The sequence below is a fragment of the Ranitomeya variabilis genome, chromosome 6 (genome assembly GCF_051348905.1).
Source record: "Ranitomeya variabilis isolate aRanVar5 chromosome 6, aRanVar5.hap1, whole genome shotgun sequence".
Classification (NCBI taxonomy): Eukaryota; Metazoa; Chordata; class Amphibia; order Anura; family Dendrobatidae; genus Ranitomeya; species Ranitomeya variabilis.
Genome location: NC_135237.1, coordinates 577322034 through 577391988, shown reverse-complemented (window position 1 = coordinate 577391988; position 69955 = coordinate 577322034). Strand labels below are relative to the sequence as shown.

The 69955-nt window shown below is 51.2% G+C and overlaps 1 protein-coding gene across 1 annotated transcript; it reads left to right on the top strand.

Moving 5' to 3' along the window:
- The first annotated feature begins 10425 nt into the window (after nucleotides 1-10425).
- Nucleotides 10426-51211, top strand: C6H8orf82 (chromosome 6 C8orf82 homolog). The gene is made up of 3 exons (XM_077271482.1): nucleotides 10426-10653; nucleotides 10743-10791; nucleotides 50336-51211. The coding sequence occupies exons 1-3, from the start codon at nucleotides 10507-10509 to the stop codon at nucleotides 50767-50769; spliced, it is 630 nt and encodes a 209-aa protein (XP_077127597.1). The 5' UTR covers nucleotides 10426-10506; the 3' UTR covers nucleotides 50770-51211.
- The last annotated feature ends 18744 nt before the right edge of the window (nucleotides 51212-69955 follow it).

The following is a 69955-nucleotide window of genomic DNA, read 5'->3' as shown; positions in this document are numbered from 1 at the left end:
GGTAGAGATCCACATAGCGATCACAGGTAGAGATCTACATAGCGATCACAGGTAGAGATCCGCATAGCGATCACAGGTAGAGATCCGCATAGCGATCACCGGTAGAGATCCACATAGCGATCACCGGTAGAGATCCACATAGCGATCACAGGTAGAGATCCACATAGCGATCACAGGTAGAGATCCACATAGCGATCACAGGTAGAGATCCACATAGCGATCACAGGTAGAGATCCACATAGCGATCACAGGTAGAGATCCACATAGCGATCACAGGTAGAGATCCACATAGCGATCACAGGTAGAGATCCACATAGCGATCACAGGTAGAGATCTACATAGTGATCACAGGTAGAGATCCACACAGCGATCATTGGTATAGATCCACAGTGATCACAGGTAGAGATCTACATAGCGATCACAGGTAGAGATCCACATAGCGATCACAGGTAGAGATCCACATAGCGATCACAGGTAGAGATCCACACAGCGATCACTGGTATAGATCCACAGTGATCACAGGTATGGACTCTCAGCCCCTGGTTCTTCTATCGCTGGATGAACTTTGGTTTTCACCTCCTTTGTAAAAGTCCCATTTACTAAAATATGGAATCAATAACTCCATCAATAAATACCGTAAAAGAAAAACAAATCAGGAGGTCAGAACTGGGCCTTATAGTCACATCTTCCTCCTAAGAAACTGTAATATGTGAATAAGGCGTCGTATGTGCATGAGATCGGCAGCGAGAAGAGATCGGCTGATCGTGCAGAGAGCCTCGCTCTGCCCCATCCGCAGAGGCTTCAGCATAATGCAGGGATGGGAAATGGCCACCGGTCACTGTTACTGCAGGATGAAGCTCCGGTGCAGGGAGAGACCTCAGAAGAAGCTGCTGATCCCCTCCTGGCCTGGAATCTTCCAGATCCGCTGATCACTGCTCCTGGTGATGAGGGATCCACTGCAGGAAGGGGTGAGAGGCTGCTGTGATATCGCCCCCCTGTGGTCACTGCAGAGAACGGCTCCTTACAGGAATCTAACAGGACTGGAATCCCGCACTGTCTGCCGGATAGGAGTTGTAGTCACATCCGCCCTCTCGTCTCCACATCCAGATATCACACACAAGGCCCGGACGTGTCATTATCACTACACAGCTCATCACACATCACTGAGGCGGGAGAAAGAAAGGGAAATACAGACATGAGATCAGCCAATCAGTGAGAGGTGAGGGAGGAGCCTGTAATGTGACACGCCCCCAAGAAGCGTCATCTCCGCGGTTCTCACTCCGGTCCGCTCACCCTCCATAAATGGACCTGAAATTACTTGTGTTAAAAGGTAACTTCAAATCTCAGAGAGACAGAAGAGTCTGCGAATATAAACTGATGACGACCTGTGACAGTCTCAGTGCAGGAATGAATGTGTCGCATGGATTTTACATCAACTAAGGAACTTGCCCCTCAGACCGTGTGGGGTCATCACAACAGAACCAGACCCCAATCAGAGGACAATAAAACATTCCTTATCTAAGGACTGGCCCAATATTTATGGACATAACTGTTTATCACTCATGGTAATTCTGCTTCATGTCACCTGGCTTATCCATGGGTTTTTTTTTTTTTTCCCCTATACTATGTTGTGCATAAATATGTGATTCTTCAGAATTTGTATTAGTCTTTGCCTGATGAAGAGACCGGAGAAGCCTCGAAAGCTGCAATTTGTTACCATCTTTTCAGTTAGCCATTAAAAGGTATTGTAATGTATAAGAATTAGAGCTGTCTCTTTTAGAAAGTGAGGGCGGGAGTTGAGTTTAGTTTCAGTTTCTGATATACCCTGAGGAGGAAATCTTATGCTGCTGTTATGTTGTGTGCTGGGGGAAAAGAGGAGAGGAATAAACTACAGTTAAAGCTTACTCTCTTAAATTCCTTACACCATGTGGACGCTACAACTGGCGACGAGGATGGGATGCAATCACCTGCTGCTGTGAGTACTGACCCCTGCTTTACTGCTTCACACGCCAGCGCCACTGAGAGACTCCATCATGGCTGAATACTCGCACACGTTCCCACAGTTTGATATGACTGATGTCACTAATCTCATAACTGGAGAAAATGGCTAAATCAGTTTGAGAAGGAAGCAATGGACATAAAAGAGGAGAAAAGAAAGCGAGCCGTGTTCCTGCATTGTGCGGGCACAGGAGTCTATGACATATACAGCACAGACACGTACAGCAACTGCTCCAAAGCTCTCACTGACTACTTCAACCCTAAACATCAGATATGAAAGATACAAGTTCAGGATTGCTGAGCAGCTTCCAGAAGAATCCATAGACACCTATGTCACACGGGTGTGCATTTACTGACGGAGATGATGAAATCCTAACTCAAGTGATGGTCACCTGCTCGTCTAATAACATAAGGCGTAAAGCTGTGCAGCAGGATCTCTCTCTCTGCGGCAGGATCTCTCTCCGCGGCAGGATCTCTCTCCGCGGCAGGATCTCTCTCCGCGGCAGGATCTCTCTCTGCGGCAGGATCTCTCTCCGCGGCAGGATCTCTCTCCGCGGCAGGATCTCTCTCCGCGGCAGGATCTCTCTCCGCGGCAGGATCTCTCTCCGCGGCAGGATCTCTCTCCGCGGCAGGATCTCTCTCCGCGGCAGGATCTCTCTCTGCGGCAGGATCTCTCTCTGCAGCAGGATCTCTCTCCGCATGATTTACTCAAGATGGCCCGTGCTATAGAGATAGCAGATCATCAGGCAACTGCAATGGGGAGTGGGGATAATTTACATGTGCATAATCTCAAACATAACAGTGCACAAGGCAAGCAAGCCCTGCAACAGAAGAAATGTTATAGATGTGGACAAGATTTCCCTCACCACATGAACAAATGTCCCGCTATAGGACAAACCTGCACTAAATGTGGAAAAGGGAACCATTGTGCAGTTGTCTGCAAATCAGCGCCCAACAAGTCTCCTCTGCCAATGACAAAGCCTGCAAATATACAAAAGGTAAATCAGGATGTGGAAGAAATGTCTGTGGCTGAGAACTATGTGTTCACGACTTCTGTCCCTGGCTCAGTGCAGTCTCCATGTATTACACATGGATATCACCTTTACCATAGATACAGATACATATATATATATACATATAGATACAATAGATACAGGAGCTTCGGTGGATGTCATAGACAGCAATACTTATGAACAGCTGAAAACAAAGCCAGTCTTACAGCAAGTGCAGACTAAAATCTTTCCATATGGATCTAAAACACCTCTAGTTACAATGGGACAATTTGATGCTGAACTTAGCTATAAAGAAAATAGGCAGAAAACCACTTTTCACACATTACAAGGATCAGGAGGCTGTCTTCTTCTCAGCTATCACACTGCCTTGAAGCTAGGACTCATCCAGATTGTTCATACCATAACCGACCCTGCGGACCTGGAGGTACAAGCCACGGTGAACAGTTTGCCCTCCCTATTTAGTGGACTCTCAAGTGCATCTTCATGTGGATGACAGTGTTCGTCCAGTAGCCCAGGCTCACAGGCATATTCCATTTCACCTGAGAAAGAAGCTAGAAAAGGAACTCTAATTACTCATGGATGATGATGTCATTGAAACTGTTTCTGGTCCCACTCTGTGGGTCTCTCCACCAAAACCAAAGACCCCAGAGCAGGTGAGACTGTGTGTTGACATGCGCCTGTCCAACACTGCTATTCAGAGGGAAAGACACATCTCACCCACAATTGATGACATTATTCATTTATTAAATGAAGCAACCGTTTTTTCAAAGCTCGACCTCAATAAGGGCTATCATCAACTAGAATTGAGTCCAGAATCCAGATACTTAACAACATTTTCCACCCATGTGGGTCTCAGAAGATACAAAAGATTGACTTTTGGGGTCTGCTCAGCAGCGGAAATTTTTCAAGATACGATAAGGAGCGTCATTCAACATATTCCAAATGCCTTTAATTACAGTGATGACATACTGGTTTTTGGGAAAACTCAAGCTGAGCATAATCGTGCTCTATATGCTATCTTTGAATGTCTGCTCTCTGCTGGACTCACTCTAAACAAAGAAAAATGCGAATTTGATAAAAATTCATTGGAGTTCTATGGTCACATTTTCTCGGCGGAAGGAGTACGACCTGATCCCAAGAAGGTGGAATCCATCAGAGCAGCTTCAATTCCACAGGATGCCAGTGAAGTGCGCTCTTTTCTTGGAATGGCAAGCTACTGTGCTAGATACATTCCAAATTTTTCGACAATCAGCACTTCATTAAGGGAACTTACAAAACAAAATTGCGTTTTCCAATGGTCCCAAGACTGTCAGGCCTCTTTTGAAACAATCAAAAACAAACTCTGCTCAACAACCACCATGGCCTATTTTGATCCAGCTCTTCAAACCGAACTGATTGTGGACGCCAGTCCCGTGGGACTGGGTGCAATTTTAGCACAATACAAGGATGACAATCAAAGTCCCCACATCATTTCTTATGCAAGTAAAAGCTTAACAAGCACTGAAAGAAAGTATTCGCAACCTGAAAAAGAAAGCTTGGCAGTCGTCTGGGGATGTGAACACTTTCACTTATTTCTCTATGGCGCTCCCTTCACTATTGTCACAGATCATCAAGCTCTCCTTACAATTTTTGGAAATCCCAGAGCTAAAATGCCGGCACGGATTGAACGATGGGGGTCTACGTCTACAGGACTACAATTACAAAATTGTTCACAAACCTGGAAAATACAGCAATCCGGCTGATTACCTCTCAAGACATCCTACGAATGATGATTTACCTGTGCATTCCTCCATTGAAGAATACATCCACTTTGTTGCAGCTCATGCCGTGCCAAAAGCACTTTCTGTTGATCAGTTTGTGAATACAACAAGTGACAACACACTCTGTGCCTTAATACAAATTATCCAAAATAGGAGGTGGCATGAAATTCAAAAGAAAAATATTCCCTGAAGATGGGATTGATCTGAAGGAGTTAAAACTATTTTCAAATGTACGTGAGGAATTATCAGTCACTGAAGACCAACTCATCCTTCGTGGTACCAAACTGGTTGTACCTAAGGCCTTGCGTAACCTAGTCATACAGATAGCACACGAAGGTCATATAGGAATTGTTGGCACAAAAAAGTTACTCAGAGAAAAAGTGTGGTTCCCAAATATGGATAAATTGGTGGAAGAGAAGATTAGACATTGCTCCACTTGTCAATTAATTACTCCATCATTAACTCTAGAGCCATTACAGATGTCTCCGTTACCCACTGCTGTATGGGAGGAAGTGGCAGTTGACATATATGGACCATTACCAAATGGCCAATACATTCTAGTAACAATTGATGAATATTCTAGATACCCTGTCATTTCATTCATCTCTTCAACGTCTGCTAATAGTGTCATACCAGAGCTGGACGACATATTCTCTGCATATGGCATTCCGAGAGTGGTCAAAACAGATAATGGACCTCCATTCAATGGACATGTGTTTGCACAGTTTTCTGAATACTTGGGGTTCAACCACAGAAAGATCACACCTTGCTGGCCGCAAGCTAATGGAATCGTAGAACGTTTCATGCACACCATGGGGAAACGAATCAAGGCAGCTAGCCTGGAGCACACCCCACTGAAACAGTCACTATACAAATTCCTGCGCAATTACCGCAACACGCCACATTCCACCACTAATGCTGCTCCATCTCATCTCATGTTCAGCAGAACTCTTCGTACACGGATCCCTGATGTGACCAGTCATCTCTTACCAAATGACTCTTCAGTGCGATCATCAGATTTCTTTAACAAGCAAGCCATGAAACATTATGCAGACAGAAGGCGAGGGGCACAGCCATGTGCCATCAAAAGAGGTGATAGCGTTGTTGTGCGTCAAAAATCAGCCAACAAAACCTCAGCTGTATATAGTCCTGCAAAATATAATGTTACTGAGAGAAAAGGCAATATGGTCACAGGTGAACGAGACGGACACTCCATCACTCGAAATTCCTCACATTTTAAAATCATACCGCAGCACAATGGTAATGAACTCCCACCAGTGGAAGATTTGATACCCGACGGTGGAGAGGACCAACAAGAGGTGGCTGATCCGTCAGCACTGGACACCCCCAATGAACCCAGACATTACCCTACACAGGAAAGAAGGGCTCCATCGAGACTTATTGAAGAGATATAATTTAAAAAAAGGGGGGAATTAGACAATACAGACATATGGGTTTTCTTGGACATTTTCGTGTTGTTGCATTGTCAATATTTATTTTAGGTTGTTAATATATATATTAAACAAAAAAAAAAAAAAGGGGGATGATGTAATGTATCATTACAAGAATTAGATCTGTCTCTTTAAGAAAGTGAGGGCGGGAGTTGAGTTTAGTTTCAGTTCTAGCCTGAGGAGATGTTATGCTGTGTGCTGGAGGAAAAGAGGAGAAGAATAAATTACAGTTAAAGCTTACTCTCTCTTAAATTCCTTACACCGTGTGGATCAGGTATCAACCACTGAGGACTCTCAATTCTAAATATGTTTCTATCCACTGGCGAACACAGTACCAAGATACTTATCTTTCCTCCTTATAAAGGAAGGACTCCGTGCCGATGTCACAGTCTCCTGAAGATTTCCTGTACGATGTCTGGTCACGGTAAAGGAGGGAAAGGTCTCGGGACGGGCGGCGGCGGCGCAGGAAGGTGATAACATCCAGGGCATCACCAAGCTGCCATCCTCCAAGTGCATCTCCGGCCTCATCTATGAGGAGACTCGCGGCGTCCTGAAAGTCTTCCTGGAGAACGTGACACCGTCACCTACACCGAGCACACCAAGAGGAAGACGTCACCGCCATGGACGTGGTGTCCGGGCCGCGCTCTCTACGGCTTCGGAGGTTAATGCTTCTCCGCGCCGCCCACAGTCCTGGGGAAGGGCCACAATTCCTGCCGCGGGGCCGGGTGACATCCTGACTGTAGGCGGCGTCCTGGCCTCCCGGTGACCAGTGTGGTCGGAGCCCGAGGACTCGGTCAGTTCCTGTGATCTCCGCGGTGTAGTGAGAGCGGCAGCGGAACAGACCCCAGCGTTACACTGAGGGCGGAGGACTCAGCTGGTGACTGGAGCACGAAGTCTACAGCGATCGTCCTGCCAGCCAAAGCCGCGGTCTGTCCAGGACCTCCGCTCCTCCCGCACAGTGCGGACCAGAGAGGGAACCGGCGGGCGATGACGCGTCGGGGTCGGGGATGTGACGTCACGGTCATCTCCTCCTCTCGGATTGGCCGCTCACAGAGCAGATAGTGATTTTGAAATTCCTGCTGATAAGATTTCTGTTATTTTTTGGTATGTTGGAATTCCGGCTTTTTTTAAATAGAAATATATTTTCCACAGTCGTCGCTCAGGTGTTTCCTGTACAGGGAGGGCCTGATTATACGGCCGGTTTCACACGTCAGTGGCTCCGGTACGTGTGGTGACAGTTTTCTCACATACCGGAGACACTGACTCACGTAGACACATTAAAATCAATGTGTCTCTGCACATGTCAGCATGTTTTCACGGACCATGTGTCCGTTTGAAAAACACGGAGACATGTCAGTGTTCGTGGGAGCGCATGGATCACACGGACCCATTAAAGTCAATGGGTCCGTGCAAACACGTACCGCACACGGATGCTGTCCATGTGCCGACTGAGAACCACACAGTGCAGGAGACAGCGCCAGAGTTAAGCGCTGTCCTCCCTGCGTGTGGTGCTGAAGCCGGAATTCATTCCTTCTCTCCAGCAGCGTTCGCTGGAGAGAAGGAATGAAAAATCATGTTTATTTTTTTTTGTGGTTAAAATAAAGTTCCCGGTTACCTCCCGCCTCCCACCCCCTGTGCGCCCGCCCGCTGGCATTAAAATACTCACCCAGCTCCCTCGATGCTTCCTCTCAGCGCCGCAACTTGTTCTGTATGAGCGGTCACGTGGTGCCGCTCATTACAGTGATGAATATGCGGCTCCATCTCCCATAGGGGTGGAGCCGCAGCACAGACTGTTCAGCATCGCGGTGTCCTCACATTGTTCGCTCCTGTGACCAGTGCCCCTCTGCTACTCGCTGTAGTCTTATGTGTTACTCTCTAATATGTGGCAGTTTTGTACATCGCTGCAGTTGTTCCCTCTTGGACAAAATTTATCTGCAAACGCTGGAACTGCGTCCTGATCAGGATTTGGTTGGAAATGTGAAATTCTGATTTCTGGGAAAGAGAGGAGAGAGTGAAGAGAGAGGAGAGGAGAAAGAAGAGAGGAGAGGAGAAAGAAGAGAGAGGGAAGAGAGGAGACGAGAGATGGGAGAGGAGAGAGAGGAAAGAGTGAAGAGAGAGAGGGAAGAGAGAGGAGAAAGAGGAGAGGGGAAAGAGGAGAGAGAGGAAAGAGGAGAAAGTGGAAAGAGAGAGGAGAGGGGAGAAGAGAGGGAAGAGAGAGGAGAGGAGAAAGAGGAGAGAGAGGAGAGGAGAAAGGAGAGAGAGGAGAGAGAGGGAAGAGAGAGGAGAAAGAGGAGAAGAGAGGAGAGAGAGGGAAGAGAGGAGAAAGAAGAGAGAGGAAAGAGAGGAGAAAGAGGAAAGAGAGAGGAGAGGGGAGAAGAGAGGAGAGAGAGGGAAGAGAGAGGAGAAAGAGGAGAGGGGAGAGACAGGTGACAGTGAAGGGAAGCACTGGTCCTCGGCTCCTGCGCAGTGTGACCTCCACATGCAGATCGTGCGCAGCAGCCTGATTCGGGGCGTCTACATGGACAATCACAGGTTTTTGGACGCGCTGCCACGGATCACAATTTCTGCAGATTTTTTTAACACCCAAAATTTGCAACAAGCTGCATTGTGGGAGCAGATGAGAAATGCTGATGAAAGCGCAGCTCTAGGTGCCCTATGTGAACTGTAGGGATGGGATCTGGATGCCTCAGGACTGCTGCACATCGCACCGCACCAAAGCGCTAGTGTGAACGCAGCCAGGAGCCCCATCCCCATCAGCAGCTATAAGGCTACGTTCACATTTGCGTTGTGCGCCGCAGCGCACAACGCAAACAAAAATGCGGCAAAACGCACGCTAAAACGCTGCGTTTTGCGCCGCATGCGTCCTTTTTGGCCGAAAGTTGGACGCAAAAAAAATGCAACTTGAAGCGTTTCTTGCGTCCAACGCTTGCGGCCATGCGGCGCAAAACGCAGCACAACGCATGTCCATGCGTCCCCATGTTAAATATAGGGGCGCATGACGCATGCGGCGACGCTGCGGCGCTGACCGCAAATGTGAACGTAGCCTAACACGGGGCACCGCCCCCCTCTGAGTGACCGCACCGCCCCGCTCTGTGTGACCGCCCCGCCCCGCTCTGTGTGACCGCACCGCCCCGCTCTGTGTGACCGCCCCGCCCCGCTCTGTGTGACCGCACCGCCCCGCTCTGTGTGACCGCACCGCCCCGCTCTGTGTGACCGCACCGCCCCGCTCTGTGTGACCGCCCCGCCCCGTGTGACCGCCCCGCTCTGTGTGACCGCACCGCCCCGCTCTGTGTGACCGCCCCGCTCTGTGTGACCGCACCGCCCCGCTCTGTGTGACCGCCCCGCTCTGTGACCGCCCCGCTCTGTGTGACCGCACCGCCCCGCTCTGTGTGACCGCCCCGCTCTGTGTGACCGCCCCGCTCTGTGACCGCCCCGCTCTGTGTGACCGCCCCGCTCTGTGTGACCGCACCGCCCCGCTCTGTGTGACCGCCCCGCTCTGTGTGACCGCACCGCCCCGCTCTGTGTGACCGCCCCGCTCTGTGACCGCCCCGCTCTGTGTGACCGCCCCGCTCTGTGACCGCCCCGCTCTGTGTGACCGCCCCGCTCTGTGACCGCCCCGCTCTGTGTGACCGCCCCGCTCTGTGACCGCCCCGCTCTGTGTGACCGCACCGCCCCGCCCCGCTCTGTGTGACCGCCCCGCTCTGTGACCGCCCCGCTCTGTGTGACCGCACCGCCCCGCTCTGTGTGACCGCCCCGCTCTGTGTGACCGCCCCGCTCTGTGACCGCCCCGCTCTGTGTGACCGCCCCGCTCTGTGTGACCGCACCGCCCCGCTCTGTGTGACCGCCCCGCTCTGTGTGACCGCACCGCCCCGCTCTGTGTGACCGCCCCGCTCTGTGACCGCCCCGCTCTGTGTGACCGCCCCGCTCTGTGTGACCGCCCCGCTCTGTGTGACCGCCCCGCTCTGTGACCGCCCCGCTCTGTGTGACCGCCCCGCTCTGTGACCGCCCCGCTCTGTGTGACCGCACCGCCCCGCCCCGCTCTGTGTGTGACCGCCCCGCTCTGTGACCGCCCCACTCTGTGTGACCGCACCGCCCCGCTCCTTCCATCCACAGCAGGGAGCCGCCCCCAGACACGGCCACGCCCCTGACACGCCCACTGCACACCGGTGAGGCGTCCGGCACTTCCGGCTCTCGTACGCGGCTCCTTTCTTCAGTTCCCGTGTTTCCGGCGGTGCCCGGAAGTGGCTGCACCTGTTTCCATAGTGACCCGCGGCCGTCCTAGCCATGTCCTCCTGTCATGCAGTGCGGCTCCGGCTCTGCCGCCTGTCCCCGGCCCTCAGGGGCCCCCGCAGGAGCCTTCATTATGTCCAGGGCCAGAGCCCCGACCCCCAGACCAGGGAGTACTTCTACTACATCGACCACCAGGGCCAGGTGCGGGGGCGCAGGGCGGCGGGGGCCCTGGGCTGTAGGGCCCACTGCTGTGATCGGCTGCAGCGTCATTTCTCCTCTTTATTTTCCAGCTCTTCTTGGATGACGCCAAAGTGAAGAATTTCATCACCTGTTTTAAAGGTACAAGATGTAAATGTGTCCCGGGCAGCGCCGCCTGGTGGAGGAGGCGGGAATCACCGGCCAGTAGCGGACTGAGCGCTGTACAAGGGGGCAGAGTAATAATAGTGACCGAGGGGGGAGGGAGGTCGGGGAGAGGGCGGACAGTGTGCAGGGGGAGGGGAGAGGGCGGACAGTGTGCAGGGGGAGGGGAGAGGGCGGACGGTGTGCAGGGGGAGGGGAGAGGGCGGACGGTGTGCAGGGGGAGGGGAGAGGGCGGACAGTGTGCAGGGGGGGGGAGAGGGCGTGCAGGGGGAGGGGAGAGGGCGGACAGTGTGCAGGGGGAGGGGAGAGGGCGGACAGTGTGCAGGGGGGGGGAGAGGGCGGACAGTGTGCAGGGGGAGGGGAGAGGGCGGACAGTGTGCAGGGGGAGGGGAGAGGGCGGACAGTGTGCAGGGGGAGGGGAGAGGGCGGACGGTGTGCAGGGGGAGGGGAGAGGGCGGACGGTGTGCAGGGGGGGGGAGAGGGCGGACAGTGTGCAGGGGGAGGGGAGAGGGCGGACAGTGTGCAGGGGGGGGGAGAGGGCGGACAGTGTGCAGGGGGAGGGGAGAGGGCGGACAGTGTGCAGGGGGAGGGGAGAGGGCGGACAGTGTGCAGGGGGAGGGGAGAGGGCGGACAGTGTGCAGGGGGAGGGGAGAGGGCGGACAGTGTGCAGGGGGAGGGGAGAGGGCGGACAGTGTGCAGGGGGAGGGGAGAGGGCGGACAGTGTGCAGGGGGAGGGGAGAGGGCGGACAGTGTGCAGGGGGAGGGGAGAGGGCGGACAGTGTGCAGGGGGAGGGGAGTGGGTGGACAGTGTGCAGGGGGGGGGGGGGGAATGGAATCACCGGCCAGTAGGACTACAGCGGACTGCGCTGTACAGGGGAGCACACTAAGGCCGGCCTCACACTGGCGAGTTTTATGGACGTATGAGAGGTGCAGAAAATACGGATTGTACACGGCCCAATGATTCTCTATGTCCCAGCTCCTATCAGCCGTATTTTACTGATCAGTATTATACGGCTTTCTATGGCCGTACAAAATCGCAGCATGCTGCGTTTGTCAGCGTATTGCGCAAATAATACGCCAATCAAAGTCTATGGGGGCGAGAAAAATACGGATTCCACACGGACCAGCAGTGTGACTTGCGAGAAATACACAGCGGTGTTAGTGAAAAGTCGGTAATTCAATTGCCGGCTTTTCATTTCTCCTGCACAAACCCGACAGGATATGAGACATGATTACATACAGTAAACCATCTCATATCCCTTTTTTTTTTTTGCATATTCCTCACTACTAATGTTAGTAGTGTGTATGTGCAAAATGTGGGCGCTGTAGCTGCTAAAATAAAGGGTTAAATGGCGGAAAAAATTGGCGTGGGCTCCCGTGCAATTTTCTCCGCCAGAGTGGTAAAGCCAGTGACTGAGGGCAGATATTAATAGCCAGGAGAGGGTCCATGGTTATTGGCCCCCCCGTGGCTAAAAACATCTGCCCCCAGCCACCCCAGAAAAGGCACATCTGGAAGATGCGCCTGTTCTGGCACTTGGCCACTCTCTTCCCACTCCCTGTAGCGGTGGGATATGGGGTAATGAAGGGTTAATGTCACCTTGCTATTGTAAGGTGACATTAAGCCAGATTAATAATGGAGAGGCGTCAATTATGACACCTATCCATTAATAATCCAATTGTTTGAAAGGGTTAATAAAACACACACACGTTATTAAAAAATAATCATCCAAAAAAGCAACAAAGAAGCAGTGTAGCCATAAAATAACAAGATTTTATTATAACATATATAGATACAAAAAATGCTAAAAAAGTTGTATGATAACAGTATGGGGGTAGAAACTATGCAAAAAAGTTGCTTTTTTGGATGATTATATTGTTTTGGAGCATTGCCACTAAACTAGGCAGGTACTTCTCTTCTTTTGATACATTATTAAAAAGTACTTAAATGAACTAAAGACACGGTGTTGTAATATTTTATTATACTCTCAATCCACGTGAAGACCCTCGTCCTGTAAAAAAGGTATAAAAAATCAATATCCCATACCTTCCGTCGTTCTGTCAGTCCCACGATGTAAATCCATCTGAAGGGGTTAAATCATTTTACAGCCAGGAGCTCTGCTAAAGCACTCGCTCGTGGCTGTAAAACCCCGGTGACTGAATGGAAAAATTCCCAGGCTTGAGTTCATATGAGGACATCCAGCAGGGGGCGCATCACCGCAACTCAAGGTAACTTCAGGTCACCCTGATTTCCATTCAGTACCCGGGTTTTTTACAGGCAGAAGCGGCTGCATTAACAGGATTCTGCTTGTAAAATTAGTTAACTTTCAGATGGATTTACAACATGGGACAGAACGACGGATGGTATGGGATATTGTTGATTTTTTTATTTTTCCTTTTTTACAGAACGAGGGTCTTCAGCTGGATTAAGAGTCTAATAAAATATTACATCACCCTGTGTCTTTATTTCATTAAAATACTTTGTAATAATGTGTGTGTGTTTTATTAACCCTTTCCTACAATTGGATTAATAATGGATAGGTGACATAATTGACGCCTCTCCATTATTAATCTGGCTTAATGTCACCTTACAATAGCAAGGTGGCATTAACCCTTCATTACCCCATATCCCACCGCTACAGGGAGTGGGAAGAGAGTGGCCAAGTGCCAGAATAGGCGCATCTTCCAGATGTGCCTTTTCTGGGGTGGCTGGGGGCAGATGTTTGTAGCCAGGGGGGGCCAATAACCATGGACCCTCTCCTGGCTATTAATATCTGCCCTCAGTCACTGGCTTTACCACTCTGGCGGAGAAAATTGCGCGGGAGCCCACGTCAATTTTTTCCGCCATTTAACCCTTTATTTCAGCAGTTACAGCGCCCAAATTTTGCACATACACACTACTAACATTAGTAGTGTGGAATATGCAAAAAAAATGGGGATATGAGATGGTTTACTGTATGTAATCATGTCTCATATCCTGTCGGGTTTGTGAAGGAGAAATGAAAAGCCGGCAACTGAATTACCGGCTGTTCACAGATATCGCGCTGAATGAAATATAAATACACAGGGTGGATTGATTTAAATCACGCCGATTTAAATCATGATTTAAATCACGATTTAAATCAAAAGATTTTTTTCTATTTAAATCGGATCGATTTAAATCATGATTTAAATCACTGATTTAAATCAAAAGGTTTTTTTTAATATAAATCACGATTAAAATGAGAAGTGAGAGCAGTGCGCATGTGCGCCCATAGTTACACGGACGAAACTAGGGGCAACGATCTAACGCCAGGGTGAGGGGGGGACCCCAAAGTAAGTAAAAATCTTTTTTGTTTTACTATATGGCAATAGGTAGGTGTTTAAAAGCAGCATGTCTTAATTGTATAAACTATTAATAGCCTCCACATTTTGTTCATACTGCCCCTTTAATTCCACACTTCTAGCTTGGTTTCACTTTTGGTTTAGTTTCTTTTTCCATTCAGTTGACATGCCCAAACTTGTTGGATAGTCAGCATCCTACAGAAACCTCTGGAAGAGCATGGCATTGTGAATGTTACACATATACAGCCTTTATTCTACTGAGTTAAACAACTCAGCTTTATCTCATGATGGAAGAACCTTTGGATGGTAAAATATTTTCCTCAAAAAGCAGTTTATTGAAAAAAATCCGATTTAAATCAAAAAAATCCGATTTAAATCAAAAAAATCCGATTTAAATCAAAAAAATCCGATTTAAATCAAAAAAATCCGATTTTTTTGATTTTTTAAAAAAAACATTGATTTTTATCCACCCTGTAAATACAGTGTGTGTGTGTGTGTGTGTGTGTGTGTGTGTGTGTGTATGTGTATATATATATATATATATATATACATACATACATACATACATACATACATACATACATACATACATACATACATACATACGAGCACATACATCCATTAGATGTCGGTTTTGCAAGCCTGTGAGAAAATATCACAGTATGGATGCCATACGGAGGATGACATGCGCAAAATACACTGCCACACCCTGCCTACGGATGACATACGGATCACTATTTTTGGAACATTTCTGCGTATTACGGCCGTAAAATACGGACCGTATTTTCATACGCTGAGTGTGACCGAGGGGGAGGGGGCGGACAGGGGGAGGGGGCGGACAGTGTGCAGGGGGAGGGGCAGGAGGTCGGGGGGGTGCCGTCAGGGGGGGCGGCAGGAGGTCGGGGAGGGAGAAGGAGGCGGCTCTAGTGGCGGTTATTGTGGTGAGCAGGCGGCTCTGGTGGCGGGCTGTGGATGGAGAGGACTCAGGGTCCCATTACTGAGCCTTGAGGGTCTCCACACAGAAGATGAGCAGGCAGTATGGGAGACACTGAATGTGCGGACACTGCAGTAAGATGAGATCCTGGATGTGATGTGTTACTCTGTGATGTCCTTATTCTCCACACACGTCCCCACTGTAATGTAAAGTGCTGCCGAGGATACAGAGCTGGAGAAAGAACATTATTATTATCATTATTATAGTAATCATGCAGACAAGCAGCCTGTGCAGTATCAGGCTTCAGCCACCAGGGGGCACCTGGAATAACCTATGATCAGCGCCTAGAATGAGGAAGGGGTGACATGCAGTGCAGAGGTGACAGTGGGGAAGGGATGACATGCAGTGCAGAGGTGACAGCGGGGAAGGGATGACATGCAGTGCAGAGGTGACAGCAGGGAAGGGATGACATCCAGTGCAGAGGTGACAGCGGGGAAGGGATGACATGCACTGCAGAGGTGACAGCGGGGAAGGGATGACATGCAGTGCAGAGGTGACAGCGAGGAAGGGATGACACGCAGTGCAGAGGTGACCGGGGAAGGGATGACACGCAGTGCAGAGGTGACAGCGGGGAAGGGATGACATGCAGTGCAGAGGTGACAGCGGGGAAGGGATGACACGCAGTGCAGAGGTGACAGCGGGGAAGGGATGACACGCAGTGCAGAGGTGACAGCGGGGAAGGGATGACACGCAGAGCAGAGGTGACAGCGGGGAAGGGATGACATGCAGTGCAGAGGTGACAGCGAGGAAGGGATGACACGCAGTGCAGAGGTGACCGGGGAAGGGATGACATGCAGTGCAGAGGTGACAGCGGGGAAGGGATGACATGCACTGCAGAGGTGACAGCGGGGAAGGGATGACACGCAGAGCAGAGGTGACAGCGGGGAAGGGATGACAAGCAGTGTAGAGGTGACAGTGGGGAAGGGATGACATGCAGTGCAGAGGTGACAGCGGGGAAGGGATGACACGCAGTGCAGAGGTGACAGTTTGGAAAGGATGACATGAAGTGGAGAGGTGACAGAGGAAGGGATGACATGCAGTGCAGAGGTGACAGCGAGTAAGGGATGACATGCAGTGGAGGTGATATAAGGGATGACATACAGTGCAGCGGTGACAGCGGGGAAGGGATGACATGCAGTGCAGAGGTGACAGCTGGGAAGGGATGACATGCAGGACTGTGGTTCTAGAAGGTTTAGTGTCAGGAATATGATATATTGGATCGTCTATGATCACGCACACTGAGCTCTGCTACGTCCATTAAAGCTGAGCACAGACACACGCTGCGGGCTTTCCGCCTCCCCCCCCCCCCCCCCAACTGTTGCTCCCTGCTGACAATACAGCTGTAACTTGAAACTCCAGTGTGGGACTCTGTCCCCCCTCCCTCTTCAATACAGAAGTGAGCAAAAAACCTATGTAGCTATATGACAACCTCCTGCCGGGATCTTCAAAATGCTCACATCCTCGTAGAAGACAACACTGTGATAGAGCTTCAGCTCTTCCAGCTTCCACTGAGAAATGCTGCATTCATCATGTACTGTACATTGAGAACAGGATGATAAGGTATCACAAATCCCCAAGACTGGCCACATACAAGTACACAACTCCCTGTACATACCTTACATTACTGATCCTGAGTTACATCCTGTATTATACCCCAGAGCTGCACTCACTATTCTGCTGGTGCAGTCACTGTGTACATACATTACATTACTGATCCTGAGTTACATCCTGTATTATACTCCAGAGCTGCACTCACTATTCTGCTGGTGCAGTCACTGTGTACATACATTACTGATCCTCAGTTACCTCCTGTATTATACCCCAGAGCTGCACTCACTATTCTGCTGGTGCAGTCACTGTGTACATACATTACATTACTGATCCTGAGTTACATCCTGTATTATACCCCAGAGCTGCACTTACTATTCTGCTGGTGCAGTCACTGTGTACATACATTACATTACTGATCCTGAGTTACATCCTGTATTATACTCCAGAGCTGCGCTCACTATTCTGCTGGTGCAGTCACTGTGTACATACATTACATTACTGATCCTGAGTTACATCCTGTATTATACTCCAGAGCTGCACTCACTATTCTGCTGGTGCAGTCACTGTGTACATACATTACATTACTGATCCTGAGTTACCTCCTGTATTATACCACAGAGCTGCACTCACTATTCTGCTGGTGCAGTCACTGTGTACATACATTACATTACTGATCCTGAGTTACATCCTGTATTATACTCCAGAGCTGTGCTCACTATTCTGCTGGTGCAGTCACTGTGTACATACATTACTGGTCCTGAGTTACATCCTGTATTATACCCCAGAGCTGCACTCACTATTCTGCTGGTGCAGTCACTGTGTACATACATTACATTACTGATCCTGAGTTACATCCTGTATTATACTCCAGAGCTGCACTCACTATTCTGCTGGTGCAGTCACTGTGTACATACATTACATTACTGATCCTGAGTTACATCCTGTATTATACTCCAGAGCTGCACTCACTATTCTGCTGGTGCAGTCACTGTGTACATACATTACTGGTCCTGAGTTACATTCTGTATTATACCCCAGAGCTGCACTCACTATTCTGCTGGTGCAGTCACTGTGTACATACATTACTGATCCTGAGTTACATCCTGTATTATACCCCAGAGCTGCACTCACTATTCTGCTGGTGCAGTCACTGTGTACATACATTACATTACTGATCCTGAGTTACATCCTGTATTATACCCCAGAGCTGCACTCACTATTCTGCTGGTGCAGTCACTGTGCACATACATTACATTACTGATCCTGAGTTACCTCCTGTATTATACTCCACAGCTGCACTCACTATTCTGCTGGTGCAGTCACTGTGTACATACATTACATTACTGATCCTGAGGTACATCCTGTATTATACTCCAGAGCTGCACTCACTATTCTGCTGGTGCAGTCACTGTGTACATACATTACTGGTCCTGAGTTACATTCTGTATTATAGTCCAGAGCTTCACTCACTATTCTGCTGGTGCAGTCACTGTGTACATACATTACATTACTGATCCTGAGTTACCTCCTGTATTATACCCCAGAGCTGCACTCACTATTCTGCTGGTGCAGTCACTGTGTACATACATTACTGATCCTGAGTTACATCCTGTATTATACCCCAGAGCTGCACTCACTATTCTGCTGGTGCAGTCACTGTGTACATACATTACATTACTGATCCTGAGTTACATCCTGTATTATACCCCAGAGCTGCACTCACTATTCTGCTGGCGCAGTCACTGTGTACATACATTACATTACTGATCCTGAGTTACATTCTGTATTATAGTCCAGAGCTTCACTCACTATTCTGCTGGTGCAGTCACTGTGTACATACATTACATTACTGATCCTGAGTTACCTCCTGTATTATACTCCAGAGCTGCACTCACTATTCTGCTGATGCAGTCACTGTGTACATACATTACATTACTGATCCTGAGTTACATCCTGTATTATACTCCAGAGCTGCACTCACTATTCTGCTGGTGCAGTCACTGTGTACATACATTACATTACTGATCCTGAGTTACATCCTGTATTATACCCCAGAGCTGCACTCACTATTCTGCTGGTGCAGTCACTGTGTACATACATTACATTACTGATCCTGAGTTACCTCCTGTATTATACCCCAGAGCTGCACTCACTATTCTGCTGGTGCAGTCACTGTGTACATACATTACATTACTGATCCTGAGTTACCTCCTGTATTATACTCCAGAGCTGCACTCACTATTCTGCTGGTGCAGTCACTGTGTACATACATTACATTACTGATCCTGAGTTACATCCTGTATTATACTCCAGAGCTGCCCTCACTATTCTGCTGGTGCAGTCACTGTGTACATACATTACATTACTGATCCTGAGTTACCTCCTGTATTATACCCCAGAGCTGCACTCACTATTCTGCTGGTGCAGTCACTGTGTACATACATTACATTACTGATCCTGAGTTACATCCTGTATTATACCCCAGAGCTGCCCTCACTATTCTGCTGGTGCAGTCACTGTGTACATACATTACTGATCCTGAGTTACCTCCTGTATTATACCCCAGAGCTGCACTCACTATTCTGCTGGTGCAGTCACTGTGTACATACATTACATTACTGATCCTGAGTTACATCCTGTATTATACTCCAGAGCTGCCCTCACTATGCTGCTGGTGCAGTCACTGTGTACATACATTACATTACTCATCCTGAGTTACATCCTGTATTATACCCCAGAGCTGCACTCACTATTCTGCTGGTGCAGTCACTGTGTACATACATTACTGATCCTGAGTTACATCCTGTATTATACTCCAGAGCTGCACTCACTATTCTGCTGGTGCAGTCACTGTGTACATACATTACATTACTGATCCTGAGTTACATCCTGTATTATACCCCAGAGCTGCACTCACTATTCTGCTGGTGCAGTCACTGTGTACATACATTACATTACTGATCCTGAGTTACCTCCTGTATTATACTCCACAGCTGCACTCACTATTCTGCTGGTGCAGTCACTATATACATACATTACATTACTGATCCTGAGTTACATCCTGTATTATACCCCAGAGCTGCACTCACTATTCTGCTGGTGCAGTCACTGTGTACATACATTACTGATCCTGAGTTACATCCTGTATTATACCCCAGAGCTGCACTCACTATTCTGCTGGTACAGTCACTGTGTACATACATTACATTACTGATCCTGAGTTACATCCTGTATTATACCCCAGAGCTGCACTCACTATTCTGCTGGTGCAGTCACTGTGTACATACATTACTGATCCTGAGTTACATCCTGTATTATACCCCAGAGCTGCACTCACTATTCTGCTGGTACAGTCACTGTGTACATACATTACATTACTGATCCTGAGTTACATCCTGTATTATACCCCAGAGCTGCACTCACTATTCTGCTGGTGCAGTCACTGTGTACATACATTACTGATCCTGAGTTACATCCTGTATTATACTCCACAGCTGCACTCACTATTCTGCTGGTGCAGTCACTGTGTACATACATTACATTACTGATCCTGAGTTACATCCTGTATTATACCCCAGAGCTGCACTCACTATTCTGCTGGTGCAGTCACTGTGTACATACATTACATTACTGATCCTGAGTTACCTCCTGTATTATACTCCACAGCTGCACTCACTATTCTGCTGGTGCAGTCACTGTGTACATACATTACATTACTGATCCTGAGTTACCTCCTGTATTATACTCCACAGCTGCACTCACTATTCTGCTGGTGCAGTCACTGTGTACATACATTACATTACTGATCCTGAGTTACCTCCTGTATTATACTCCACAGCTGCACTCACTATTCTGCTGGTGCAGTCACTGTGCACATACATTACATTACTGATCCTGAGTTACCTCCTGTATTATACTCCACAGCTGCACTCACTATTCTGCTGGTGCAGTCACTGTGTACATACATTACATTACTGATCCTGAGTTACATCCTGTATTATACCCCAGAGCTGCACTCACTATTCTGCTGGTGCAGTCACTGTGTACATACATTACTGATCCTGAGTTACATCCTGTATTATACCCCAGAGCTGCACTCACTATTCTGCTGGTACAGTCACTGTGTACTTACATTACATTACTGATCCTGAGTTACATCCTGTATTATACTCCAGAGCTGCACTCACTATTCTGCTGGTGCAGTCACTGTGTACATACATTACATTACTGATCCTGAGTTACATCCTGTATTATACCCCAGAGCTGCACTCACTATTCTGCTGGTGCAGTCACTGTGTACATACATTACTGATCCTGAGTTACATCCTGTATTATACCCCAGAGCTGCACTCACTATTCTGCTGGTACAGTCACTGTGTACATACATTACATTACTGATCCTGAGTTACATCCTGTATTATACCCCAGAGCTGCACTCACTATTCTGCTGGTGCAGTCACTGTGTACATACATTACATTACTGATCCTGAGTTACATCCTGTATTATACCCCAGAGCTGCACTCACTATTCTGCTGGTGCAGTCACTGTGTACATACATTACTGATCCTGAGTTACATCCTGTATTATACCCCAGAGCTGCACTCACTATTCTGCTGGTGCAGTCACTGTGTACATACATTACTGATCCTGAGTTACATCCTGTATTATACCCCAGAGCTGCACTCACTATTCTGCTGGTGCAGTCACTGTGTACATACATTACATTACTGATCCTGAGTTACCTCCTGTATTATACCCAAGAGCTGCACTCACTATTCTGCTGGTGCAGTCACTGTGTACATACATTACTGATCCTGAGTTACATCCTGTATTATACTCCAGAGCTGCCCTCACTATTCTGCTGGTGCAGTCACTGTGTACATACATTACATTACTGATCCTGAGTTACATCCTGTATTATACTCCAGAGCTGCGCTCACTATTCTGCTGGTGCAGTCACTGTGTACATACATTACATTACTGATCCTGAGTTACATCCTGTATTATACTCCAGAGCTGCACTCACTATTCTGCTGGTGCAGTCACTGTGTACATACATTACATTACTGATCCTGAGTTACATCCTGTATTATACTCCAGAGCTGCACTCACTATTCTGCTGGTGCAGTCACTGTGTACATACATTACATTACTGATCCTGAGTTACATCCTGTATTATACTCCAGAGCTGCACTCACTATTCTGCTGGTGCAGTCATTGTGTACATACATTACATTACTGATCCTGACTTACCTCCTGTATTATACTCCAGAGCTGCCCTCACTATTCTGCTGGTGCAGTCACTGTGTACATACATTACTGATCCTGAGTTACATCCTGTATTATACCCCAGAGCTGCACTCACTATTCTGCTGGTGCAGTCACTGTGTACATACATTACATTACTGATCCTGAGTTACCTCCTGTATTGTACTCCAGAGCTGCACTCACTATTCTGCTGGTGCAATCACTGTGTACATGCATTACATTACTGATCCTGAGTTACCTCCTGTATTATACTCCAGAGCTGCACTCACTATTCTGCTGGTACAGTCACTGTGTACATACATTACATTACTGATCCTGAGTTACATCCTGTATTATACTCCAGAGCTGCCCTCACTATTCTGCTGCTGCAGTCACTGTGTACATACATTACTGATCCTGAGTTACATCCTGTATTATACTCCAGAGCTGCACTCACTATTCTGCTGGTGCAGTCACTGTGTACATACATTACATTACTGATCCTGAGTTACATCCTGTATTATACTCCAGAGCTGCACTCACTATTCTGCTGGTGCAGTCATTGTGTACATACATTACATTACTGATCCTGAGTTACCTCCTGTATTATACTCCAGAGCTGCCCTCACTATTCTGCTGGTGCAGTCACTGTGTACATACATTACTGATCCTGAGTTACATCCTGTATTATACTCCAGAGCTGCACTCACTATTCTGCTGGTGCAGTCACTGTGTACATACATTACATTACTGATCCTGAGTTACATCCTGTATTATACCCCAGAGCTGCACTCACTATTCTGCTGGTGCAGTCACTGTGTACATACATTACTGATCCTGAGTTACATCCTGTATTATACCCCAGAGCTGCACTCACTATTCTGCTGGTGCAGTCACTGTGTACATACATTACATTACTGATCCTGAGTTACCTCCTGTATTGTACTCCAGAGCTGCACTCACTATTCTGCTGGTGCAATCACTGTGTACATGCATTACATTACTGATCCTGAGTTACCTCCTGTATTATACCCCAGAGCTGCACTCACTATTCTGCTGGTACAGTCACTGTGTACATACATTACATTACTGATCCTGAGTTACATCCTGTATTATACCCCAGAGCTGCACTCACTATTCTGCTGGTGCAGTCACTGTGTACATACATTACATTACTGATCCTGAGTTACCTCCTGTATTATACTCCACAGCTGCACTCACTATTCTGCTGGTGCAGTCACTGTGTACATACATTACATTACTGATCCTGAGTTACATCCTGTATTATACCCCAGAGCTGCACTCACTATTCTGCTGGTGCAGTCACTGTGTACATACATTACTGATCCTGAGTTACATCCTGTATTATACCCCAGAGCTGCACTCACTATTCTGCTGGTACAGTCACTGTGTACATACATTACATTACTGATCCTGAGTTACATCCTGTATTATACCCCAGAGCTGCACTCACTATTCTGCTGGTGCAGTCACTGTGTACATACATTACATTACTGATCCTGAGTTACATCCTGTATTATACCCCAGAGCTGCACTCACTATTCTGCTGGTGCAGTCACTGTGTACATACATTACATTACTGATCCTGAGTTACATCCTGTATTATACCCCAGAGCTGCACTCACTATTCTGCTGGTGCAGTCACTGTGTACATACATTACATTACTGATCCTGAGTTACCTCCTGTATTATCCCCCAGAGCTGCACTCACTATTCTGCTGGTGCAGTCACTGTGGACATACATTACATTACTGATCCTGAGTTACATCCTGTATTATACCCCAGAGCTGCACTCACTATTCTGCTGGTGCAGTCACTGTGTACATACATTACATTACTGATCCTGAGTTACCTCCTGTATTATACTCCACAGCTGCAGTCACTGTGTACATACATTACATTACTGATCCTGAGTTATATCCTGTATTATACCCCAGAGCTGCACTCACTATTCTGCTGGTGCAGTCACTGTGTACATACATTACATTACTGATCCTGAGTTACCTCCTGTATTATACTCCACAGCTGCACTCACTATTCTGCTGGTGCAGTCACTGTGTACATACATTACATTACTGATCCTGAGTTACCTCCTGTATTATACTCCACAGCTGCACTCACTATTCTGCTGGTGCAGTCACTGTGTACATACATTACATTACTGATCCTGAGTTACCTCCTGTATTATACTCCACAGCTGCACTCACTATTCTGCTGGTGCAGTCACTGTGTACATACATTACTGATCCTGAGTTACTTCCTGTATTATACTCCAGAGCTGCACTCTCTATTCTGCTGGTGCAGTCACTGTGTACATACATTACATTACTGATCCTGAGTTACATCCTGTATTATACCCCAGAGCTGCACTCACTATTCTGCTGGTGCAGTCACTGTGTACATACATTACTGATCCTGAGTTACATCCTGTATTATACCCCAGAGCTGCACTCACTATTCTGCTGGTACAGTCACTGTGTACATACATTACGTTACTGATCCTGAGTTACATCCTGTATTATACCCCAGAGCTGCACTCACTATTCTGCTGGTGCAGTCACTGTGTACATACATTACATTACTGATCCTGAGTTACATCCTGTATTATACCCCAGAGCTGCACTCACTATTCTGCTGGTGCAGTCACTGTGTACATACATTACTGATCCTGAGTTACATCCTGTATTATACCCCAGAGCTGCACTCACTATTCTGCTGGTGCAGTCACTGTGTACATACATTACATTACTGATCCTGAGTTACATCCTGTATTATACCCCTGAGCTGCACTCACTATTCTGCTGGTGCAGTCACTGTGTACATACATTACGTTACTGATCCTGAGTTACATCCTGTAGTATGCTCCAGAGCTGCACTCACTATTCTGCTGGTGCAGTCACTGTGTACATACATTACATTACTGATCCTGAGTTACATCCTGTATTATACCCCAGAGCTGCACTCACTATTCTGCTGGTGCAGTCACTGTGTACATACATTACTGATCCTGAGTTACATCCTGTATTATACCCCAGAGCTGCACTCACTATTCTGCTGGTGCAGTCACTGTGTACATACATTACATTACTGATCCTGAGTTACATCCTGTATTATACTCCAGAGCTGCCCTCACTATTCTGCTGGTGCAGTCACTGTGTACATACATTACTGATCCTGAGTTACATCCTGTATTATACTCCAGAGCTGCACTCACTATTCTGCTGGTACAGTCACTGTGTACATACATTACATTACTGATCCTGAGTTACATCCTGTATTATACTCCAGAGCTGCACTCACTATTCTGCTGGTACAGTCACTGTGTACATACATTACATTACTGATCCTGAGTTACATCCTGTATCTCTTTTTTATTATAAAAGTACATAACAAAGCTTACAGACAAACTCAATAACAAAACAAATTATTCACAGTCCCCAAAAGTCCAATGTCCAGCATATTTATACAAACAAAATGTTCCTCCATTTCATTAATACCCCCCAGCAAGGGAAGAGACCTCAACCTATATCCTTTTTCCTCTCCCCTTGTACCCTTTTTCCCTCATACACACATACCCATGCATTCATCCCTAGAAAAATAAACAAAAGTCGGCCAACTGCCCTAAAGAAAGCAAATAGGCCACCTGGCCAAAACTTAATCATATATTTTTTATATATATATATATATATATATATATATATATATATATATATATATATATATATATATATATATATATATATATATATATATATATATATATATATATATATATATATATACATACACATACACATACATACATACACATACATATATACACATTTTATTTTATTTTTTTATTTATTTTTTTATTTTTTATTTATTTATTTTTTTTTTTTAACCTCCTAAACTAAACCACCACCATTCCCCCAAAGGTCCCACGAAAGTCTGTGGCCTATCACACCAGGTCCCACGAGAGTTTGTGGCCTATCACACAAGGTCCCACGAGAGTTTGTGGCCTATCACACAAGGTCCCACGAAAGTTTGTGGCCTTCACTATAGAACAAGGTCCATAGAAGTTTATGGCCCTTTTTTCCTCTTCTTGGCATCCCGCCGGACGTCCATTCTCCAAAACCCATCCCCCCAAGAAACCCCCCACCCCACCTAAACTAAATCCCCCCTACACGCATCATAGTACACATGTAACATATATACAACCTTATAATAACATATAATCAATAATAACATAATAATAACCAGTACACACCTTAACCATGACCAAAGAACAGGCCCAAGTTCAATGCTTGCAAGCCCTATACCCGGGTTACCAATTACAAAACAAAAATCTATAAGTGAGGGTTACAGCCCACCACCAGGAACTGGAGACCATAGAGGCTCTCACCCTAATCTACCACACATCACCCTGACCCTCCCTAACAACACAAAAGAGAAAATCCTGTCCCTATAGCCCTACCAATCTCTCCCTACCTGCCCCTACCTGTCCCTCACTGACCCTCACTACCAACCTAATACTAACTACCTGTCCCTAAAGACTGTCCCTATCTGTCCCTCCCTGTCCCTACACATCTATCTGACCCTACAAAATAAAGATAAAAAGATAAAAAAGACTAACTCAACCCTATCACAGGCACACAGAACCTAACTCTCCCTAGGGCACATTAAAGGAGAAACCCCTCCAAAGAAGAGAGGCCCTCCCTGCACCCAGCCTCTCAAACTCCAGCAAGCGCACTTTTGCCAGGTCACCCAGGATGTTCCTAATCACCTCTTCCCTGGGGAGGACTTTCCGCTGAGTAGACACTAGACACCATGCATTCCACGTGTGGAACCTAGTTACTAAACTAACTAAGAAAACAGTGCCCCGATCTCGGCCACCAAGGGACCTGAATGCCCCATAGGCCCACTCCGCATAGGAAAGGCCTGCCAGCCTAGGCCAGCCAATGGAAGCACCCACCCTGCTGTAGACCTCTGTATTAAAGGGACACCGAAGCAGGAAATGCTCCATGCTTTCAAGCATACCGCCACACTCTTCGCGGGGACAATCCCGGTCATCAGAGCATCTGCACTTCAGGTTGTCCCTCACATACAGCTTCCCATGGAAGCAGCGCCAAGCCAAGTCCCAAAACTTCAAGGGGATCCGCTTAGAGTTCAATAACCCGAGCCCCACCTCCAGATCCCAGCTTGGGCAATCCCTGAGCGCCAGGGGCTTCTGAAAGTGGGTCAACAGGACCCTATTGTCAAGTAACCTTCTCGACATGGTCCTGATCTCCCACACTCCCAGACCCCACCGACGGATCACCTTCAGAACCGGGGTAGCATAAGCCGGAAGATGCCCATGAGGTGTTCGAAGGTCCTTTACCTGCCCTCCTGTCTCCCATTCCTGGAAGAAAGGCCGAAACCACCCCTTACAGGAGAATACCCACAGAGGAGCCCTCTCTGACCAGAGGTTGGCGATGTTTGCCTTAAGAAAGGTGTTTACTAGAAACACCACTGGGTTGACCATACCCAACCCTCCTAGTCTCCTCGTGCGGTACGTGACCTCCCTCTTGATTAGGTTCAGCCTATTTCCCCATAACAATTGGAAAAACAGGCTGTAGACCCGTGTCCAAAGAGGCTCTGGCAAGATGCAGACGCTGCCCAAATATATTAGCAAAGGAAGCAAATAGCCCTTGGCAAGACTAACCCTTTCCCTTAGGGTCAAAGACCAACCCTTCCACTGATCCACCTTCTGGGCGGCAATCTTAAGTCTGCCCTCCCAGTTTTGCTGGGGATAGTCCCCCGGGCCGAAACTGATGCCTAATATTTTTGCTGTGGCCTGAGGCCCTGGAAGGGTGTCCGGGAGATCAAAACTTGGATCTCCCCCTCCCAGCCAGAGACTCTCACACTTGTCCCGGTTGATCATGGAACCGGATGCCACCGAGTAGCGTTCAACCTCAGACATCACCCAATCTGCCTCCTCTTTCGAGGATACAAAAAGGGAAACATCATCAGCGTACGCCACTACCCTCAAGGCAGCCTCTGGCTCCGCCTGGTCCATCCTGACTCCCACCAACGGTCCACGCTCCACCCTCCTTAAAAGGGGGTCGATCGCAAACACGTATAATAGCGGGCTCAGAGGACAGCCCTGGCGGACACCAGACCTCACCTCAAAAGGGTGTCCGACCCAACTGTTCACGAGCGGAAAAGTCTCTGCCCCATTGTATAAAACTCTCAACCAATCAACAAACCTCCCAGGCAGACCATACCTCAGAAGGACGGACCAGAGGTACTCATGGTTAACCCGGTCAAAGGCCTTCGCCTGGTCTAAGGACAGCAAGTACCCCTTCCAGTGACCTGCCCTGCCCTGCTCCACTGCCTCCCGGACACCGAGCACAGCACTAAATGTACTGCGGCCTGGAACAGAGCAGTGCTGGGCCCCCGAAAGGAGCCGAGGCGCAAACTGCACCAACCGATTAAAAAGCACCTTTGCCAGAACCTTTCGGTCCGTATTGAGAAGCGCTATGGGACGCCAATTCTCAATACGGGACGAGTCTTTACCCTTTGACAGGATAATCAGGGCTGACTTCCTCATTGAACTGGGTAGAATGTCCGAGGAGAGGCACTCATTAAAAACCTCAGTCAAGAGGGGGACCAAAGAGTCCCTAAAAGTCTTGTAGAACTCGGATGTTAAGCCATCCGGACCGGGCGACTTTTTGGGCCGGAGCCCATCAATCGCCCGTCTCACTTCCTCTTCCCTGATTGCTTCTGCCAAAACATGAAGAGAGGGGTCATCCCCTGGCTCAGGGATGGTTTCAGTCAGGAAAGCCGACATCTCATCCCGATCAGGATCCCTCCTCCCCAAGAGGTGCAAGTAGAAGGATCTGACCACCTCCAGGATCCCTGATTTGGATCTGTTCAGGGACCCCGTACTGTCAATCAGTCCTCTCACCATCTTACAATTCACTGACAACCTGCAGTTTCTGTAAGGGTCGGGCGAGCGGTACCTCCCGAAATCCCTCTCAAAAACCAAGGATGTGTGCCTATCATACTGGCACCCCTTGAGCAAGGTCTTCACCCTGGAGATTTCCTCTCGGTCCCCTCCAGTCGAGACGAGCTGCTCGAGTTTCCTCCCCAGCTCCCGATACAGGCGGTACCTGTTCAGGCCTCTGAGGCTCGAGAGCTGACGGAAGAACCCTGCGACCCTTCTTTTGAAGATCTCCCACCACTCAGACTTACTGCTACAAAGACCCAAGAGAGGTACCTGGCTCTGAAGAAATTCCTCAAAGGACTGTCTTACTTCCGCCTCTTCCAGAAGGGACGAATTCAGCTTCCATAGGCCTCTCCCCATCCGGGGGGTCTCTAACATTCAAAGTAAAGAAAATGAAACAGTGATCGGAGAACTCCACCTCAACAGCGGACACTGCAGAAGAGACGGCTTCCTCCTTTAAAAAAAACCTATCTATCCTAGACCTACTGCTTCCCCTAAAAAAGGTGAAACCCTCGTGACCTGGGGTGTGCCGGATGTGGACATCCACCAGGCGAGCTTCGCTTACTATGCTATTCAAGGCTACGCTATCATAAGCCAGCCGGTCTCCGGGGCCTCCCCTATCACGGAGTCTGGTTACAGTATTAAAATCCCCACCGAAGACCACCTGCCGGCTCGTAAAAAGATAGGGCTTGATCCTCAGGAAGAGACATTTACGGTCCCACTTGGATTGTGGGCCATAGATATTGATGAGCCGAAGCTCCTGTCCCCTCATGAAGACGTCAAGGACCAAACATCTCCCCATTTCTACCTCGATCACCCGTCTGCATTCCACCTCCACGGTCTTAAAAAGGACCGCTACCCCGCTATACGGCTCGGCCGCAAGAGACCAGTATGAGGGCCCACTCCTCCATTCCCTCTTTGCTTTGTAGATGGACCCCAGGTCCGTTAGTCTGGTCTCCTGCAAAAATAAAATATCAGCCTCAACCCGGGTGAAAAAATCAAAGGCCGTAAATCTAGCCGTATCTGACTTTATGCTGGCGACATTAATCGACGCCAGAGTCAACGGGGTAGGTTCCGCCATCATGGGTGATTGAGTTAGATGGCCTGTTTTTTAACCGTACCCCCTGATTTCCTCTCCCCTTCTGAGGAGGAGCCCGACTCACCCCTCCTCTTTAAAGATACCGAGGTGTCCATATCCTCTTTTATAGCACTGGATTTCCCAGAAATAGATTCCTTGCCCCTGGACCCCGAGGTGGTCCCCCCTCCAGAGGAGTGTGAATCCCCCGGAGGACAGACCTCACCACTCCCCGAAGGCACCCCAGATGTTGCGACCGGCCCCTCACCCCCGACCTCCGACACAGCAGAGTCATCGAGGGCTTGGAACCGATTGGAGAGGGGGATCAGAGGGGAGTCAGCGAGCCCTTCCGTAGGCACCCCAGTGGCCAGGGGGGGGGGGCTTAGATTTTTTAGCCTTGTTCTTCCTCTTCTTCCGACTCTTACCGGTACGATTGTCACCCGTTTTTTTAGGCTGCTCCACCACCTCTTCATCCAGACTTTCATACTGGGAAGAGTTATCAGAAGCAGCCAACTCCTCCCTCTCCATCCTCCGGATCTCCTCGCTCACCGCCTTCTCCCCCAGGGCCTCAGAGGCTTCGGCTGCCGTCTCCAGGGTGGGGGCAGTCATCACCCCAGTTGCCTGAGGCTTATCCTGCCCCCTGCCCTTACGGCTCCTCACCTGTTGCCACTGGTGGGCAGATGTACCAGCCTCGCCTTTCCTCACCGACCCCTCAGCTCCCCTCATGCCTCCACCCTCAGCCACAGCAGAAGTTGCACCACCGGGGACCCCCCCTTGGCTCCCCCCTGCCGGGCCAGAGATGGTGCTGGAAAAGGAACGGGGGCAGCGGCTATACGGGTGACCTAGGTCACCACACAGGTGACACCTAATGTCACCACAGGCCGCGGCAAGATGGCCTACCCCGCCACACAAGGCACATTTCTGTACCTTGCAGCCTGCGCTGAAGTGGCGGGGATCACCGCACCTGTGGCAGACCTTCGGTTGCCCCTGGTAGAAGATCTGGATTCTGTCCCTCCCCAGAAATGCTGAGGAAGGGATGTGGGTGACCGTACCTCCTGAAACCTTCAACTTTACCATGAAGGTCCAGCCCCCTGACCAAATGCCAAACTCGTCCCTATTTTTTTTAGGGACCTCGGTGACTTCCCCATAACGGGAAAGCCACGTCATTATGTCGACCCCAGAGAGTGACTCGTTACTTGTCAGAACGGTCACCCTCTTTACACTATTTTGGCGAGACACCGCCTGCACGGCAAAGTCTCGCCAGCCGGGCTCCCCCTTTGCCAGTTCGAAATTCGACCAGAAAAGCTCCAAGCCCTCTGGCCGAACAAAACTGACATCGAAGAAGGAGGTGCCAAACGGATGAATCAGGGCAAAGATGTCCGTCGCCCTGAAGTCCATCTTCAGAAGGAGCTCCACAACCCTCGCCCTTGGCGGGCACGCTTCACTGCCCCTCCACCGAAGACGGACCACATTCCGCCTGGCCACCCCCTGCCCGGCTGTCGGGAGGGACCAAACCGTTTCCCCTTCCCTTTTATCTTGGAAGGCAGCCTGGCCGTGTCTATCCAGCCAAAAGGCCAAGTCCACCACTCTTCCCTCTACTTCGATCGTCCGTTCTCCCTTTTTGAGGGCCTCCAGGAAGCGGCGCCGCAAAACGCTATCCCTGAGGTCCAGAGGCGAGGAAACCCCCTGACTAGACCCCGGGGCTCCAGCCACCACCCCCGAATAACTCAGAGAACCTGTGGCTGGGGGGGCAGATGGACCGGCCCCCTCCCCCCTTCTCCCACTACCATCAGACACCGTACTCACACTTGCCACCTTAGACGCACTGCCACTCGCATCCTCAACCATAGACACTTCCATACCCGCACCCTCCTCATCCACTCCATCAGTCACCCCACTCTCACTCACATACACACTGGGGTCAGTTTTATTTTGCCTCACCTTTTGGGTATTTCCAGGTTCACGGCTACCGCCACCTACTGGTGGCATCCTCCCTGCTGGGGGGTTTGGCACACACAGCGCTGCTGTCCCTTTAAGAGTCCTGCTGCCATTGGACTTAAGCAGCACAGCCTGACTTTCCACCACAGCAGGCACAGAGTCTCCTCCCTCACTGGCAGGTAGGAAGCCAGGTGCAGACCCGCCTCCAGCTCCATCCTGCCTTGTCACCGGAGCCCCCACCGCAGGTAAGCCCCCAGACTCAGGGGACCCCACCAGGCAGGCGCCCTTGCTGCTAACTGCTGCAGTCCCTGCTCCATTGCTGGCTAAGTCCATTTTTTTTTCCTTTCTTTGGGAAGCCACGCCCCCAGCCTCCAGCCGCACAGCAGAGCTATCCAAAGCTGCACCTGCATGGGCAGCGGGTGCCGAGGAGGCCACGCCCCCTGAGACTGGCCGCAGCGGGACCCCCAGAGCCGACCCAGAGCTGGATCCACCCCCCGGAATCCCCCCAGCGGTACCAGTCCCCTGAGGCACAGCACCCCCCACCACCACACCCTGGGCCACAAACAGCCTGGCCACAGCAGCTCCAGCAGCCGGCCCCAGGCTAGGCCACTCTCCCTCAGCATCCACCAGCGGCGGTGCCCCCAATGCAGGAGGCCCCGACTTCACCGCAGACCCCGCCAGGGGAGGCCCCACCATTTTCTTTTTATGAGCCTGTAATGCCGAAGCCGCAGGCCCCTCCCCCTTTACTTTACTAGGTGCCTGGGTCCCCAGAAGCGATCCAGATTTAGCGGATCCGTAAGTGGGGGACCCGGACACCCCAGCGCTCACCGCCGGAGATGCGGTCCCGGCTGCCACTCTCTTGCCCACCGTTGGGCCACCTTCCACACCATGCTCCATATCAGACACATCACTACCCCCTCCATTACCACAAACAGAGGCAGCGCCCTGCGTGTCATGGCCTGTAATCTCCCCGCTCCCCCGCTGCGGACCCACAACAGAGCCCGAGCCGGGGTGGGTAGCGGGTGCCGCACAGCGGGATCGGGGGGCCCCAGAGAGGGGGACATACACATATTTCTCCACAGTAGATGTTTTCTTCTTCTTACTTTTTTTTGCCTTTCTCTTCATCCCCCTCCTGGTTGCCTCGTCCTCACAGATCTCATCCCCGAACCTCAGCTGGTTAAAACGGACCGGGGACTCGATCTGCCGGATCTGCTGCATGACGAGGCAGCCCCCCTCGCTGCTACTACCACCATCCTCATCCTCCCCCTCGCTCCCGCTGTCCCCTGAAGGGCCAGAATCTGACGGGAGAGCCACCTGCTCAGGGGCTATCCCACTATGCGACGCCTGGAGATCTCTTACCAGGCCACCAGGCGGTGGGTAGGGCGCGACCTCCTCCTCGCATTCCTCATCATCCTCCTCCACCACCTGGCCGGAGCTCCGTGACCCCTCCGGAGCCCCACCGGTCATGGCTCTGAACCGGTCGTCGTTCTCCAGCTTTTCACGGAAGGGCCCGCTGCCATCCAGGATCTCACACCTCCGGCTTTCCAGGTCTTGTATGGATTGTTTGATCTTCTTGACCGCGGCGGATAGCTCGGCCTTCTTATTGCCGGAGGCCCTGTCAGACCTCTCCTTAGCTACCCTCAACTCCCCCCAGAGGGATTTTAGCTTCCTTGAGGCGTCCTCATACTCGCAGAGGTGCGCATGGATGCGTGAACCATAGCCCACGGCGGATTCTCTAGCCTCCTTAGTACCCCAACCAAGGGGCACCGCTGCAGCACCCCTGCTCGTACTCGGCCTACCTCCGGGGGAAGGAGCCGCCGCGGCCTCAGGGGTCCTACGGGTCTTCATGCTGGATCCCTTGCCTGATTCTTGGCCAGATCTTGTAGCCCTAGCCGGAGTTGGAGTCCTCCCACCCCCCGCCGGCTTGGACCGGGAGGCGGGAGCCGGGGGCCCAGCCCCGGAGGCCAGTCCCAAAATGAGCCTTCTTTCCTGGGAAGGGGGCAGACAAAAAGTCCTGGATGAAAAAGTTTACCTCCCTTCCCAGGAGCTCTCTCTACGCAGCACACAGAGCACACGGCAAGCAGGCTCCACCTCTTCCTGCTGTGCAGTCACTGTGTACATACATTACATTACTGATCCTGAGTTACATCCTGTATTATACCCCAGAGCTGCACTCACTATTCTGCTGGTGCAGTCACTGTGTACATACATTACTGATCCTGAGTTACATCCTGTATTATACCCCAGAGCTGCACTCACTATTCTGCTGGTGCAGTCACTGTGTACATACATTACATTACTGATCCTGAGTTACATCCTGTATTATACCCCAGAGCTGCACTCACTATTCTGCTGGTGCAGTCACTGTGTACATACATTACATTACTGATCCTGAGTTACCTCCTGTATTGTACTCCAGAGCTGCACTCACTATTCTGCTGGTGCAATCACTGTGTACATGCATTACATTACTGATCCTGAGTTACCTCCTGTATTATACCCCAGAGCTGCTCTCACTATTCTGCTGGTACAGTCACTGTGTACATACATTACATTACAGATCCCGAGTTACATCCTGTATTATACCCCAGAGCTGCACTCACTATTCTGCTGGTGCAGTCACAGTGTACATACATTACATTACTGATCCTGAGTTACATCCTGTATTATACTCCAGAGCTGCACTCACTATTCTGCTGGTGCAGTCACTGTGTACATACATTACATTACTGATCCTGAGTTACATCCTGTATTATACTCCAGAGCTGCACTCACTATTCTGCTGGTGCAGTCACTGTGTACATACATTACATTACTGATCCTGAGTTACATCCTGTATTATACCCCAGAGCTGCACTCACTATTCTGCTGGTGCAGTCACTGTGTACATACATTACATTACTGACCCTGAGTTACATCCTGTATTATACCCCAGAGCTGCACTCACTATTCTGCTGGTGCAGTCACTGTGTACATACATTACATTACTGATCCTGAGTTACATCCTGTATTATACTCCAGAGCTGCACTCACTATTCTGCTGGTGCAGTCACTGTGTACATACATTACATTACTGATCCTGAGTTACATCCTGTATTATACTCCAGAGCTGCACTCACTATTCTGCTGGTGCAGTCACTGTGTACATACATTACATTACTGATCCTGAGTTACATCCTGTATTATACTCCAGAGCTGCACTCACTATTCTGCTGGTGCAGTCACTGTGTACATACATTACATTACTGATCCTGAGTTACATCCTGTATTATACTCCAGAGCTGCACTCACTATTCTGCTGGTGCAGTCACTGTGTACATACATTACATTACTGATCCTGAGTTACATCCTGTATTATACCCCAGAGCTGCACTCACTATTCTGCTGGTGCAGTCACTGTGTACATACATTACATTACTGATCCTGAGTTACATCCTGTATTATACTCCAGAGCTGCACTCACTATTCTGCTGGTGCAGTCACTGTGTACATACATTACATTACTGATCCTGAGTTACATCCTGTATTATACCCCAGAGCTGCACTCACTATTCTGCTGGTGCAGTCACTGTGTACATACATTACATTACTGATCCTGAGTTACATCCTGTATTATACTCCAGCGCTGCACTCACTATTCTGCTGGTGCAGTCACTGTGTACATACATTACATTACTGATCCTGAGTTACATCCTGTCTTATACCCCAGAGCTGCACTCACTATTCTGCTGGTGCAGTCACTGTGTACATACATTACATTACTGACCCTGAGTTACATCCTGTATTATACTCCAGAGCTGCACTCACTATTCTGCTGGTGCAGTCACTGTGTATATACATTACATTACTGATCCTGAGCTACATCCTGTATTATACTCCAGAGCTGCACTCACTATTCTGCTGGTGCAGTCACTGTGTACATACATTACATTACTGATCCTGAGTTACCTCCTGTATTATACCCCAGAGCTGCGCTCACTATTCTGCTGGTGCAGTCACTGTGTACATACATTACTGATCCTGAGTTACATCCTGTATTATACCCCAGAGCTGCACTCACTATTCTGCTGGTGCAGTCACTGTGTACATACATTACATTACTGATCCTGAGTTACATCCTGTATTATACTCCAGAGCTGCACTCACTATTCTGCTGGTGCAGTCACTGTGTACATACATTACATTACTGATCCTGAGTTACATCCTGTATTATACCCCAGAGCTGCACTCACTATTCTGCTGGTGCAGTCACTGTGTACATACATTACATTACTGACCCTGAGTTACATCCTGTATTATACTCCAGAGCTGCACTCACTATTCTGCTGGTGCAGTCACTGTGTATATACATTACATTACTGATCCTGAGCTACATCCTGTATTATACTCCAGAGCTGCACTCACTATTCTGCTGGTGCAGTCACTGTGTATATACATTACATTACTGACCCTGAGTTACATCCTGTATTATACTCCAGAGCTGCACTCACTATTCTGCTGGTGCAGTCACTGTGTATATACATTACATTACTGATCCTGAGCTACATCCTGTATTATACTCCAGAGCTGCACTCACTATTCTGCTGGTACAGTCACTGTGTACATACATTACATTACTGATCCTGAGTTACATCCTGTATTATACCCCAGAGCTGCACTCACTATTCTGCTGGTGCAGTCACTGTGTACATACATTACTGATCCTGAGTTACATCCTGTATTATACCCCAGAGCTGCACTCACTATTCTGCTGGTGCAGTCACTGTGTACATACATTACATTACTGATCCTGAGTTACATCCTGTATTATACTCCAGAGCTGCACTCACTATTCTGCTGGTGCAGTCACTGTGTACATACATTACATTACTGATCCTGAGTTACATCCTGTATTATACCCCAGAGCTGCACTCACTATTCTGCTGGTGCAGTCACTGTGTACATACATTACATTACTGATCTTGAGTTACATCCTGTATTATACCCCAGAGCTGCACTCACTATTCTGCTGGTGCAGTCACTGTGTGCATACATTACTGATCCTGAGTTACATCCTGTATATACTCCAGAGCTGCACTCACTATTCTGCTGGTGCAGTCACTGTGTACATACATTACATTACTGATCCTGAGTTACATCCTGTATTATACTCCAGAGCTGCACTCACTATTCTGCTGGTGCAGTCACTGTGTACATACATTACATTACTGATCCTGAGCTACATCCTGTATTATACCCCAGAGCTGCACTCACTATTCTGCTGGTGCAGTCACTGTGTACATACATTACATTACTGATCCTGAGTTACATCCTGTATTATACCCCAGAGCTGCACTCACTATTCTGCTGGTGCAGTCACTGTGTGCATACATTACTGATCCTGAGTTACCTTCTGTATTATACCCCAGAGCTGCACTCACTATTCTGCTGGTGCAGTCACTGTGTACATACATTACAATACTGATCCTGAGTTACCTCCTGTATTATACCAGAGCTGCACTCACTATTCTGCTGGTGCAGTCACTGTGTACATACATTACATTACTGATCCTGAGTTACATCCTGTATTATACCAGAGCTGCACTCACTATTCTGCTGGTGCAGTCACTGTGTACATACATTACATTACTGATCCTGAGTTACCTCCTGTATTATACTCCAGAGCTGCACTCACTATTCTGCTGGTGCAGTCACTGTGTACATACATTACAATACTGATCCTGAGTTACATCCTGTATTATACCCCAGAGCTGCACTCACTATTCTGCTGTCATTAGTGTTACAGGGGTTGATGATAATGATTAGTCTGCTCCTCTCCCGCTTTTCTTTGTGGTCGGGCTCGGTGATGGTCAGAGCTGTGACTCCGGTGCTGTATTCTCCTGTCTCCGCCATTGTTTCCATGGAGAATGTGCTTTCACCTTCCCAGAATTTCCCTTTTCTGATGCTATTGGCTGCAGGTGGTGCCCGTTAACCCTTGCTCGGCCAGGTTGTGTCTGCGGTAGGACAGATGTCAGTGAGGAGTCACATCGTTCCCACGTGTCATCCAGCAGCGCTCGTCTCCTCGTGGTTCCACACAACAGTGTAATAACCGTGCGCTGCAGCCATATGTCAGGTGTGATGGGGGAAGCCGCACCTGACCGAGATCACAGGAGCGACATTACCGGGGCCACACAGGGGAACATGGCGGCATGACTGACTCCCTCCGCATGTTAGTGATTACAGCTGTGAGCTTCCCCTTTACATGCTGCAGTATTCTGGGCCCCAGCCCTGGATCCTCTCCTCTGGGGGGCACATAAGATGAATGTCCGCCTCCTGCTTCGTGCTGCTCTTTTGCAGGGTTTTCTTTATTATTTGCTATAATTGTGCTTTCCTTGTGTCATCAGACATCTGAGTGCCTGCACCATCTGGAGCGCAAAGCGAGTAATGAGGAGAGAGCAGCTCCGGGTGCAGCAGTGAGGTACTGGGGAGAGAGCAGCTCCTGGTTCAGTGCCCGTGTGGGGCAGCAGTGAGGTACTGGGGAGAGAGCAGCTCCTGGTTCAGTGCCCGTGTGGGGCAGCAGTGAGGTACTGGGGAGAGAGCAGCTCCTGGTTCAGTGCCCGTGTGGAGCAGCAGAGAGGTACTGGGGAGAGAGCAGCTCCGGGTTCAGTGTCCGTGTGGAGCAGCAGTGAGGTACTGGGGAGAGAGCAGCTCCTGGTTCAGTGCCCGTGTGGAGCAGCAGTGAGGTACTGGGGAGAGAGCAGCTCCGGGTTCAGTGTCCGTGTGGAGCAGCAGTGAGGTACTGGGGAGAGAGCAGCTCCGGGTTCAGTGTCCGTGTGGAGCAGCAGTGAGGTACTGGGGAGAGAGCAGCTCCTGGTTCAGTGCCCGTGTGGGGCAGCAGTGAGGTACTGGGGAGAGAGCAGCTCCTGGTTCAGTGCCCGTGTGGGGCAGCAGTGAGGTACTGGGGAGAGAGCAGCTCCTGGTTCAGTGCCCGTGTGGGGCAGCAGTGAGGTACTGGGGAGAGAGCAGCTCCTGGTTCAGTGCCCGTGTGGGGCAGCAGAGAGGTACTGGGGAGAGAGCAGCTCCTGGTTCAGTGCCCGTGTGGGGCAGCAGTGAGGTACTGGGGAGAGAGCAGCTCCTGGTTCAGTGCCCGTGTGGGGCAGCAGTGAGGTACTGGGGAGAGAGCAGCTCCTGGTTCAGTGCCCGTGTGGGGCAGCAGAGAGGTACTGGGGAGAGAGCAGCTCCGGGTTCAGTGCCCGTGTGGAGCAGCAGAGAGGTACTGGGGAGAGAGCAGCTCCTGGTTCAGTGCCCGTGTGGGGCAGCAGAGAGGTACTGGGGAGAGAGCAGCTCCTGGTTCAGTGCCCGTGTGGGGCAGCAGTGAGGTACTGGGGAGAGAGCAGCTCCTGGTTCAGTGCCCGTGTGGGGCAGCAGTGAGGTACTGGGGAGAGAGCAGCTCCTGGTTCAGTGCCCGTGTGGGGCAGCAGTGAGGTACTGGGGAGAGAGCAGCTCCTGGTTCAGTGCCCGTGTGGGGCAGCAGTGAGGTACTGGGGAGAGAGCAGCTCCGGGTTCAGTGTCCGTGTGGAGCAGCAGTGAGGTACTGGGGAGAGAGCAGCTCCGGGTTCAGTGTCCGTGTGGAGCAGCAGTGAGGTACTGGGGAGAGAGCAGCTCCTGGTTCAGTGCCCGTGTGGGGCAGCAGTGAGGTACTGGGGAGAGAGCAGCTCCTGGTTCAGTGCCCGTGTGGGGCAGCAGTGAGGTACTGGGGAGAGAGCAGCTCCTGGTTCAGTGCCCGTGTGGGGCAGCAGTGAGGTACTGGGGAGAGAGCAGCTCCTGGTTCAGTGCCCATGTGGGGCAGCAGTGAGGTACTGGGGAGAGAGCAGCTCCGGGTTCAGTGTCCGTGTGGAGCAGCAGTGAGGTACTGGGGAGAGAGCAGCTCCTGGTTCAGTGCCCGTGTGGGGCAGCAGTGAGGTACTGGGGAGAGAGCAGCTCCTGGTTCAGTGCCCGTGTGGGGCAGCAGTGAGGTACTGGGGAGAGAGCAGCTCCGGGTTCAGTGTCCGTGTGGAGCAGCAGAGAGGTACTGGGGAGAGAGCAGCTCCTGGTTCAGTGCCCGTGTGGGGCAGCAGTGAGGTACTGGGGAGAGAGCAGCTCCTGGTTCAGTGCCCGTGTGGGGCAGCAGTGAGGTACTGGGGAGAGAGCAGCTCCTGGTTCAGTGCCCGTGTGGGGCAGCAGAGAGGTACTGGGGAGAGAGCAGCTCCTGGTTCAGTGCCCGTGTGGGGCAGCAGTGAGGTACTGGGGAGAGAGCAGCTCCTGGTTCAGTGCCCGTGTGGGGCAGCAGAGAGGTACTGGGGAGAGAGCAGCTCCTGGTTCAGTGCCCGTGTGGGGCAGCAGAGAGGTACTGGGGAGAGAGCAGCTCCTGGTTCAGTGCCCGTGTGGAGCAGCAGTGAGGTACTGGGGAGAGAGCAGCTCCTGGTTCAGTGCCCGTGTGGGGCAGCAGTGAGGTACTGGGGAGAGAGCAGCTCCTGGTTCAGTGCCCGTGTGGGGCAGCAGAGAGGTACTGGGGAGAGAGCAGCTCCTGGTTCAGTGCCCGTGTGGGGCAGCAGTGAGGTACTGGGGAGAGAGCAGCTCCTGGTTCAGTGCCCGTGTGGGGCAGCAGAGAGGTACTGGGGAGAGAGCAGCTCCTGGTTCAGTGCCCGTGTGGGGCAGCAGAGAGGTACTGGGGAGAGAGCAGCTCCTGGTTCAGTGCCCGTGTGGGGCAGCAGTGAGGTACTGGGGAGAGAGCAGCTCCTGGTTCAGTGCCCGTGTGGGGCAGCAGTGAGGTACTGGGGAGAGAGCAGCTCCTGGTTCAGTGCCCGTGTGGGGCAGCAGAGAGGTACTGGGGAGAGAGCAGCTCCTGGTTCAGTGTCCGTGTGGGGCAGCAGTGAGGTACTGGGGAGAGAGCAGCTCCTGGTTCAGTGTCCGTGTGGGGCAGCAGTGAGGTACTGGGGAGAGAGCAGCTCCTGGTTCAGTGCCCGTGTGGGGCAGCAGTGAGGTACTGGGGAGAGAGCAGCTCCTGGTTCAGTGCCCGTGTGGGGCAGCAGTGAGGTACTGGGGAGAGAGCAGCTCTGGGTTCAGTGTCCGTGTGGGGCAGCAGTGAGGTACTGGGGAGAGAGCAGCTCCTGGTTCAGTGCCCGTGTGGGGCAGCAGTGAGGTACTGGGGAGAGAGCAGCTCCTGGTTCAGTGCCCGTGTGGGGCAGCAGTGAGGTACTGGGGAGAGAGCAGCTCTGGGTTCAGTGTCCGTGTGGGGCAGCAGTGAGGTACTGGGGAGAGAGCAGCTCCTGGTTCAGTGCCCGTGTGGGGCAGCAGTGAGGTACTGGGGAGAGAGCAGCTCCTGGTTCAGTGCCCGTGTGGGGCAGCAGTGAGGTACTGGGGAGAGAGCAGCTCCTGGTTCAGTGCCCGTGTGGGGCAGCAGTGAGGTACTGGGGAGAGAGCAGCTCCTGGTTCAGTGCCCGTGTGGGGCAGCAGAGAGGTACTGGGGAGAGAGCAGCTCCTGGTTCAGTGTCCGTGTGGGGCAGCAGTGAGGTACTGGGGAGAGAGCAGCTCCTGGTTCAGTGTCCGTGTGGGGCAGCAGTGAGGTACTGGGGAGAGAGCAGCTCCTGGTTCAGTGCCCGTGTGGGGCAGCAGTGAGGTACTGGGGAGAGAGCAGCTCCTGGTTCAGTGCCCGTGTGGGGCAGCAGTGAGGTACTGGGGAGAGAGCAGCTCCGGGTTCAGTGTCCGTGTGGGGCAGCAGTGAGGTACTGGGGAGAGAGCAGCTCCTGGTTCAGTGCCCGTGTGGGGCAGCAGTGAGGTACTGGGGAGAGAGCAGCTCCTGGTTCAGTGCCCGTGTGGGGCAGCAGTGAGTTACTGGGGAGAGAGCAGCTCCGGGTTCAGTGTCCGTGTGGGGCAGCAGTGAGGTACTGGGGAGAGAGCAGCTCCTGGTTCAGTGCCCGTGTGGGGCAGCAGTGAGGTACTGGGGAGAGAGCAGCTCCTGGTTCAGTGCCCGTGTGGGGCAGCAGTGAGGTGCTGGGGAGAGAGCAGCTCCTGGTTCAGTGCCCGTGTGGGGCAGCAGTGAGGTACTGGGGAGAGAGCAGCTCCTGGTTCAGTGCCCGTGTGGGGCAGCAGTGAGGTACTGGGGAGAGAGCAGCTCCTGGTTCAGTGCCCGTGTGGAGCAGCAGAGAGGTACTGGGGAGAGAGCAGCTCCGGGTTCAGTGTCCGTGTGGAGCAGCAGAGAGGTACTGGGGAGAGAGCAGCTCCTGGTTCAGTGCCCGTGTGGGGCAGCAGAGAGGTACTGGGGAGAGAGCAGCTCCTGGTTCAGTGCCCGTGTGGGGCAGCAGAGAGGTACTGGGGAGAGAGCAGCTTCTGGTTCAGTGCCCGTGTGGGGCAGCAGAGAGGTACTGGGGAGAGAGCAGCTCCTGGTTCAGTGCCCGTGTGGAGCAGCAGAGAGGTACTGGGGAGAGAGCAGCTCCTGGTTCAGTGCACGTGTGGGGCAGCGACCTCAGTCTCCTCTAAGGCTGGTGCACACCAAGCTTGTCAACCAGAAACTGAGCGAAAACTCTCCTTATCCTCAAATTGCAAAACTCAAAAACTTGTCGTTCTCTGCAGTAAATGCACACCCTTTCAATGTGGTCTGCAGATAGTGGGCACCAATACTCGCCATGACTTCAGTTCTACAAATGTCCTCCTGCATTGGGTCCATCAGAACCACCATGACAGCGAGGTGAAGTTGTGGCCATCACCTGTCACGGCTCAGACCACTCATCGCCTCTTATTACTTCTGCGTCTCCATTTTTCTTGACTGGTCGATATTTACTGTAGGCACGTCACTATCGTACTGTAGAGCTGGTGTGTCCCTGGCCCTGTAGCCCATTATTATTATTTTAGCACCATTTATTCCATGGCACTTTACATGTGAGGAGGGGTATCTAATATATAATTGCCTAGAATACTACTTCCTGCAATTTGTGCCAACTTCCGTGGCTTTGTCCGGAGCTAATGTCCGGAGCTAATGTCCGGAGCTAATGTCCGGAGCTAATGTCCGGAGCTAATGTCCGGAGCTAATGTCCGGAGATAAGTGACGTCACCAGTGTCCTACACCCAGGCAGAGCACAGGGGCCCCAGGCAGCATATGGGGCCCCAGGCAGAGCACAGGGGCCCCAGGCAGAGCATAGTGGTCCCAGGCAGAGCACAGGGGCCCCAGGCAGAGCACAGTGGCCCCAGGCAGCGCACAGGGACCCCAGGCAGAGCACAGGGGCCCCAGGCAGCATATGGGGCCCCAGGCAGAGCACAGGGGCCCCAGGCAGCATATGGGGCCCCAGGCAGAGCACAGGGGCCCCAGGCAGCATATGGGGCCCCAGGCAGAGCACAGTGGCCCCAGGCAGCATATGGGGCCCCAGGCAGAGCACAGGGGCCCCAGGCAGAGCACAGGGGCCCCAGGCAGCATATGGGGCCCCAGGCAGAGCACAGGGGCCCCAGGCAGCATATGGGGCCCCAGGCAGAGCACAGTGGCCCCAGGCAGCATATGGGGCCCCAGGCAGAGCACAGGGGCCCCAGGCAGCATATGGGGCCCCAGGCAGAGCACAGGGGCCCCAGGCAGAGCACAGTGGCCCCAGGCAGCATATGGGGCCCCAGGCAGAGCACAGTGGCCCCAGGCAGCATATGGGGCCCCAGGCAGAGCACAGTGGTCCCAGGCAGAGCACAGGGGCCCCAGGCAGCTTATGGGGCCCCAGGCAGAGCACTGGGGCCCCAGGCAGAACATGGGGCCCCAGGCAGAGCACTGGGGCCCCAGGCAGAGCACAGGGGCCCCAGGCAGAGCACAGGGGCCCCAGGCAGAGCACAGGGGCCCCAAGCAGCATATGGGGCCCCAGGCAGAGCACAGTGGCCCCAGGCAGAGCACACACCAAATCGGAGGCCGAGGGGCCCCGCCAACCAAATCGGAGGCCGAGGGGCCCCGCCAACCAAATCGGAGGCCGAGGGGCCCCGCCAACCAAATCGGAGGCCGAGGGGCCCCGCCAACCAAATCGGAGGCCGAGGGGCCCCGCCAACCAAATCGGAGGCCGAGGGGCCCCGCCAACCAAATCGGAGGCCGAGGGGCCCCGCCAACCAAATCGGAGGCCGAGGGGCCCCGCCCACCAAATCGGAGGCCGAGGGGCCCCGCCCACCACATCGGAGGCCGAGGGGCCCCGCCCACCACATCGGAGGCCGAGGGGCCCCGCCCACCACATCGGAGGCCGAGGGGCCCCGCCCACCACATCGGAGGCCGAGGGGCCCCGCCCACCACATCGGAGGCCGAGGGGCCCCGCCCACCACATCGGAGGCCGAGGGGCCCCGCCCACCACATCGGAGGCCGAGGGGCCCCGCCCACCACATCGGAGGCCGAGGGGCCCCGCCCACCACATCGGAGGCCGAGGGGCCCCGCCCACCACATCGGAGGCCGAGGGGCCCCGCCCACCACATCGGAGGCCGAGGGGCCCCGCCCACCACATCGGAGGCCGAGGGGCCCCGCCCACCACATCGGAGGCCGAGGGGCCCCGCCCACCACATCGGAGGCCGAGGGGCCCCGCCCACCACATCGGAGGCCGAGGGGCCCCGCCCACCACATCGGAGGCCGAGGGGCCCCGCCCACCACATCGGAGGCCGAGGGGCCCCGCCCACCACATCGGAGGCCGAGGGGCCCCGCCCACCACATCGGAGGCCGAGGGGCCCCGCCCACCACATCGGAGGCCGAGGGGCCCCGCCCACCACATCGGAGGCCGAGGGGCCCCGCCCACCACATCGGAGGCCGAGGGGCCCCGCCCACCACATCGGAGGCCGAGGGGCCCCGCCCACCACATCGGAGGCCGAGGGGCCCCGCCCACCACATCGGAGGCCGAGGGGCCCCGCCCACCACATCGGAGGCCGAGGGGCCCCGCCCACCACATCGGAGGCCGAGGGGCCCCGCCCACCACATCGGAGGCCGAGGGGCCCCGCCCACCACATCGGAGGCCGAGGGGCCCCGCCCACCACATCGGAGGCCGAGGGGCCCCGCCCACCACATCGGAGGCCGAGGGGCCCCGCCCACCACATCGGAGGCCGAGGGGCCCCGCCCACCACATCGGAGGCCGAGGGGCCCCGCCCACCACATCGGAGGCCGAGGGGCCCCGCCCACCACATCGGAGGCCGAGGGGCCCCGCCCACCACATCGGAGGCCGAGGGGCCCCGCCCACCACATCGGAGGCCGAGGGGCCCCGCCCACCACATCGGAGGCCGAGGGGCCCCGCCCACCACATCGGAGGCCGAGGGGCCCCGCCCACCACATCGGAGGCCGAGGGGCCCCGCCCACCACATCGGAGGCCGAGGGGCCCCGCCCACCAAATTATTCTTACATTTGAATAAATAAAGTATATATGGATTCTAGACTCCCGATTCTTTAGAATCGGGCTGCCATCTAGTACATAATAAAAAACAAGTACAATAGTCTTAATCAATACAAGTCTTGACTGGTACAGGAGGAGAGAGGACCCTGCCCGCGAGGGCTCACAATCTACAAGGGATGGGTGAGAATACAGTAGGTTAGGACAGTGCTGGTCATGCAGCGGTTTGATGGATCGGTGATTACTGCAGGTTGTAGGCTTGTTGGAAAAGGTAGGTCTTCAGGTTCATTTTGAAGGTTTCCACGGTAGGCAAGAGTCTGGTATGTTGTGGTAGAGAGTTCCAGAGTAGGGGTGATACAAGATTTTTGCTGCGCATGTGATTGTGGGAAGAGGAGATAAGAGGGGAGTAGAGAAGGAGATCTTGTGAGTATCGGAGGTTTCGTGCAGGTAAGTACCAGGAGACGAGGTCACAGATGTGTGGAGAACACAGGTTGTGGATGGCTTTGTATGTCATGGTTAGGGTTTTGTACTGGAGTCTCTGGGTAATGGGGAGCCAGTGCAGGGATTGACAGAGGGGAGAGGCCGGGGAATAGCGGGGAGACAGGTGGATTAGTTGGGCAGCAGAGTTTAGAATAGATTGGAGGGGTGCGAGAGTGTTAGAGGGGAGGCCACAGAGCAGGAGGTTGCAGTAGTCGAGGCGGGAGATAATGAGGGCATGCACTACAGTTTTGCAGATTCTTGGTTGAGGAGGCAGGAAGTGGAAAGGGCTTTGATATGTGGTTTGAAGGAGAGATCAGTGTCAAGGATTACCCTGAGGCCGCGAGCTTGTGGGACTGGGGAGAGTGGGCAGCCATTTACTTTAATGGATTGGTCTGTTGGGGGAGTCAAGTGAGATGGGGGAAAGATGATGAATTCTGATTTGTCCATATTAAGTTTTAGAAATCTAGTGGAGAAGAAGGATGAAATGGTGGACAGACATTGAGGGATTCTGGTTAGTAGGGAGGTGATATCTGGTCCAGAGATGCAGATCTGTGTGTCATCAGCATAGAGGTGATACTGAAAACCGTGAGATTCTATGAGCTGTCTGAGGCCAAAGGTGTAAATAGAGAAGAGCAGGGGCCCTAGAACTGAACCTTGCAGGACTCCGATAGATAGGGGGCGAGGTCAGGAGGTCGTGTGTGAGTGGGAAACGCTGAATGTCCGGTCTGTTAAGGCCCCGTCACACATAGCGAGATCGCTGCTGAGTCACAAGTTTTGTGACGCAACAGCGACCTCCATAGCGATCTCGCTATGTGTGACACGTACCAGCGACCAGGCCCCTGCTGCGAGATCGCTGGTCGTGTCGGAATGGCCTGGACCTTTTTTTGGTCGTTGAGGTCCCGCTGACATCGCTGAATCGGTGTGTGTGACACCGATCCAGCGATGTCTTCACTGGTAACCAGGGTAAACATCGGGTTACTAAGCGCAGGGCCGCGCTTAGTAACCCGATGTTTACCCTGGTTACCAGCGTAAATGTAAAAAAAAACAAACAGTACATACTCACCATCTGATGTCCGTCAGGTCCCTTGCCGTCTGCTTCCTGCTCTGACTGAGTGCCGCCGTACAGTGAGAGCACAGCACAGCAGTGACGTCACCGCTCTGCTCTCACTGTACGGCGGCACTCAGTCAGAGCAGGAAGCAGACGGCAAGGGACCTGACGGACATCAGATGGTGAGTATGTACTGTTTGTTTTTTTTGGTAACCAGGGTAAACATCGGGTTACTAAGCGCGGCCGTGCGCTTAGTAACCCGATGTTTACCCTGGTTACCCGGGAGCTGCAGGGGGACTTCGGCATCGTTGAAGACAGTTTCAATGATGCCGAAGTCGTTCCCCTGATCGTTGGTCGCTGGAGAGCGGTCTGTGTGACAGCTCCCCAGCGACCACACAGCGACGCTGCAGCGATCAGCATCGTTGTCTGTATCGCTGCAGCGTCGCTGTGTGTGACGGGGCCTTTAGGTATGACAAGATCCAAGATAGGGCCAAGTCTGTGATGCCAAGAGATGAGAGGGTCTGTAGTAATAGGGAATGGTCCACTGTGTCAAAGGCAGAGGACAGGTCCTGGTGGAGGAGGGCAGAGTAGTGTTGCTTGGCCTTGGCGGTTAATAGGTCATTGGTGACCTTAGTTAGGGCAGTTTCAGTAGAATGGTGTGACCGGAAGCCAGTTTGTAATCAGTCGAAGACCGAGCAGGAAGATAGATGGGAGGACAGTTCAAGATTTCAAGATGGACCTGTTGTTCCAGTAGTTTTGAGGCATAAGGGAGAAGTGATATAGGGCGATAGCTAGATACAGAGGGTGGGTCAAGAGAGGGCTTTTTGAGGATAGGTGTGATTGAGGCATGTTTAAAGCTTGAGAGGAAGACACCAGTTGTTAGTGATAGGTTGAAAAGATGGGTTAGGGTTGGGATGAAGACTGGTGAGGTTTGGGATGAAGTGGGAAGGGATCGCGTCAAGTGCACAGGTGGTGAGATGCGATCTTGAGAGTAGAGTGGAGAGTCGATCTTCTGTAATGATGGAGAAGTTGGTTTTGGAGGTGGAGGGCTGGACAGTTAGGAGAAAGGGCTCTAGGGGTTGTTGACTAATACTGTCTCTGATGTTATCAATCTTCTGCTTGAAAAATGAGGCAAAGTTTTCAGCTGAGATAAGTGGGGAGGGAGAAGGTGCTGGGGGATGGAAGAGAGAATTGAAAGTGTTGAATAACTGTTGAGTTGTGAGACAGGGAGGATATGAGAAATGAGAAGTAGGTTTGTTTTGCTGCAGCGAGTGTGGCCTTGAAAGTAGTTAGGAACTGTTTGAATGCAATGAAGTGCTCGTTGGAGTGGGATCTTTTCCATTTCCGCTCAGCAGCCCTGGAAGCCCGCCTCAGTTCTTTGGTCAGTCTGGTGAGCCAGGGCTGTCTGTTGATTTTATGAGCTTTGGTATGTGTGAGAGGGGCAACCGATTCCAGAGCTACAGCTATTGTGGTGTTATATAGAGCAGCAGCGTCATCCGCATTGTGTAGGGCACTTATGCCTGTAAGAGGGAGAAAGGATTCAGAGAGTGAGTGTAGATCGAGGTTTTTAAGATTTCTGCGAGGGTGTGCAAGTTTGTGGGTTGGGGATTGTGGACAAGGAATGGAGAGGGAAGAGAATGTGAGTAAGTTGTGGTCCAAAAGAGGGAGAGGCGAGTTGGAGAGGTTAGATAGGGAGCAGAGGTGGGTGAAGATGAGGTCCAGTGTGTGGCCATCTTTGTGGGTGGCTGCAGAAGACCATTGAGTGAGGCCGAAGGAGGAAGTGAGATAGACGTTTAGTGGCAGCTGATAGGGAAGTGTCAATGGGGATGTTGAAGTCGCCCATGATGATAGTGGGGATGTCAGCGGAAAGGAAATTACGTAGCCAGGTGGTAAAGTAGTCAAAGAAGGTGGTGGCTGGCCCTGGGGGGGCGGTAAAAGACTGCCAGTTGGAGGGGGGAGTAGATGCGCACAGAGTGCACCTCAAAGGAAAGGAGGGTAACAGAAGGAGGCAGTGGGATTGGGGTGATGATGCAGTTATCTGACAGGAGAAAACCAACTCCTCCACCATGCTTGCTGCTAGGGTGGGGAGTGTGGGAAAGGTGGAAGCCACCATACGAAAGTGCAGCAGGAGAGGCTGTGTCAGAGGGGGTGAGCCAGGTTTCAGTGATGGCGAGGAAGAAAAGTTTGTGAGTAATGAAAAGATTGGATGTAGGAAAGTTTGTTGCAGACAGAAAGAGCGTTCCATAGAGCTCATGTTAGTGGGACTGGGGAAGTGGGGGCTGGGCAAATGGGTATAAGGTTAGAGAGGTTATGGTAAGTTTTGATAGAGTGTGGATGGTAGGTAGAAATGACTGTGGGAATGTGGTGAGGAGGACCAGGATTTGGAGAGATATCACCAGCAGTGAGAAGGAGCAGAGAAAGTGTGAGCAGGAGAGGGCATGAGGTGGCTGTCTGTGCTTGGCGTCAGAGGATTGTATGTTGAGGAACAGTTCAGAGGAGGAGGTGAGATGGATGGGGAGGATTGAAGAGGAGATGAACAGTTCCTTACTAGGTGTTGAGATTAAATGGGGTTATCAGAAAGTGAAGGATTATAGGGGTGAGAGTGAAAACAAACAGAAACATTGTTTACAGTGACTGTATCCAGTTACCTTCAGTTTTCTTCTGATTCAATTCTGGAATTAATTCTGAGCATTACACTTCTATGATACACTTATGTAATACACTGGGCAGACTGACCATGATACTTTACAAGCTCCTGACTGGCATTGAGCATCTGTGTCATGTCCAACTACTTACCCCCAGATCCATTGCCACTCGGGTTCCTTCCAGTTTTACCAGCAGATTGTCAGTGTCTGGATTCAGGGCATTACCGCTCTCTCTCCAGATGACCCCGGACTCTCGTATGTGCAGATCAGGGTGCATCTTCCAGACATTATATAAATCTGGATGTCTCTGGTGCAGATAGGAGGGCGTCCTCTATCCACACTGTGCATCATGTATAATAGCCCACCACCCAGCGAGGCCATGATGTAAGAGCGGAGACCCCCAGACTTCTGTAGGAGATGGCATTTCTCCTGGGTCCTGCTGAAGCCTGACCGAAACTTCCTGTAAAGCTGGATTCAGGTGGCTATGGAGGCTCCTTAATGGACAGTCATGGGGCAAGTCCAAGTTATAATGGAGAAAAGGGGCATCGCTACAGTGAAGAGTCTGGCAAGTACGGACCTCAGTGTGGCAGGCTCGTGCGAGGGTCTCTACATGCAGACCCCATACCTGTTCCTTTAGAGCAGCAAGACGGAGCGTCTGTCACTGGAGGAGCCGCACATCTGACATTACTCAGACATTGCTTTCGGTTGGCAGTGTGGCATGAATGCGTCCTCGTGATCCCTCAGTGCCTGCAGCCCCCCGTTTACTCTATGTAGGGAGATTATAGGGAGGTTTGGGCAGATACGAGGACTGTAGGTATTGTATGTGGAGTGTGTGGCCGGGCGCTGTGCTCCTTCCTCTCATCTCTGCCTTCTGCTGATTCCGTCTTTTATCTTTCAGATAAACAATTTCTCGTCTTCTTCTTCAAACAAGTTCGGAGGAATGAGAGCGGTCGTTATGCGGAAGATTTCCCCTACATCTCCCCCTGTGGCAGGGAGAGGAATTACATCCGCTGTGATGACCGCCCTGTGGTCTTCACCCACCTGCTAAGTGAGGAGAGCTCAGGAGCCCAGCGCCTGTCGTACTGCGGGGGAGGGGACCGGCTCACAGTCAAGTTTGAGCCCCAGAAACTCATCATGTTACCGGAGAACGGGCGAGTCTATCACCCGGCCCCGGAGAAAGCCGGAGGAGTCGGACTTGTGAAATCTTCGCTGGCCTTTGAGCTGAGTCCTTGCTTTGAGTTTGCTGCAGGATCCAATGCTGGTGCTCCCATCTGCTTTAACTGGCAGGGGAAGCGTTATGGCCTCACCAATGAGCTCCTCGCCCACATCTGAGATACAAGACGCTGGACTCTGGATGTGGAGGAAATTTTAACGAGATGGGGGTGTGGAGAGGAAAGACAGGGCCCCCGAGGCAGGGAAGCACTGCTCCCCCAATCTTGCTCCATAAGGGCCTGCGCAAGAGGCCGGGGATGTGACCACCATCTTTACGGGTTTCTTGGTTTTGCACAGTAGTTTCCGGACTCAGAATGTCACTTTTTTTCTTTGCTTTCTAGAGCAGCATTTTCCAATTTTCACTTGGAAATTGCTGAGAAAGTGGTGAGTAAAGGGTTAACATGGAGCTCAGTCCCTGACCCCAGTGATATCTGTCTGGAGGGCAGAGGTATTGGTGGGTTTAGCTTCTGGTTATTGGAGATCCAGTTCTGCAGAGATTACAGGCTGCGATTGATAACAGAGAGGTCATAGCTTTTGTAATGAATACAGGCCTCCAATCATTCACCGTGTCACAAGCCTCTATGTTGCCACATCTGTAGCAGAGCAGATGCTATTCCTGTGTATGACAGGGAGGGGGCGCTGTGAGCGCAGCAGACATGAAGCGGAGGCGTTGCCCAGCGTTCTGTAAATCACTGATGGAGATAGTGCTTCACGGCTTCTGGTCCTGCAGATCCCGGCGGTCTCCTGCATGGCGTAACTATGATCCCAGGGCAGCGTCTGCGCCTGACCCCCACTAGGTTGGCACTTGGATCCCCGGAGCCGCTGCTAAGATCCTACCTAAATAATAACATATATACATATATATGAATATTACCAGTAAGAGTAATACCCCGTGTGCCACCGTATTAACAATGCCCCATGTGCCTCCATATCGTCTGTGTCCTATTGTGGCACCGCATTAATAATGCTGCCATATATGAGTAATGCCTCTTTGCGCCTTCATGTAGTAATGGAGTCCTCTTTTTGTCCCAATAAGAACCGCAAAACTCTTTGTGCCTTACCAAAAATAAAAATGTACAATGCCTCTGCCCTCACCCGCCCCTTCGAGGACGGTGGTGCAATGATGCCTCGTGACTTTCTCCCGGGGCTTCAGACATGGCAGGCTGCAGGCCTGGAGCGGTCTGTGGCTTGCAGACTCCTCTGCTCTGACAATTTTCCCAGATAGTGTTGACGTCAGTGCCTTGGCCAGGGGGTCTGGTCGGGCTCCACTACTCTCTGGGTCTCTGCTCTGACCGTTTTCCCGGACAGTGCTGACCTTAGTGTCTGGCCTCAGGTCTGGTCGGGCTCCGCTCTTCTGGGCCTCTGCTCTGACAGTTTTCCCGGATAGTTCTGACTGTAGTGCCTGGACCGGGGTCCGGCTCGGGCTCCGCTACTCTCTGGGCCTCTGCACTGTCAGTTTTCCTGGATATTGCTGACAGCAGTGCCTGGCCCGGGGTCTGGTTGGGCTCCGCTACTCTCTGGGCTTCTGCTCTGACAGTTTTCCCAGATAGTGTTGACGTCAGTGCCTGGCCTCGGGTCTGGTCGGGCTCCATTCCTCTCTGGGCTTCTGCTCTGACAGTTTTCCCAGATAGTGTTGACGTCAGTGCCTAGCCTCGGGTCTGGTCGGGCTCCATTCCTCTGGCCTCTGCTCTGACAGTTTTCCTGGATAGTGCTGACTGCAGTGCCTGGCCTCTGTTCTGGTCGGGCTCCGCTACTCTCTGGGCCTCTGCTCTGACAGTTTTCCCGGATAGTTCTGACTGTAGTGCCTGGACCGGGGTCCGGCTCGGGCTCCGCTACTCTCTGGGCCTCTGCACTGTCAGTTTTCCTGGATATTGCTGACAGCAGTGCCTGGCCCGGGGTCTGGTTGGGCTCCGCTCCTCTCTGGGCCTCTGCTCTGACAGTTTTCCCGGATAGTTCTGACTGTAGTGCCTGGACCGGGGTCCGGCTCGGGCTCCGCTACTCTCTGGGCCTCTGCTCTGACAGTTTTCCTGGATAGTGCTGACTGCAGTGCCTGGCCTCTGTTCTGGTTGGGCTCCGCTCCTCTCTGGCCTCTGCTCTGACTGTTTTCCTGGATAGTGCTGACCTCAGTGTCTGGTCGGGGGCTCCGCTCCTCTCTGGGCCTCTGCTCTGATAGAATCTCGGGACGCTCTGCACCTGCGTCACATCCGATGACCAGGGCCAAACAATGGAGGCTCTTAGTGGCTGCTATTGGGAAATATACAGCAATTCCTCAGAAATGCCGCTGTCATGTCTCCAGGATAAGGATCCATAGAAATCAACATGTAGACATGAGAGCTTCCTCCTGCGGTGACGTGACAGCTGTGTGTAGATGAAGACCACTACATCTATAATGTGACTGAGGGGGATGTAGAAAGATGGCAGAAGTGACCTCTATACATGCTCCTGCCGCTGCTGCCATCAGCGTTTACTAATCCTGGGATTTCATGTATAATCAGATCATCTCTATCCCTGAGAGCTGAAGGTGGAGGAGCCCTGCAGGGAGTCGGCAGGATCAGACACTTGCTCTAATCACAGGCTGGGATCTGAGGTCATCTTGGTGCCTTCTACAGCTCTCACTTGTATCCTACAAAGATCTTACACAAAGCAGCCGACTGGGGGCTATTGCACATGTGCTACACATCTAAGATTACAGAATCCTCCATTCCCCAGAACTGCAGAAGGAGGACCAGTACAGGGAGCTGAGATCAGGTCGGCAACCAGAGAAGAACCAAATCATTCCTAATGATCCTCCTTGTATGGGAGACTGGTGGCCACAGCTTTAAGATGAAGAGGAGACGTCTGCACAGGTTCATGGAGACTCCATCAGAGCCGAGCCCTTTCTTCGCCTTCTGTTGTTGTTATCATTGGTCACAGTCTTAGTTCCCTATCAGTATGTCATTGAAATGTATGCAGAAGCCCATGGAAAACATACAGGGTCCTGGGAGGGCTGCACACCCAGCGCTGCAAAGCAGCAATGCTAACCACTGAGTAACCCTGCTGCCCTATATATAGTACAGTGCTAACCACTGAGCAACCGTGCTGTCCTTTATATAGTGCAATGATAACCACTGAGCCACTCTGACCTCTTTATAGTACAGTCCTAACCACTGAGCCCCCGTGCTGTCCTTTAGATAATACAATGATAACCACTGAGCCACTCTGACCTCTTTATAGTACAGTCCTAACCACTGAGCCCCCGTGCTGTCCTTTATATAATACAATAACCACTGAGCCACTCTGCCCTCTTTATAGTAGTCCTAACCACTGAGCCACTGTGCTGTCCTTTATATAATACAATGATAGCCACTGAGCCACTCTGCCCTCTTTATAGTACAGTCCTAACCACTGTGCCACCCTGCTTTCCTATGTATAGTACAGTCCTAACCACTGAAGCACCCTGATGCGCTCTCTCTCTCTCTATATAGTACTGATAACAGCCACTGTGCTGCCCTGTATATAGTACTATTCTAACCACTGAGCCACCCTTCTGCCATATAAGGGTATGTGTCCACGTTCAGGATTACATCCGGATTAGCTGCCGATTAGATGCTGCGTACAACCTGCAGTGTCCAGATGTTACCGCATAGTGGAGGGGATTTTATGAAATCCCGTCTCCACTATGCGTGCGAACACGCATCCAGCGGCCCTATGTTTACGGACATGCAGGGCGTCTTTTTAGAATGCAGCATGTCTGTTTACCTTGCGGCGATGCTCCGTCGCTGCAAGATAAATCACAGCCCTATGTATGGGGTGCGGAGATTCCGGATGTGTGCATTGAACACATCCGGAATCACCGAGCGTACAGAAGGGAGCGGCGCTTTGAACAGAGCGGGTTTTCCACTCCGTCCAAAGTGCTGGCAATCCAGCCCATGGACATGCACCCTAATAGTACAGTGCATACCACTGAGCTTCTCTGCTGCCCTACATACAGTATAGTGCCAACCACTGAGCCATCATGCTGCCCTCTATACAGTATAGTGCTAGCCACTGAGCCACCCTGATGCCCTATATATAAGTTCCAACCACTAAGTTACCCTGCTGCCCTAAACATAGTATAGTGCTCACTACTGAGCCACCCTGCTGCTCCTCGGCCCCCGATCTAGTTGCTCCTTGGCCCCCAGTTTAGTCTGCTCCCCGTTCTAATCTGTTCCTCGGTCCCTGGTCTTCCATTACAGTCTGCTCCTTGGCCCCTCGAACTTCCATTACAGTTTGCTCCTTAGTCCCCGGTCTATCATTACAGTCTGCTCCTCGGTCCCCCAGTCTTCCATTACAGTCTGCTCCTCGGTCCCCGGGCTTCCATTACAGTTTGCTCCTCTGCCCCTCGAACTTCCATTACAGTCTGCTCCTCGGTCCCCGTGCTTCCATTACAGTCTGCTCCTCGGTCCCCGGGCTTCCATTACAGTCTGCTCCTCGGTCCCCGTGCTTCCATTACAGTCTGCTCCTCTGTCTCCGGGCTTCTATTACAGTCTGCTCCTCGGTCCCCCTGCTTCCATTACAGTCTGCTCCTCGGTCCCCGGGCTTCCATTACATTCTGCTCCTCGGTCCCCCTGCTTCCATTACAGTCTGCTCCTCGGTCCCCGGGCTTCCTTTACAGTCTGCTCCTCGGTCCCCGTGCTTCCATTACACTCTGCTCCTCGGTCCCCCTGCTTCCATTACAGTTTGCCCCTCGGTTCCCGTGCTTCCTTTACAGTCTGCTCCTCGGTCCCCCTGCTTCCATTACATTCTGCTCCTCGGTCCATGTGCTTCCATTACAGTCTGCTCCTCTGTCTCCAGGCTTCCATTACAGTCTGCTCCTCGGTCCCCGGGCTTCCTTTACAGTCTGCTCCTCGGTCCCCCTGCTTCCATTACATTCTGCTCCTCGGTCCATGTGCTTCCATTACAGTCTGCTCCTCTGTCTCCAGGCTTCCATTACAGTCTGCTCCTCGGTCCCCGGGCTTCCATTACATTCTGCTCCTCGGTCCATGTGCTTCCATTACAGTCTGCTCCTCGGTCCACGTGCTTCCATTACAGTTTGCCCCTCGGTCCCCGTGCTTCCTTTACAGTCTGCTCCTCGGTCCCCCTGCTTCCATTACATTCTGCTCCTCTGTCTCCGGGCTTCCATTACAGTCTGCTCCTCGGTCCCCGGGCTTCCATTACAGTCTGCTCCTCTGTCTCCGGGCTTCTATTGCAGTCTGCTCCTCGGTCCCCGGGCTTCCATTACAGTCTGCTCCTCGGTCCCCGGGCTTCCATTACATTCTGCTCCTCGGTCCCCCTGCTTCCATTACATTCTGCTCCTCGGTCCATGTGCTTCCATTACAGTCTGCTCCTCGGTCCCCCTGCTTCCATTACAGTTTGCCCCTCGGTCCCCGTGCTTCCTTTACAGTCTGCTCCTCGGTCCCCCTGCTTCCATTACATTCTGCTCCTCTGTCTCCGGGCTTCTATTACAGTCTGCTCCTCGGTCCCCGGGCTTCCATTACAGTCTGCTCCTCGGTCCCCAGTCTTCCATTACAGTCTGCTCTTCAGTCCCCATGCTTCCATTACATTCTGCTCCTCTGTCCCCGGGCTTCCATTACAGTCTGCTCCTCGGTCCCCGGGCTTCCATTACAGTCTGCTCCTCGGTCCCCGGGCTTCCATTACAGTCTGCTCCTCGGTCCCCGGGCTTCCATTACAGTCTGCTCCTCGGTCCCCGGGCTTCCATTACAATCTGCTCCTCGGTCCCCGGGCTTCCATTACAGTCTGCTCCTCGGTCCCCGGGCTTCCATTACAGTCTGCTCCTCGGTCTCCAGGCTTCCATTACAATCTGCTCCTCGGTCCCCGGGCTTCCATTACAGTCTGCTCCTCGGTCCCCGGGCTTCCATTACAGTCTGCTCCTCGGTCCCGGGTTTCCATTACAGTCTGCTCCTCGGTCCCCGGGCTTCCATTACAGTCTGCTCCTCGGTCCCCGGGCTTCCATTACAGTCTGCTCGGTCCCCGGGCTTCCATTACATTCTGCTCCTCTGTCCCCGGGCTTCCATTACAGTCTGCTCCTCGGTCCCCGGGCTTCCATTACAGTCTGCTCCTCGGTCCCCGGGCTTCCATTACAGTCTGCTCCTCGGTCCCCGGGCTTCCATTACAATCTGCTCCTCGGTCCCCGGGCTTCCATTACAGTCTGCTCCTCGGTCCCCGGGCTTCCATTACAGTCTGCTCCTCGGTCCCCGGGCTTCCATTACAGTCTGCTCCTCGGTCCCCGGGCTTCCATTACAGTCTGCTCCTCGGTCCCCGGGCTTCCATTACAGTCTGCTCCTCGGTCCCCGGGCTTCCATTACAGTCTGCTCCTCGGTCCCCGGGCTTCCATTACAGTCTGCTCCTCGGTCCCCCTGCTTCCATTACAGTCTGCTCCTCGGTCCCCCTGCTTCCATTACAGTCTGCTCCTCGGTCCCGGGCTTCCATTACAGTCTGCTCCTCGGTCCCGGGCTTCCATTACAGTCTGCTCCTCGGTCCCCGGGCTTCCATTACAGTCTGCTCCTCGGTCCCCGGGCTTCCATTACAGTCTGCTCCTCGGTCCCCGGGCTTCCATTACAGTCTGCTCCTCGGTCCCCGGGCTTCCATTACAGTCTGCTCCTCGGTCCCCGGGCTTCCATTACAGTCTGCTCCTCGGTCCCCGGGCTTCCATTACAGTCTGCTCCTCGGTCCCCGGGCTTCCATTACAGTCTGCTCCTCGGTCCCCGGGCTTCCATTACAGTCTGCTCCTCGGTCCCCCTGCTTCCATTACAGTCTGCTCCTCGGTCCCCCTGCTTCCATTACAGTCTGCTCCTCGGTCCCGGGCTTCCATTACAGTCTGCTCCTCGGTCCCGGGCTTCCATTACAGTCTGCTCCTCGGTCCCCGGGCTTCCATTACAGTCTGCTCCTCGGTCCCCGGGCTTCCATTACAGTCTGCTCCTCGGTCCCCCTGCTTCCATTACAGTCTGCTCCTCGGTCCCGGGCTTCCATTACAGTCTGCTCCTCGGTCCGGGCTTCCATTACAGTCTGCTCCTCGGTCCCCGGGCTTCCATTACAGTCTGCTCCTCGGTCCCCGGGCTTCCATTACAGTCTGCTCCTCGGTCCCCCTGCTTCCATTACAGTCTGCTCCTCGGTCCCGGGCTTCCATTACAGTCTGCTCCTCGGTCCCGGGCTTCCATTACAGTCTGCTCCTCGGTCCCCGGGCTTCCATTACAATCTGCTCCTCGGTCCCGGGCTTCCATTACAGTCTGCTCCTCGGTCCCCCTGCTTCCATTACAGTCTGCTCCTCTGTCCCCGGGCTTCCATTACAGTCTGCTCCTCGGTCCCCGGGCTTCCATTACAGTCTGCTCCTCGGTCCCGGGCTTCCATTACAATCTGCTCCTCGGTCCCGGGCTTCCATTACAGTCTGCTCCTCGGTCCCCGGGCTTCCATTACAGTCTGCTCCTCGGTCCCCGGGCTTCCATTACAATCTGCTCCTCGGTCCCGGGCTTCCATTACAGTCTGCTCCTCGGTCTCCAGGCTTCCATTACAGTCTGCTCCTCGGTCCCCGGGCTTCCATTACAGTCTGCTCCTCGGTCCCGGGCTTCCATTACAATCTGCTCCTCGGTCCCGGGCTTCCATTACATTCTGCTCCTCGGTCCCCGGGCTTCCATTACAGTCTGCTCCTCGGTCCCCGGGCTTCCATTACAATCTGCTCCTCGGTCCCGGGCTTCCATTACAGTCTGCTCCTCGGTCCCGGGCTTCCATTACAATCTGCTCCTCGGTCCCGGGCTTCCATTACATTCTGCTCCTCGGTCCCCGGGCTTCCATTACAGTCTGCTCCTCGGTCCCCGGGCTTCCATTACAATCTGCTCCTCGGTCCCGGGCTTCCATTACAGTCTGCTCCTCGGTCTCCAGGCTTCCATTACAATCTGCTCCTCGGTCCCGGGCTTCCATTACAATCTGCTCCTCGGTCCCCGGGCTTCCATTACAATCTGCTCCTCGGTCTCCAGGCTTCCATTACAATCTGCTCCTCGGTCTCCAGGCTTCCATTACAGTCTGCTCCTGGTCTTATTTTACAGTCTGGCCTCATTCTAGTTCTGGCCTTCAGATTATGAATATTGTGATGGATGTTCCTGGAGGTCCTCCCTGCCCCCGCTCTTCCCTGAGGGATGATAAATTCCTGGTTTTAGCCCTTCTATATTCAGGACTTTGTGGCTGCATCCATCAGGTACACGACTGCTGCGCTCATAGAAAGCCGATGATAAATGTGCAGCAGATTACATTTAACAGTTGGAACAGCGCAATTCATTTTTCCGCTTTCTGCCAGATCATGAAAAATTAATACAGAATTTCTTAAAAATGAGAGAAAACCAAGAAAAATCACAAAGTGTCTGAGAATGTGCAGACAGGAGACGGGGGGCAGCTGGTAATGTGCAGAAGCCTCGCAGCCTCAGTACTGCATCACTCCATCCTCCCCGAACCCAGGAGCTCACACTCTAATCGCCCTTGTTTGCCCCAATGTGACCCCAGGAACAATCTTTGCATTCTTTCCTAACTGCTCTGCAGTGTCCATGTTACAGCCCTCACACCACTGCTCATCCTGAGCCCCCCTGGTTCATGCATGCAACACCAGTCCCACTGGTAAGCCTGGACAATCCATACAGGAGGGATATGCAGCAATGCTGGTCAATAATCGCTAGCCATTTTCTTACTTAATTCTTTGAAAATGATGGGAGGAGTTGTGTTCCCAGATCACTGCTTTTGTCACATTGCTTGAGTTCTAAACACTTGAGCGATCTGCCTCTGTGTCAGTGCTGCAGCTGCCACCTGGGTGACAGCACGATCCATCAGCTGAATGATCACATCCAGAAGTAATTAAGAAGAATCCATGCTCCAGGATATAACGATGAGAGCTGTCATGTAATCTATTAACTGGCAGAAAACTCCCTGGACATTACAGACCTGGAAATGTCAATCGTCACAGAAGGAATCTAGGTGTGAATAGCCAAGAGTCTGCAGCCACCACTAGGGGGAGCTCCCTGTATACAGAGATACATGATAAGATCCTGTCTGCAGCCACCACTAGGGGGAGCGCCCTGTATACAGAGATACATGATAAGATCCTGTCTGCAGCCACCACTAGGGGGAGCTCCCTGTATACACAGATACATGATAAGAACCTGTCTGCAGCCACCACTAGGGGGAGCGCCCTGTATACAGAGATACATGATAAGATCCTGTCTGCAGCCACCACTAGGGGGAGCTCCCTGTATACAGAGATACATGATAAGATCCTGTCTGCAGCCACCACTAGGGGGAGCTCCCTGTATACACAGATACATGATAAGATCCTGTCTGTAGTCACCACTAGGGGGAGCTCCCTGTATACACAGATACATGATAAGATCCTGTCTGCTGCCACCACTAGGGGGAGCGCCCTGTATACAGAGATACATGATAAGATCCTGTCTGCAGTCACCACTAGGGGGAGCTCCCTGTATACACAGATACATGATAAGATCCTGTCTGCTGCCACCACTAGGGGGAGCGCCCTGTATACAGAGATACATGATAAGATCCTGTCTGCTGCCACCACTAGGGGGAGCGCCCTGTATACAGAGATACATGATAAGATCCTGTCTGCAGCCACCACTAGGGGGAGCTCCCTGTATACAGAGATACATGATAAGATCCTGTCTGCAGCCACCACTAGGGGGAGCTCCCTCTATACAGAGATACATGATAAGATCCTGTCTGCAGCCACCACTAGGGGGAGCTCCCTGTATACAGAGATACATGATAGCATCCTGTCTGCAGCCACCACTAGGGGGAGCTCCCTGTATACAGAGATACATGATAAGATCCTGTCTGCAGCCACCACTAGGGGGAGCTCCCTGTATACAGAGATACATGATAAGATCCTGTCTGCAGCCACCACTAGGGGGAGCTCCCTGTATACAGAGATACATGATAAGATCCTGTCTGCAGCCACCACTAGGGGGAGCTCCCTGTATACAGAGATACATGATAGCATCCTGTCTGCAGCCACCACTAGGGGGAGCTCCCTGTATACAGAGATACATGATAAGATCCTGTCTGCAGCCACCACTAGGGGGAGCTCCCTGTATACAGAGATACATGATAAGATCCTGTCTGCAGCCACCACTAGGGGGAGCTCCCTGTATACACAGATACATGATAAGATCCTGTCTGCAGCCACCACTAGGGGGAGCTCCATGTATACAGAGATACATGATAAGATCCTGTCTGCAGCCACCACTAGGGGGAGCTCCCTGTATACAGAGATACATGATAAGATCCTGTCTGCAGCCACCACTACGGGGAGCTCCCTGTATACAGAGATACATGATAAGATCCTGTCTGCAGCCACCACTAGGGGGAGCTCCCTGTATACAGAGATACATGATAGGATCCTGTCTGTAGTCACCACTAGGGGGAGCTCCCTGTATACAGAGATACATGATAAGATCCTGTCTGCAGTCACCACTAGAGGGAGCTCCCTGTATACAGAGATACATGATAAGATCCTGTCTGCAGTCACCACTAGGGGGAGCTCCCTGTATACAGAGATACATGATAAGATCCTGTCTGCAGCCACCACTAGGGGGAGCTCCCTGTATACAGAGATACATGATAAGATCCTGTCTGCAGTCACCACTAGGGGGAGCTCCCTGTATATAGAGATACATGATAATATCCTGTCTGCAGCCACCACTAGGGGGAGCTCCCTGTATACACAGATACATGATAAGATCCTGTCTGTAGTCACCACTAGGGGGAGCTCCCTGTATACACAGATACATGATAAGATCCTGTCTGCTGCCACCACTAGGGGAAGCTCCCTGTATACAGAGATACATGATAAGATTCTGTCTGCAGCCACCACTAGGGGGAGCTCCCTGTATACAGAGATACATGATAAGATCCTGTCTGCAGCCACCACTAGGGGGAGCTCCATGTATACAGAGATACATGATAAGATCCTGTCTGCAGCCACCACTAGGGGGAGCTCCCTGTATACAGAGATACATGATAAGATCCTGTCTGCAGACACCACTAGGGGGAGCTCCCTGTATACAGAGATACATGATAAGATCCTGTCTGCAGACACCACTAGGGGGAGCTCCCTGTACACAGAGATACATGATAAGTTCCTGTCTGCAGCCACCACTAGGGGGAGCTCCCTGTATACAGAGATACATGATAAGATCCTGTCTGCAGCCACCACTAGGGGGAGCGCCCTGTATACAGAGATACATGATAAGATCCTGTCTGCAGTCACCACTAGGGGGAGCTCCCTGTATACAGAGATACATGATAAGATCCTGTCTGCAGTCACCACTAGGGGGAGCTCCCTGTATACAGAGATACATGATAAGATCCTGTCTGCAGCCACCACTAGGGGGAGCTCCCTGTATACAGAGATACATGATAAGATTCTGTCTGCAGTCACCACTAGGGGGAGCTCCCTGTATACAGAGATACATGATAAGACCCTGTCTGCAGTCACCACTAGGGGGAGCTCCCTGTATACAGAGATACATGATAAGATCCTGTCTGCAGTCACCACTAGGGGGAGCTCCCTGTATACAGAGATACATGATAACATCCTGTCTGCAGCCACCACTAGGGGGAGCTCCCTGTATACAGAGATACATGATAAGATCCTGTCTGCAGCCACCACTAGGGGGAGCTCCCTGTATACAGAGATACATGATAACATCCTGTCTGCAGCCACCACTAGGGGGAGCTCCCTGTATACAGAGATACATGATAAGACCCTGTCTGCAGTCACCACTAGGGGGAGCTCCCTGTATACAGAGATACATGATAAGATCCTGTCTGCAGTCACCACTAGGGGGAGCTCCCTGTATACAGAGATACATGATAACATCCTGTCTGCAGCCACCACTAGGGGGAGCTCCCTGTATACAGAGATACATGATAAGATCCTGTCTGCAGCCACCACTAGGGGGAGCTCCCTGTATACAGAGATACATGATAAGATCCTGTCTGCAGTCACCACTAGGGGGAGCTCCCTGTATACAGAGATACATGATAAGATCCTGTCTGCAGCCACCACTAGGGGGAGCTCCCTGTATACAGAAATACATGATAAGATCCTGTCTGCAGCCACCACCAGGGGGAGCTCCCTGTATACAGAAATACATGATAAGATCCTGTCTGCAGCCACCGCTAGGGGGAGCTCCCTGTATACAGAGATACATGATAAGATCCTGTCTGCAGCCACCGCTAGGGGGAGCTCCCTGTATACAGAGATACATGATAAGATCCTGTCTGCAGCCACCACTAGGGGGAGCTGCCTGTTTACAGAGATACATGATAAGATCCTGTCTGCAGCCACCACTAGGGAGAGCTCCCTGTATACAGAGATACATGATAAGATCCTGTCTGCAGCCACCACTAGGGGGAGCTCCCTTTATACAGAGATACATGATAAGATCCTGTCTGCAGCCACCACTAGGGGCAGCTCCCTTTATACAGAGATACATGATAAGATCCTGTCTGCAGCCACCACTAGGGGGAGCTCCCTGTATACAGAGATACATGATAATATCCTGTCTGCAGTCACCACTAGGGGGAGCTCCCTTTATACAGAGATAGAAAAGATCCTCTCAGCAGTCAGCACTAGAGGGAGCTCCCTGTATACAGAGATACATGATAAGATCCTGTCTGCAGTCACCACTAGGGGGAGCTCCCTGTATACAGAGATACATGATAAGATCCTGTCTGCAGCCACCACTAGGGGGAGCTCCCTGTATACAGAGATACATGATAAGATCCTGTCTGCAGTCACCACTAGGGGGAGCTCCCTGTATACAGAGATACATGATAAGATCCTGTCTGCAGCCACCACTAGGGGGAGCTCCCTGTATACAGAGATAGAAAAGATCCTCTCAGCAGTCACCACTAGGGGGAGCTCCCTGTACATTGCAATAAATTATAAAATGCTGCCTGGAGTACGGACGTAATGTCTGCTGTTCGTTACTGCACCCAGGAATGGCGGTTGGGGGCCGCCGATGCCCGCAAAAGCTGCAACTGTAAGTCTGTCTTAGTGCTCACATGCAGTCGACCAATCAGAGGAAAGCAGTTGACATTGCCATACATGTGACGGGGCGCCTAATTAGAGGACGTACACATTATACTGTATGGTGGGCTATTTGCTGTGCATTACACCACATGGATGACTATGGGCTGTGAAGTATAATCTATGGATGACTATGAGATGCATTATACTATATGGATCATTATGGGCTGTGCATTACGCTACATGGTTGACTTGGCTGTGCAGTATACTGCATGGATGACTATGGGCTGTGCAGTATATTATATAGATGACTACAGGCTGTGTAGTATACTGCATGGAGGACTATGGGCTGTGCAGTATATTATATAGATGACTATGGGCTACCCAGTATACTACATGGATGACTATGGGCTGTGCATTATACTACGTTGATGACTATGGGCTGTGCATTATACTCCATGGATGACTATGGGCTGTGCATTATATTACATTGATGACTGAGCTGTGCATTCATTAGACTACATGGATGACTATGGGCTGTACATTATACTACATAGATGACTATGGGCTGTACATTATACTACATGGATGACTGGGCGGTGTGAGGCAATGACTTAGTGTCACAGGTACGGGTCGCTGTGTGTTCTCCCCAGGTTGTCCATGAAGACGGATGAAGTCCATAGGTGTGCATGGCAGTCACGGATTTCCAGTCCGGGTTTTCCATGTGGCTGAAAGCCACAGGTTTGTTTGAAAACCCTGCAGTAAGGCTACTTTCACATTGGCGTTTTTTGCAATACGTCGCAATGCGTCGTTTTGGCGAAAAAACGCATCCTGCAAAAGTGCTTGCGGGATGCGTTTTTTCACCATTGACTAACATTAGCGACGCATTTGCGACGCATTGCCACACGTGCGACGGTTGCACCGTGTTGTGGCGGACCGTCGGCTGCAAAAAACGTTCCATGTAACGTTTTTTGCCGCCGACGGACCGCCATTTCCGACCGCGAATGCGCGGCCGGAACTCTGCCCCCACCACCCCGCACTTCCCCGCACCTCACAGTGGGGCAGCGGATGTGTGGAAAAACAGCATCCGCTGCTCCCGTTGTGCGTCGCAAACAACGCTAGCGTCGGTACGTCGGCCCGATGCTCTGCGACGGGCCAAGTACGACGCTAGTGTGAAAGTAGCCAAAGGGGTAAGGGTATGTCAGGTGTCAGGTGCAACATCAGTGTCAGTCTGGTGTGTGCTGTTGTGCAGAGCAGAGGCCTGCAGAGCGCTGGCTGTGTGTGTGAAGCAGCACAGGCCAGTGGAGCCAGCAGCTATGGCAGCTGAATAGCCTGTCACCCGCAATGTATACAGTGATGCAAGTTGTCCATGGTAACTGGTCTCGGATGTGGACAGTCCTGTGCCAGGAGGTGAACTGGAGGTGGATGTCCTGTGCCTGAAAGAGGACTGGCATGTGTAACGATTGCAAACAGGTGGATATGGTGCCCGGCTGCAATCCAGAGGATATCCTGGGCTGTGTACGGCTGTGTGAGTAAAGAGTCTGTGATACAGCGGTGCAGGACACCCATGGGAACTAGTCAGAGGAGGGCTGGGGTGTGTAGTGTCTGCAACATGTGAAACTGTGTTTGGAGACTGTAATATGGCGTGCGGTCGCCCCACGGATACTGGACAAGGAGAGGTCCAGCGTGTTTAAGGACTGCAGTTTAAAGCCATATGATGTGTAGTGCTATGAAACGGGCACTAAGAAGAGATGCAACTGTGTGTATTGAACTTTGATGACGTCTACTATAAAATGCTATGCACCTTTATGTGTGAAGTAACACAGTAAAGAGACTTTTGTGTTTGAACTTTGTGGGTCACTGCCTCTTCACTGTGCACAGCATGGATACCTGCACCACAGCGGTCATTTTACTGCATGGATGACTATGAGCTGTCCATTATTGTACATGGATGACTATGGGCTGTGCATTATACTACATGGATGCCTTTGGGCTGTGCATTATTACATGGATGACTATGGGCTGTGCATTATACTGGATGGTTGACAGACACGTGCATTATACTACATGGATGCCTTTGGGCTGTGCATTATTACATGGGTGACTATGGGCTGTGCATTATACTACATGGATGCCTTTGGGCTGTGCATTATTACATGGATGACTATGGGCTGTGCATTATACTGGATGGTTGACAGACCCGCGCATTATACTACATGGATGCCTTTGGGCTGTGCATTATTACATGGATGACTATTGGCTGTGCATTATACTGGATGGTTGACAGACCCGCGCATTATACTACATGGATGCCTTTGGGCTGTGCATTATTACATGGATGACTATGGGCTGTGCATTATACTGGATGGTTGACAGACCCGCGCATTATACTACATGGATGCCTTTGGGCTGTGCATTATTACATGGATGACTATTGGCTGTGCATTATACTGGATGGTTGACAGACCCGCGCATTATACTACATGGATGCCTTTGGGCTGTGCATTATTACATGGATGACTATGGGCTGTGCATTATACTGGATGGTTGACAGACCCGCGCATTATACTACATGGATGCCTTTGGGCTGTGCATTATTACATGGATGACTATGGGCTGTGCATTATACTGGATGGTTGACAGACCCGCGCATTATACTACATGGATGCCTTTGGGCTGTGCATTATTACATGGATGACTATTGGCTGTGCATTATACTGGATGGTTGACAGACCCGCGCATTATACTACATGGATGCCTTTGGGCTGTGCATTATTACATGGATGACTATTGGCTGTGCATTATACTGGATGGTTGACAGACCCGCGCATTATACTACATGGATGCCTTTGGGCTGTGCATTATTACATGGATGACTATTGGCTGTGCATTATACTGGATGGTTGACAGACCCGCGCATTATACTACATGGATGCCTTTGGGCTGTGCATTATTACATGGATGACTATTGGCTGTGCATTATACTGGATGGTTGACAGACCCGCGCATTATACTACATGGATGCCTTTGGGCTGTGCATTATTACATGGATGACTATTGGCTGTGCATTATACTGGATGGTTGACAGACCCGCGCATTATACTACATGGATGCCTTTGGGCTGTGCATTATTACATGGATGACTATTGGCTGTGCATTATACTGGATGGTTGACAGACCCGCGCATTATACTACATGGATGCCTTTGGGCTGTGCATTATTACATGGATGACTATTGGCTGTGCATTATACTGGATGGTTGACAGACCCGCGCATTATACTACATGGATGCCTTTGGGCTGTGCATTATTACATGGATGACTATGGGCTGTGCATTATACTGGATGGTTGACAGACCCGCGCATTATACTACATGGATGCCTTTGGGCTGTGCATTATTACATGGATGACTATTGGCTGTGCATTATACTGGATGGTTGACAGACCCGCGCATTATACTACATGGATGCCTTTGGGCTGTGCATTATTACATGGATGACTATGGGCTGTGCATTATACTGGATGGTTGACAGACCCGCGCATTATACTACATGGATGCCTTTGGGCTGTGCATTATTACATGGATGACTATGGGCTGTGCATTATACTGGATGGTTGACAGACCCGCGCATTATACTACATGGATGCCTTTGGGCTGTGCATTATTACATGGATGACTATTGGCTGTGCATTATACTGGATGGTTGACAGACCCGCGCATTATACTACATGGATGCCTTTGGGCTGTGCATTATTACATGGATGACTATTGGCTGTGCATTATACTGGATGGTTGACAGACCCGCGCATTATACTACATGGATGCCTTTGGGCTGTGCATTATTACATGGATGACTATTGGCTGTGCATTATACTGGATGGTTGACAGACCCGCGCATTATACTACATGGATGCCTTTGGGCTGTGCATTATTACATGGATGACTATTGGCTGTGCATTATACTGGATGGTTGACAGACCCGCGCATTATACTACATGGATGCCTTTGGGCTGTGCATTATTACATGGGTGACTATTGGCTGTGCATTATACTGGATGGTTGACAGACCCGCGCATTATACTACATGGATGCCTTTGGGCTGTGCATTATTACATGGATGACTATGGGCTGTGCATTATACTGGATGGTTGACAGACCCGCGCATTATACTACATGGATGCCTTTGGGCTGTGCATTATTACATGGGTGACTATGGGCTGTGCATTATACTACATGGATGCCTTTGGGCTGTGCATTATTACATGGATGACTATTGGCTGTGCATTATACTGGATGGTTGACAGACCCGCGCATTATACTACATGGATGCCTTTGGGCTGTGCATTATTACATGGATGACTATTGGCTGTGCATTATACTGGATGGTTGACAGACCCGCGCATTATACTACATGGATGCCTTTGGGCTGTGCATTATTACATGGGTGACTATGGGCTGTGCATTATACTGTATAGATGACTATGGATTGTGCATTATATTGCATGGATGACTGTATATATCAACAAGGTCTGTTATGGCCTCACACCACTAGACAAGAAGTGTAACCCACAAGAGAAGATTTAAAAATATATATCTTTTATTTATGCAAATAGAACAAAATAAAAAATGAAGATGAATTAGACAGGGTAAGTTTCCAAAAAAGGGCAGGAGAGCCACAGCTAACAAAGCATATCAATGTAGTTTGTTATCAAAGCAGCCGACGCTTTGGAGAAAGAGGAGCTCTGCAGCGAGAGGAGCCTATCAAGATCAGTAATAATGTGGACAAATATCATGTAGTTCAATGAAGAAAGAAAAAAGGCACGCAGCATACAACGTAATGGTCAAAACCGGATAATAGTCAAATCAGATATGATCTGAATAAATCCGGCATATCAGGATGTGAGAATAGCACCAGCTACTGATTATAACTCCGAAAACCTTCCTGTAGTATAATATTACCTCTAATTGCGCTGGTGAGAGGCTAGATGGCTGTCACAACGTTGGGCGGGCAGCAGATCACAGCCTCACAGCAGCACCCACCCCAACTTCCACTTTCCTCAGAACAATGCAGGGCGCACCGAGCCCTCACCCGGCAGGGGCTGCTTAGACATCAAGGTCGGGTCCACACTTGCTATGCAGAGCGCAGCAGTGGAGATGAGTTTGATATTGGCTGCTGCACTCTGCATAGACATTATCTATTATAGGCTATCCACCCAACTAGCGGCGGATACTGCGTTGGTGCAGGAGAGACAGACGCAAACCACTACTTCTTCATCTTGAACAAAGCAGATTCACTGCTGAGACCCGTCTCCACAGTGTACAGTTATACATCCCACGGTATATAGTCCTATTATTACGGCACTCGGACTGAGGAAGGCCCATACAGGACCGAAACGTCTCATGTTACTGGGACAAGACTGCATTCAAATATTACTGGATTGCACAAACTAAGGTGAGTGCCAAGTTTATATTATCACATATTGGGCCTGGGCACCTACTTGTCACCTTCACAGTAGTGCTAGACTAATAAGACCCCGCAAAAAACGTTCAATGGAGGCCTCAAATGCCACAAACCCACAGATAGAAGAGGCGCGTGACGGACATACACCACTTTAAAATATCTGGCCTGTATTTTTGTTTCTGACAGCAAACTGGTATCAATAGCTTGGCTAAGACACGGCAAAAAAATTCAAAGGAGGGCTCAAATGGCATTATTGTGAGCGCAATGACAGGCGATCCTTGTGGCGGACAAAACCCAGTGTAAAATATCTGCCCTGTAGGTACATATTTTTTTGCAGCAAACTGGTGTTAATAACTTGTATAAGACACAAAATTTCACAGTAGCCCAGAAATGGCCGAATTTTTGCGCACTCACATGTGATAGCTGGGACGGCCAAACCCCTGTTTAAAATAGCTGGATTTTCACTCTGTAATATGGAAAGGATCTGGCTGTATTCTGCAGTGCCAACCAGCAAATGGAGGAAAAAAATCAGTGTGCTCTGGATTGCTTTTGAATAAAATAATTAGGATTAAGATGCAGAAAAATTATTCCTAGCCACTGATACCTAGCCACTGATACCTGTGGTTAGGTGTGTGTATATATATATATATATATATATATATATATATATATATATATATATATATATATATATATATAGTTAAGTCCATATATATTTGGACAGAGACAACATTTTTCTAATTTCAATTTCTAACTTTCAATTCAGATGCAGTTGAAGTTCATACTTTCAGCTTTC

What these genes read in the sequence shown, in the direction of transcription:
- C6H8orf82 (XM_077271482.1), top strand. Translation starts at nt 10,507, where the DNA reads ATGTCCTCCTGTCATGCAGTGCGGCTCCGGCTCTGCCGCCTGTCCCCG. An exon ending in ACATCGACCACCAGGGCCAG is followed by an intron (nt 10,654 to 10,742) that starts GTGCGGGGGCGC and finishes TTTATTTTCCAG; the next exon opens with CTCTTCTTGGATGACGCCAA. An exon ending in TTTCATCACCTGTTTTAAAG is followed by an intron (nt 10,792 to 50,335) that starts GTACAAGATGTA and finishes TTTATCTTTCAG; the next exon opens with ATAAACAATTTCTCGTCTTC.